We start from the raw sequence: 60948 nt of genomic DNA on the forward strand, positions 1-60948 counted from the left end.
TCCTTTTCTAACTTTCGTTTTAATCTGTTGAATGAATTTCCATCTGTTTGTATGTTTTGCTTGGATCATGCCAGTGTTTTGGCTGTTTAATGAAATGATACTCCCAAAACCTATTGCGCGGTGCTTTGGAGAATCCGAGAGTGCCAATGGACTTAAGAGTTTGTAAAGGGTTAGGGTTCCCGTATGTTCGGTGATTTTGATCCTACCGAGAGTGATGTTTTTGTCTTTTATCCTTTTTTTACTTGGTGACGATACGGCTTCCACCTGCTCGACGAATTTACCTTAACCGAGAGCCAGGTTTCTATCCTTTGAGGTTTTAGTTATAAGGTTTCCACCTGGTCGGTGATTTAATCGAGCCGAGGGCCAGGTTTCCATCCTTAGAGATTTTAGTTACAAGGTTTCCACCTGGTCGGCGATTTAACCCAGCCGAGCACCAGGTTTCTGTCCTTAAAGATCTTAGTTATAAGGTTTCCACCTGGTCGGCGATTTTAATCGAGCCGAGGGCCAGGTTTCTGTCCTTAGAGATTTTAGTTATAAGGTTTCCACCTGGTCGGTGATTTAATCGAGCCGAGGGCCAGGTTTCTGTCCTTAGAGATTTTAGTTATAAGGTTTCCACCTGGTCGGCGATTTAATCGAGCCGAGGGCCAAGTTTCCGTCCTTAGAGATTTTAGTTACAAGGTTTCCACCTGGTCGGTGATTTTAATCGAGCCGAGGGCCAGGTTTCTGTCCTTAGAGATCTTAGTTATAAGGTTTCCACCTGGTCGGAGATTTTAATCGAGCCGAGGGCCAGGTTTCTGTCCTTAGAGATTTTAGTTATAAGGTTTCCACCTGGTCGATGATTTAATCGAGCCGAGGGCCAGGTTTCTGTCCTTATAGATTTTAGTTATAAGGTTTTCACCTGGTCGGCGATTTAATCGAGCCGAGGGCCAAGTTTCCGTCCTTAGAGATTTTAGTTACAAGGTTTCCACTTGGTCGGCGATTTAACCGAGCCGAGCACCAGGTTTCCGTCCTTAGAGATTTTAGTTACAAGGTTTCCACCTGGTCGGCGATTTTAATCGAGCCGAGGGCCAGGTTTCTGTCCTTAGAGATTTTAGTTATAATTCTCTTGGTGTGCAGTTATGGAACCAAAAACAGCATATACAAATAACTTCATCATAATCTTGATTTTAGCAAAATACAAGTTCTGGCTTACACGGATGGTCATGCGTAGAACTTCTTTAAGTTGTTGGCATTCCACGGCCGGGGGAGCGGCCTCTCGTCAAGGTCTTCCAAGTAGTAGGCCCCTGCACCAGCGATGGCTGTAACTCTGTACGGTCCCTCCCAGGTTTGAGCAAGCTTCCCTGCAGCTATGTCTCACATGTTTCCCACGACTTTTCTTAGCACCAGTTCTCCGGCACTGAATTCCCTCCCCTTTACATTTCGGTTGTATCTTTGGGCTAGTTTCTGCTGATACTCGGCGAGCCGTATGGTCGCGGCCTCCCTGCATTCTTCTAGCCAGTCCAAACGCTCCATCATCAGGTCGGCGTTCTGGACGGGGTCAAACCCTGTGACTCGTGCACTGCATAAGCTTACCTCGGTTGGTATTACGGCCTCCGCTCCATACGTCAAAGAGAACGGGGTCTCCCCCGTGGATCTTCTGGGGGTCGTACGGTAAGCCCACAATACATTGGGTAGCTCTTCTGCCCATCTTCCTTTTGCCCCGTCCAACCTCCTCTTGAGCCCGTTCAAAATAGTCTTGTTCACTGCCTCAGCTTGGCCGTTGCTTTGTGGGTAAGCCGGGGTTGAATACTTGTTCCTGATGCCGAGTTCGCTGCAAAAGGTCCGAAAAGCTTTGCTATCGAACTGTAGCCCATTGTCTGTTACTAGCGAATTTGGCACCCCAAACCTTGTAACTATGTTTTTCCATACAAACTTTTTCATGTCAGTATCCCGGATGTTTGCCAAGACCTCGGCTTCCGCCCATTTTGTGAAGTAATCTACAGCCACCAGTACAAAGCGGCGGTTCCCCGTTGCTCGGGGGAATGGTCCGAGTATGTCAAGCCCCCATTGCGCGAACGGCCACGGGCTGCTGACGGGATTTAGACGACCTGCAGGCTGATGGATCAAAGGGGCGTGCTTTTGACACTGTTCGCAGCTCCGAACATATTCAGCGGCATCCTTCTGCATCTGTGGCCACCAAAACCCCTGGGTCATCGCTCTGTGTGCCAAAGATCGTCCTCCAACATGGCCGCCACACACTCCCTCATGTAGCTCGGTCAGAAGCTCCCTGACTTTCTCGGGATGCAAGCATAAAAGGTAAGGGCCTACAAAGGACCTTCGGTACAATTTGTGGTCCGAAGACAGCCAGTACCGGGGAGCCACCCGACAAATCTTATTGGCCTCGTCTTCATCCTCCGGAACCTTATCCTCGGCAAGGAAATCTATGATCGGGTTCATCTAACACGGGTTGGCCACTGCTACCTTCGCAACCTCTACTCTGGCTTAGTCGGGAATACTCTTCACGCTGATACTTGGCTCCCTTATAAGTTCTATTGTGACTAATCGTGGCGTGTCCTCGGTAGCCGATGAGGTTAATGTGGCAAGTGAGTCGGCATGTTTGTTTTATGACCGAGCTATCTGGGACACCTTTACCGTTCTGAACTGACCGATAATCTGCTTGGCCGCACTTAGATAAGCTTTCATTCGAGAGTCCCGAGCCTCGAAGTCTCCTGTGATCTGATAAACAACTAGTCGAGAGTCCGAGTAAATCTCAACATCTTTTGCGCCTAGTTGCAATACGGCCCTCAAACCGGCCAATAGGGCCTCATACTCGGCTTCATTGTTTGAGACTTTGAATCCCAATCTGAAGGAGTGTTCCAACCGTATGCCCTCAGGGGTGATTATGACAATACCAGCTCCGGCCCCCATAGCATTTGAAGCGCCGTCCACAAATACCCTCCACGGGCGAATTTCTGCACTACAGATTACCTTGCCGTCATTCTTGGGTGTGAATTCTGCGATGAAATCTGCGAGAACCTATCCCTTCACTGAGCTTCTAGGTCGGTATCTTATGTCAAACGATCCCAATCGAGTCCCCTATCTGGAAATACCTGTTAGTATTGGGAAGGATTCTAACCTTTAGTACCTCCTCGGCCACATCCGTCCCCGTTTCCCCTCGGGGCTTCTGTAATTGCTATGAAGTTTCTTCCTCGGCTTGTTCAGCTTGTCCGAGCTGCTCATTTTTCCATCTGACCGCGGCGACAAGACACTGCCTCGCCACTTGTTGGTTCCCCCTTACCTAGGTAACTCCATACTCAGTGGGAAATTTAACTTTTACGTGGAGGGTGGAGGGTGGACGGAATAGCCTTCATGGCGTGAATCCACGGCCTCCCCAGGATTGCGGTATACGGTGAGAATGATCAGACTACTATGAAGGTAACTATAACTCCCTTGCCTTCCATGTCCACCGGGAGAGAGATTTGTCCCTCGGGAATAACGACTCTCCCGTCAAATGAGACCAGCGGCGTGTCATACTTCGCCAAATCCTGGGTCTTCAATCCGAGCCCTTCAAAGAGGTCCGGGTACATGACGTCAGCCCCACTCCCTTGGTCGATCATTACCCTCTTCACCAGGAACCCGCCTATCCTGGCCGTCACCACCAAAGCATTGTCATGAGGTTGGACCGTTCCTTCCAAATCGCCTTCTCCGAACGAGATGGTCAGCCGTTCAACTTTCTTCTTCTTCTCGGCTGAACTTCCTCCCGTGCAAGCAACTGTTAATACCCTTTTTGCTGCTGCCGTCCCTTTTGGTGCAGCATGGATGACTTCGATTACCCCCAGTGGAGGTGGGAGGGGGTTCCTTTTCTGTTGGACGCCCTGGCCGGCTTCTCGGTTAGTGGAGTCTACCACAAACTCTTTCAGGTACCCTGTCTTTACTAGCTGTCCGAGATTATCTTTTAATACCTGACACTACTCGATGGTGTGTCCTTTGTCTCCGTGATAGGTGCAGTATAGGTTTTGGTTCCTCCGAGACGGGTCGCCCCCCATTTTGTTTGGCCACCTGAAGAATGACTCGTTCTTGATCCGCTCCAAGATTTTGTGCACGGGTTCTTTAAACGCCACATTAACCCCTTCGATTTGCACCTTTGGTTCCTGCATTCTGAAGTCTTTTTTGGGTCTTGCCGGCACAACACCTTGCCGAGATCTCCCAACTAACGGAGCTTTCCCCCTGCTCTACAGCCGGTCGTCCTCCAGGCGTTTGTACTCCTCTATGCGACTCATCAGTTGCCTCATATCCTCGGGGGGTCTTTTTGTCAACGATTCCCGTAATTCTGAGTCTTCGGGGAGCCCCATCCTGAAGGTGTTTGCCGCAATTTTCTCATTCCCTCCACCAATCTCATTGTAGAGTTCCCAGTATCGGCTGGCATAACTCCGAAGGGTTTCTCCGACCCTCATCTTCATGGAAAGTAGCGCGTCAACCAGTTGTTGCACTCGGCTGCATGTCACGAATCTGCTGTCGAACTCTTGAATCAGCTGAGCGAAGCTACGTATGGAGCCTTTCCGTAACCCATTGAACCATCTCAGGGCCGTTGAGCCGAGACTAGAGGGGAATACTTTACACATCAATGCATCATTGTGTGCATGCAAAGACATCATGTGGATGTAATGACTGACATGCTCCACGGGGTCCGTCTTCCCCTCGTAGGAATTGAATGGCGGTCGCGTGAATCTGCTCGGCATAGGGGCCCGTTCAATCTCATCGGAGAACGGCGACCAGGCAGCCATCCGTAAGGCTCGGCTCATGGCGTCCATGGCGGCATTGTGGTGTTGTCGTTCCTCCGGCGATTCTGACCCTCGGTCACCGTATTCATGCGACCGTGAACGGTCTCGTTGATGGCGTGTCTCCCGGGAGTGGTGGTGTGACTCTTGAGAGCGTGATCGGTCTCGGAATCGTTACGTACCAGATCGGCTGGAACCCTCCTCGTCGCGATTTCTCCTTTGCTGGGGGTTGCGATTCCTTTCTTGGTGTCGACCCCTTGCTTCCAGCTCCAAATCCATTACCAATCTGCGCAACCGCTCCAGTTCTCGGTCTCTGTCATCATACTGCCGATGCGCCGAGACGCCTGAAACCGTTCGGTGTGTCTGGGCCGACCCTTCTCCCAATCCGGACCTTTCCTTTCCTCTGGGGTGCTCCCTATCCTTACGCTGTTTCTGCCTTCGCTCCCTCCACGTCGATCCCCAAGAAGATCCTATGGAACTACTTGGCGCACGCCCTCCTGTGCGCTCCTCTGACATTTCCTTTATTTGAGTCTCAGTCGAACCACAGCTTCGTAGGAGAGCCCCACGGTGGGCGCCAATTGTGGGAACCAAGGATGAGACTGTTGGGCCTTAACTCACTTGAGCTCACAATTTATTTGTAGTGGGCTTAAGGATTTCCTACTCTGGGTCGTTCTCGGCAGAGAGACTCAAAGTAACACTCAGTTTCTTTTTCTCACTTGGCTGTTTTCTCTCTATCTTTCTGAACCCCTTCTTCTTCCCCAACTTCCTCTATTTATAGCCTCAATTTAGTGGGGAGGTCATAATTACTGCCATTGTTAGTGCAATTGGAGGTCCAATATTATCTGATTTAAGTGGGTATTTAGGTGAGAGTGGGGTGTAACGATTATGGCCTTGGAACTTGGTTCCAGCTTAGTCGATAATGCTCGGTAATGTAGTTTACCGGGCATATCATGGTTTTCCTGGATACGGTTCATACGCTTGATCGGGAAAATTTATGCCGAGCACTTATCAGAATTCAAGGCCCAAAACTAGTTTTTACGCTAAGGCAGTTCCAAGAAGAGCTTAGGGCAATGGGGTTGTTCCCATTAGGCCTGGGCCCAATGGCCTATATGGGCTTTGCGGTCTCGGTGCCCTACAGCATTACTCATTTTTTATGGAGATCATATGTCCCTTGAAGACAAGTCTAGGAACGTGAAGGCTCAATTCGGGGCAGAAGTTATCTGTCATTAACGGTCTTGTGAGTTGTGAGTTGTGGTATCAAAGATACGCGGTGTCTATTTGCGTTTTGAAAGTGGAAGGAAGGAAATTGGGGCGTGATTTCTTCTAAAGTTGGTGAGGTGGGTTCATACTCTTTTAATCCTACTGGGACTGAACCAGCTACTATGGTACTGCCTAAAGACAACGGGCTGAAGTCCGAACTATCTTCACTGCCTAAAGAAAGTGGGTTGAAGCCCAAATAGGTTGTTTGGAAGCCTATAGGTACGACACAGTCTGTGCTTGTTTTTAAGCCCAAAAACCAGCTTCTAAACTCTTATAAAAGACCAGAGGTGTGTCCCCAAGAGTGTTTCAACCCAGCCGAGTGTATCATGTCTTGCTCCGACGCAGCTGGAAAGTTTCAGAGTTGGTCTCTCCGATTATTGGGAATTCTTCTTTGGGTTTTCTTCAGGCTAGAAGTGTTAGCGAGTCTGTTCTGATTTCTTTTGGTCCAATTGTGAAGGAGGTGGCTTCCCTACACTCTTCGCACCAGCGACATTGTCGGGGTCAGACTTAGAGGAGGGTGAGGCTGTTTCGGTAGCGTCAACTAATAGTTCAGAGCCTCTTGACCATGTTTCCGATGATGGTTAGATAACCAATGCCCATCAATTAGATATTATGTTGGCGATTTGGGAAAAGTATGGGGAATTCTAAAGATTGGGTGCTTGGGCTTCGTGATGGGAGGCATATAGCAATTCCACTTTCTCCATACCGATCTCTGGAGTCATTGTTGCATTACTCAGTCTTAGAGGGTGAAGCTGTCATAGGTACGAATTATTTTCATATTGATGGGCAAATTACTAGTTGGGCTGATAAGTGTGATGGTGCAGTGGATATTGCTTATGCTGATATGGGTTCGGAGTGTGAGTTATGGGAGTCTGATAAGGGTATTTTGCCCTTTGAGTGTAATGGTGAGCCGTTGGTTATGGTTCCATTGGCAACAGAAAATCTTGCGGTGTCTGAGAGTAACCATATGGAGGTGTTTGAGAGGAAACCATAAGAGGTTGGGGGTTCGAAAAAAATTGATAACAGTCAGTTATCTCTATAAACAATCAATAGGATCAAAGCCTCCAGGAAATCTGTGGGGACGTCATTATAGGATTTTGAAAAATAGGTTATGGGTTTGTTCTTTGCTCTAGAAGGTAGGAAAAAAAAAGAGTTGCGTGAAGAAGGTTTACAAATGAAAATGGTCAAGGTGGGGTAGAAAGGTCACTGGAAACTTAAAAATTTGGTGAGTTCCTAGAGTACTCAACTAGAGGCACACGGGTTAGTAGGGATTGGGTTGTTGTGGTAGATCAATTAATTTGAAAATTCTTTCATGGAACGTTAGGGGTTTGAATGAGTAGGGAAAAAAAAGGCTTCGAGTAAGAAATTTGATTAGGAATTGGAGGACAGATATTGTTTGTTTTCAGGAAACTAAATTGAAGCTTATAACTAGATGAGTTATCCGTAGTTTGTGGGGTGGTTAGCATGTGTACTAGATTTATTTAGGTTCTATGAGTGCTTCTAGAGTAGTGCTTGTGATGTGGGATAGAAGGTTGTGGAAATTTTGGAGGAAGTAGTGAGTCATTTTTCCGTTTCTTGTAGATTTAAAAATGTGGTTGATCAATTTGAATGGACATTTATTAGAGTTGGGCCTAATTCTGACAGAAACAGAAGATTGTTATAGGAAGAGCTATCCAGTTTGTGTAATTGGTGGAATGTGCCTTCGTGTGTGGGAGGTGATTTTAATGTTGTGTGATTTCCCTCTGAATGCTCGGGCTCTGTCTCTTTACTTAGGTTATGCATCAGTTTTTTGATTTTATCTCTGAGCACAGTTTGATTGGTATTCCTTTAGAAGGGGGTAATTTCACTTAGTCTAATTCTCATGAGGATGTTTCAAGGTCGAAGTTGGATAGATTTCTTATGACAGCAAATTGTGATAGCAAATGATTGTCTAGGTTGTTATCAAACCATTTTTCGATTCTTCTAGAGGGAGGTAATTTTCATAGAGGAAGGATGCCTTTTAGGTTTAATAATATGTGGCTAAAGGATGAGTGTTTTGTAGAAAGGAAGCTTTCCTGGTGGGAGTCTTATCATTTTCATAGAGCTCCTAGTTTTTTTTTAACAAATAAGTTGAAGGTTTTGAAGGTTAATCTCAAGAGATGAAATGTGGGGGAGTTTGGTAATGTAGAAGAAAAGGGGAAAAAGTTGTGGAGTGATCTTTGAGTGTTGGAGACTGTTGAGGATAGTTGTATTCTTATAGTGGAGGAAAAGTAGGATAAGGAAAGAATTACTAGAAAATTACATAAAATGACACAGTCGGAAGAAATTTGTTGGAGACAGAAAACAAGAGTTTTTTGCACTAAAGAATGAGATAGGAACACAAAATTCCTCCATCGTATGGCCAACTCTCACAAAAGGTTTAATTCCATTAATATGCTTATGGTGGATAGGGTGATGTCCTTCGACTAGGGCTCCATTACGAAGTGTATTTCTCGTTTTTATAGACAACTTTACTCTGAAAATGAGGTTCATCGCCCTATATTAGATGATGTGAAATTTGAAAGAATTTTTGAGGAAAATGCTATGGTTGGATAGACCTTTTGAGGAGCATGAGGTGTTTGGGGTGATTAGTGGGTTCAACAGAGATAAATCACCAGATCCAAATGGTTTCTCCATGGCTTTTTTTCAATTTTGCTGGAGCACTTTGAAATCAGATATTATGGTTGTCCTTCATAACTTCCTTGAGTAAACTGTGTGTGTTTGAAATGAGTCTTAATGCTTCATTCCTTGCCATCATTCCCAAGAAAACTGATGTTGTGGAAGTGAAGGATTTTCATCCTATTAGTTTGGTTGGAGGGATGTATAAGATTGTATCTAAGCTTTTGACTAATTGTTTGTGAAGGGTGACACATAGTCTTATCTTGGATTCTCCAAAATGCCATTGTCAAAAGTAGGCAAATTTTGTATTCTATTTTGATTGCTTCTAAAAGTATAGATAGTAGGATGAAGACAAAGGTGCTAGGGGTTATTTGCAAGTTGGATGTTGAGAAAGCTTATGATCATGTGAATTGGAATTTTCTCATATATTCGCTTAAGCAGGGTGGCTTCTCAGAAAAATGGAGAAGGTGGATTCTGTAATGTATATCAACTATCAAATTCTCTATTTTGATCAATGGTAACCCAGTTGATTTTTTTGGAAGCACTAAGGGTGTTTGACAAGGAGATCCATTATCTCACTCTTTTTTGATATTGTCATGGAGGCCTTGACTTGTATGTTGGATGCGGTTGCTACTTTGGGACAATTTTTGGGCTTCTCAATAGGTAATTCAGCCGGTATGTTGTTAACAATGTCTCATCTCTTATTTGCAAATGATACACTTATTTTTTGTGATGTTGATTCCCATAATTTAGCTGCTTTGTGTGGAATTCTTGACAAATTTGAAGAGGTTTCAAGGTTAAAAATTAATTTCTTGATATCAAAATTGGTTCCAATTAGTAACATGCTTAATATGGAGGAATTAGTGGAAATTTTGGGTTGTAAGCAGTCTTCACTTCCTTTGAAATACTTGGGCCTTCTGTTGGGTGCTACTTATAAAGAGGAGACAATTTGGAACCCTATTTTGGAGATGATGGAGAGGCTTGTAGCTAAATGGAAGAGGTTGTCTTTATCTAAAAGGGGTAAAGTAACTCTCATTAAGAGTACTCTTTCCAGTTTGCCTACTTATTTCCTATCTCTCCTCCTTGTTCCAGTAAAGTGGCTAATTTTATGGAGAAAATACAGAGAGACTTTCTTTGGAGTCGTACTGATGCTCCTAAGGTACCTCTAGTGAATTGGTCTAAGGTTTTTAAGCTGGTGCAGAATGGTAGTTTAGGGATTAGGTGTCCAAGAAGATTTAATTTTGCTTTGCTAGGAAAATGGTTGTGGAGATATGGAACGAAGAGAGAGATGTCCTTTGGAGGAGGGTAATTGAGGTGAAAATAGGGACGAATGGAATGGTCGGGGAACAAAACTAGTGTCATAGACCCTATAGTGTTAGTGTGTGGAAATCCATTAGAAGTGGTTGGCTGGACTTTTCTAAATTTCTTCAGTTTGATGTGGGTGATGGTACTAGTGTAAAGTTCTGAGAGGATGTATGGTATATGGATTGTTCTCTTAAAGAAGTATTTCCAAAATTGCATAGTATTAGTCGAGCAAGGGAGTCTTCTATGTGGTCATGCACTTCTCTAATGGGAGGCTTCATTGGGACATTCAGTTTCGATGTCTAGTGCAGGATTGGGAGTTGCAAGCGTTGGCTCTGCTTTTTGATGTACTTTATTCCATGGCTATGCAAGAGATGTGCGAGGTGTTGGTGCTGACAAACTTTGTTGGAAGCCTACAATGAGTAGAGGTTTTGAGGTTCGAGGTTTCTATCATTTTGTATCTCCTCCTTCTGTCCTTTCTTTTTCTTGGAAAATGATGTGGCAATCAAAGGTTCCTCCTAGAATAGCGTTATTTTCTTGGACTACCGCTTTAGGTAAGATCTTAACTACAAATAATCTTTGGAAGAGGCATATTGCACTGCTAGATTACTGTTATATGTGTAAAAGGTGTGGGAAGTAGGTGGATCACCTTTTTCTTCATTGTCCTATAGCATATGATTTATGGTCTATAGTATTTTGTTTCTTTGGTATCCATTGGGTTATGCCGTATAAAGTTAGTGAGTTGTTAACTTTATGGCAAGGCAAGTTCAGTAGACATCGAAATATAGATATATGGAGGTTTCTGCCACCGCATTGTTTATGTTGGTGCTTATGACAGGAGCGAAATGCTAGATGCTTTAAGGATTGTGAACAGTCTATAAGTCTATTCTTAACTTAAATTTTTTCTTTTTCCATACTCTCCTTGATTGGAGTTTAGTTTTGCTATCTTGTTCTTATTTATCCTTTCCTGATCTCTTGATCTTCTTGATCATTGTAATTTGTGTTCTTGATTTGTGCCACTATAGTACATTTCCAATGTACTTGGTTGGCTTTTTTACTTAATAAAATTTCTTACGTTACTTATCAAAAAAAAAAGTCACTTATTGTACAACTCGAGGTCAAGTCTTCTCTAACCAAGGGAGAATGATGAGGATAAGGAAGAGCTCAAGAAAAAAGAAGATTATATATACAAAGCTTCAAGAATTGTGGTCTAGTTTTGATGTTGGACCTTCTTTTAGCACCTTTGATAGGTTATTTTAGTTATTCTCAAGTCTTTTAGGTTGGAAAGTTATTGGATCAGTTTTAATTAGGTTTACTAGAATAAGGGCAATTTGGTAATTTCAATTTTTTTGGGAAAATTACATTTTACCACCTTAAATTATACCTCTGATTATACTTTGCATTCTAAACTTTTCGAATGCACGTTATGCACCCTAAACTATTATCTTTGTTACACTTTGCATCCCAACATTAAGTTTACTGTTAATTTCGATGGAAAATATAGCACCACATGAAAAAACCTAATTGTCCCTCTTCTCAATGATTTAAAAACAAAAAATAAATTACACTTTACCACCATAAACTATATTTTTTATTACACTTTGTACTCTAAACTTTGAATTTTCATCCAAGTTAACAACAAACTTAACATCAGAGCAGGGAAGGACCCAAGTGAGAGCCCAAGGGGGCCCGAGCCCCTCCTAGGTCCAAATATATTTTTTTTATTTATAGTTAATATATTTTTTATTTTTGCAGCTGGCCCCCCTTCGCCTAGCTAGCCTCACCCAAATAGCAACCATCCAACCCAAAACTTAACAAAAACAATAAAAGCATTCACAAAGGTGATTGTATTCTAGCCAAAAAAAAAGAAAAAAGAAAAACTATTTTACCACCAAAGAACCAAAAAATCGTGTGTTATTGGAGAAGTTAAAACTAAATTTTTTACAACTACAATAAACTATTATAAATACCAATCGACTGTAACAAGTTGTTAAAAATAAAATATAATTTTTATTAAGATTATTTCTTCTTTCAATTAAAAAACTCAAATTATCTCTCTTCCTTTATTATTTTAATAAGTCGTTTATCTTATTTTAAATGAAATTGTTAAAAAATAAAAATAAAACATTTGATATTAGGTGTATTGTAAAATGCGATGGTAATATAGATAAAATAGATTTTTAAAGTGCCAAAAGCTAAAATTTTTAATACCACCATTGTGAATACTCTAATTTCAACAAAAAAATAAATAAATAAAACATAGCCAGCCTAGTATTAAAAAAAAAACATTTTTTTTTTTTGTTGGTAAATGATTGCATCTTAATGTATTTAGAAACAACGATTTTGTGTATTTATAATTTTTTAATGCTATATGAATGCCTATTTGGATTTTTTTTTTCTTTATACTTTGGCCCCCGCTAGCTTAAAATCTTGAGTCCATCCCTACATCAGAGTATAACAAGTGTAATAGTTTAGAATGCAAAACGTGCATTTGAAAAGTTTAGGGTGCAAAATGTAACATGAGATATAATTTAGGGTGATAAAGTGTAATTTTCCAAAATTTTCTAGGATGGGTTGTCATTGGTTGTCCTAAAGGCCCATGAGTCTTATTTTATGTTTCAAGTCCTCCTGTTTGGTTTAGGAGTTATTAAGGCTTCGTTTAGGAGTTCATAAGGGAATGAAATGGAATATAATGAAATAATTATAATGGAATAGAATAGAATGGAATAAAATGAAATGTATTTAAGTAAGGGAAAAGAATAGAAAAAAATGAAATGAAATGGAATTAAGTAACTTTGATTAGATGTTTTAAAATTAAGGAATGGAAAGAAATGAAAATAAATGGAATGTAAGTAATCTTGTTTGGGAGTAACATGGAAGGAATGAAATGGAATCATTTTATGACAATATTACCATTAGACCCCTATTTTAAAATAAATGATTGAATATATATGAGTATTTTGAGAGTTTTAGTAAAAAAAATCATTAAATCTAATTTCATTCCCTCTCATTCCTCCTAATTTTGGGAAGAATAAAAATTTGAGGTTTTAAAGAAATATATAAGAATGAGTGTTCCCTCTTACCCATTCCATTCCCTCCCACTTAAACTCTCAAACAAGAAAATAGAAAGTCCATTCCCTCCATTAAAATTCTCAAACAAGGGAAGGGGGAGAATATTCTAAAATTATTCTTTTCATTCCTCTTCATTCTATTCCATCCTCTCAAACGAAGCCTAAGACTTTTGGTTATTAGTATTCCTATTCATTTTAGGAATAGGTTATTTGGGGCCGTTTGATAATGTTGTTCTAGTAACGTTGTTTGTATTTTTTGGAAACAAGTGTCGGTGAAAAAGTGTGTAGAAATACGTGTAATATCGTTTAAATACTAAAAACTGTTGCTCAAAACACCTTACCAAACAGCCCCGTGTAAGGATTGATGTAGTCAATATTATTTCATATGGTGATTGATTTATAAAATTTAGCAGCTTATTTTAAGTTTTTTTGTGTGATGCAAACTTCTCTGGAGTGTGATGCTTAGGAAGACCTAGGTGCGATTTCCTAGTGTTTTATTTATTTTATTTTCTATTTATCCCATGTTTTAGCCTAAAACAACCATCAATATTCATTCTTTTCTAGACTAGTACTCTTAAACATCAATCCTTACTCAAGAACTCATCAAGAAACCTAGAATAGTGCTGAATTCATAAAGATCCTACATCAAATGACCAATATGGATATGCATTCAATTAGTGGCCTGTGGCCAAGCCAAGATTTAAGTCTAAGAAATCTCTCTCTCTCTCTCTCTATATATATATATATATATATAAGTTCAGAGAAAGTCAAATTAGAATTCCAAATTAAAGTCCAATTTTGTGTCCTGTGTCTAAATTTATGTGGAGACCATTAAGAGAATATCTAATTAAAACTTGTAATTGGAGTACAATTTTGCACTACCTGTACTACTAATTTTCTAAATTTTGCTGCAAATTATTTATATGAATGTAAGAACCAAGGAGTCTAATGGAATGGAGCAGGCGTTATCCTCTTAAGTTAAACGACGTTCCAAAGAGAGAAAATTCTAGAGGAAAAAAACAAAGTGGAAATTAACATAGTTTTTCTTTACTAACTACACACAACTATCTCTTTCGAAACATCGATGGCAATGGCAATGGCAAGTCCACGCAATTGAGACTTACATGACCATCACTACTTCTGGTCTGTCATTTTTGTCCATTGTCACTTTGTTTTTTTATGATTTTTTTTACTAATTCTTGCTGAGTGAAGATCTATTAATCTATTCTATGCGCTTATTACCCCACTTTAAAAATAAGTGATTTTTTCAAAAGATCTATGGTTTTTTTTTTTTTATATCCTTCTAAAATTCGAGCCTTCTTACAGTGATCGGAGATTCAAAAACATGGTTGAATCTTTGGATATGATTCTCACTAAGGTTCATCCCTCTTTGCAATTTTGTTCGTTTTTTCCCCTAATTTTGAGGTCTTTTTTGTTAGCACAATTCTCTACAAGATGAAGTATATATGCCCTATAACGTTGCAGATATCCACAACCTCTATTGTGAGTCTGGGGTTGTTCTGAACGATGTAAGAATGAGTATGGAGTTGTTTATAAATTAATAGCTAATAACATTCTCTTCATTTCCATTTGAAACATGCACGCCATTTGTTTGGCAAAACTTCTCCCTACTCTTGCTGGGAATATTTAATTAGGGGTTTCGTTTTTCCCTCTTTAAAACAAATTAACATTGATGCCTTGAATTTTACTGCAGGAATTTCTGTTTTGGTTCAACATGTGGAGAGAGACACCAAAGATGCTTGGAAGGCCTATAGAAACATGTGTGTTTGACATGCTGCCTCCTGTGCTTTTCGGTAGTTTTACTTATATTTTTCTTTTGATATACAAACTAGCCCAAACTCACAGGAATTGCTTAAGATCATTATTACATTTTTTGTTTTCTAGGCTGCCGGATAACTCTTTGTTTTAACTTTATTTGAAAGAGAAAAAAAAGTTAAAATCTTTATCTTTGAGAGGTTTCCATTAAATCATTTCCTGAATTGTTGATAAAGATTAATGGGGAGATATTTCTAAGAAAAGGGCTCTGCCTCAGCAAATAAATAGCTATGATTATGATGGAAGACATATGAGACTTGCTGGCTTAGTGTAGACATTTATATTTTGTACATAAAAATTTGTTGGCAAAAGAAATGTCTTGGATACATTTTTTGGGACTGTAACCGTACTGCTTAGTAGTTTTTCTATCTTCAAGGTTTATAGAAATCTTACGGAAAATGTTCAAAGGGCTTAAAGGTTTGTAATACCGTATGCAATATACATGGATCAATGATGATTTAAATGTAAATCTTCTTTTGAAAATTGATTTTTTTTTTCTTTTGTGTTTTAACAATTTTCTAACTAAATTCATTTTTGTCTCACCTTTTTTACAGTACAAAGGTTAGCCATTAGTAGTTGACTTACTATTCATCTCATCTCTTTTATAAACTACTAATCTCTTAGGTGTTAAATATCATTTAGGTTTTGGATATTTTAATTGGATGGGTTTTGATTTAGGTATTTGGTTTAAATTTATTTATTTTTAATCATTTAGATTTGTTTGTAATTAAGGTATTTAAGTTAGAATTAGTTTTGCTATGGGTATTCGCGTAAGATTTGCTTTTGATTTGTAATATAATCGCTAAACTTTTATCGACCAATAAATTAATCTTTGACTTGGGAGGGGAGAATGTCCACATGGAAACCTTTCAAAATTGGATGTGGAATTTGAGCATATTGGCTTAATAGGTATGTTTAATTTTCTTTGCAAGTTTTGATTTTTAAGCTTTTCAGGTTGTGGGTCTTTATGTTTTCAATTGGTTATGAGTTTTTTTTTTTTTTTTTTCCTTTTCCTTTTAGGGGCTGCCTGGATGCTGGAAAAAATGTTAGGAAAATAGAGAGAATTACCATTTATTTTTTAAAAATTATTTTTCTTTGTTTAGCTTCTAAGAAAATTAGCTACTATGAAAGAAAATATCATGATGATCCTCTACTAATTTATTTTTTTATTTTGTATTGTATTTAGTAGAATTTTACAGATTGTGAATTGATTAGTGGCCATGCCAAGATTTAAGTCTAAGAAATATATGCTAATGTAAATTAATTTAAGAAATATTAAGTGATACTAATGACAAAATAGATAAACAACTATATGCTAATATTATTGTCATACACAAATCTAATATAAAATGTGAACTTTAATTCATTTTTTCATACCTAGTTTGATTTACTCAATTGCAAAATCTACCTCGATATGAGTTTGTTTAGAATTTGGCCTGAACTCATTATTATGATCAGGCTTCTCTATAATTTTAATTAACTAAAATATATATTTCATAGCATTAAAAATAAAAATAAAAATATCAATTCATAGCAAACAACAATAAAATCAAGGGATTAATCTAAATACACACAATATAAACATGTAATTTGACTCTTTAAAATAAATTGAGAAATTAAATTAATGTAAAAATATCACGAACATAGCAATATACCTGTAAGGACACGATTCGTAACGAACCGGAACGGTGCTGGGCTCGCACGTAAAAAGGCCCTAACAATATCATTTGTAGAGCGTGGGTTTGAAAGGCTAGGCCTTGGTCACCAGGTGGTGGGTTTTTCGTGGTGTTCATGCGTGGTTAAGTTTTCTTCACCCCTGGAGTCTTTCTCCTGGAGGTGGGCTGGGAGGCTCTGGTTTTTGGCCATTTTTCCCAGCCTCTTCTCTAGGTTACTTATTTTTCCTTTTATATCCGCCTACGTTCACTGTCCTTCGTCCACGTATAGGGTCAACCTTTCCAAGACTGATACTTGTCCCATCAGCCCATACCCAAAGTCGTTGGGGGTGGTTGTAAAAGCCAAAGAATGCGGCTCTGTCAGGTGCAGAGTATTGAATGGCAGTAAGGGCAGCTTTCCCTGGATATTTTAGATTTTCTTTCAAGCTTAGTCCTATACCGCTTTTACCCCTCTTTCTGGTGGGATTTTGGGTCTGCCGAGGACTGAACTGTCCTCAGCGGTATCCCAAGGCTATCTTGGGTTTTATACTATCGAGCTTGGGCTATAGCCCTCCTCGGCTTAGGCCTTTGGACTTCCCACGGGTAAATGGGCCTGGCCCATAAATTATTTGGGCCCCACAATACCTATGAAGTTGAATACATGCCCCAATGCCATGAATGCTTCTAAAATGTTATGTAGACATTTTATCTTCCTCTTTTAAGTTGTTAAAATTTGGGTTCATAGCAAACACTCCGTTTGAGATTGAAAAGCTTGATAACGAGAGAAAAAGTTGTAAATAGGAGGCCAACTGCCTGATTTTTAATTTCAGAGTCCTATTCAATATATTTTTTTTCCAGTCCTATTTGGCAAAGAAATGTGCAGAAATTAGGTGGGATCGACTATTTAGAGTCCGTTTGGATACAGTTTATTTTGTTGAAAACTGAAAACACTGTAGTAAAATAATTTTTAAATATGTGAATAGTACCGTAAGACACATTTTTAATTTTTTTTAATAAAGTGATTGTGGGTCCCGTGAACAGTTCATAAACAGTGAAATTTGTCTCCTGAAACACGTGCCCAAAAAAAAAAAAAAAAAAAAGAAGAAGAGGAAAACGCAAAAAGCAAAATGCCAGACGCAGATAATTCCTATCCAAACGCTCACTTAATAAAAGTGTTCCCATGTGAATGTAAAAATTGGCTTCTTGTTGACAAGTTAATACATATAACAAAGTAAAAAGTTGATTGTCCATCGTCTCAAAGGGCAAATGACCGTTCACTACAATACAGTATTACTACTATTTGAGAATTTTTGAGAAGGCAGGGGGGCAATTGCCCCTCCTTCCCTCCACCCCTGCATCCAATAAACAAAGCAGTTTATTCAAACCATCAAAACCTCCCTCAATGGTAATTCACAAGGAAGAGTGACAGACTAAATAAGCTTTTCTATTTTCAAGAGGATCATGACTAAACTCTTTCAAGACAAAATCTACCCAGTAAATGCCTATGCAACAGCTAAACTATCCAAATCTACACAAAATGCTAGACAAGCAATATGAGATATTGCAGCTACGAAGAAAATATAGTAAAATACGATAATAATTGTAACCAATAGGATGTGTGAGATAGTTGTTACCTCGTTCAGTTTCCCCAGGAAAGCTCCAACTTGCACTATGTTCTGCCATGTTACTGTCATCATAGGTTCCCATAATTTTGGTAGCTTTTACTACTGCTGAATTTTCAAATTCATGATGAACACTATCAAGCGTTGACTTAAAAATTTCCTTTTCACATCCACGACATATCAAGAAACTAATGGAAGAGGGAACTTCTTGAATAGCAGTTCCAGTTAAATCAGTTCCTTCAAGCATTTGATTTTCCCCAAGTTTTCTGGCAGGTAGGAAAGATTTGAGCATCCCAAAAGAATGAGTTTTTCAAGAGACCTTAAACCATCCATGCTGCTTGGAAGATTGGTAAGAGATCGGCAGAATTCCAAATTTAAAACAGTAAGCTTACTGAGTCCTCCAATGGATCGGTCGATCTCAACCAAATTTATGCATCCTCTAAGACATAGTGTCTCAAGTCTTGGAAACCCTGTGAAGTCGGGTGTCCTAATAAGGTTTAAGGAATGTCCAAGATTGATGAGTTTTAACTTGTCTAAATACTGTTCAACCAAAAAAGAAGGGATAATTAGCTTCCAATAAACATTGAACTTTTTTAATTAGAAAATTTTTAAATAATAACAATTTTTCTTAACAAAAGGATGAAGCTCAATTACAAAGGGAGTGTATTTGAAAAAACTCCCAAAGAAGAGATAAATAATAAGTGATAAAAAGACAGTTAGAAGAACAAAATCACCTTTACACCTCTCCAAAGATATTCAATTTTGCTAAACTGCAGTTTAAGTTCAACAAGCTCTTTTGATTGGAATCTGGAAGGCAAACATTTTGAAGAATACCCATGCCAATCAAGAAGTCTTAATTTGTTAGAAAGATGATTGAGGCCTTTTAGGATGTGCACATTATCAATTATAAGCAATCTAAGATTACACATCTTTGAAAAAACTTCAGAATAGGATTCAATGTGCTGATATGCCTCATCCCCTCCAGGTCTGTCTAGGACTATGGCTTGAATTGTTTTTGATGCCTAAGAATCAAAAGCAAAGATTAGTGAATTGCACACCAAAAGTTAAGAACACTTGAAATTTTCAGTTTTATAGTGTTAGAGGCAAATAATATCTATACTGAGTTTTTCACATATATAACCTCCTCTTGACCATTGGTAAATTCAAGAAGGTGAAGGATGAAAAAATGCCAAATTGAGCACTTGGAAACAATTTAATTTTTTTTATTATTAATATACTAAAAGTGTTATTTTCATTTGAAAATTATACATTGCAACTAGAATCCATGCAATTTTACAATTCAAATAGATAAACAATGTCACAATCACATTATGTTTTTAAAATGTAAGAAATTAGGATTTAGGAAAGATGAATTCTTTTTTTAAAGTGACAATCACAATATATTTTCAAAAATCAAGAAATAGTAAGCATATTAACATGAAATTAGATGAAATTTTGTATTCTGTATTTCATGAATAAAGTACTTATGTAACTACATACATATTGGCTTGCATTTTTTTTTCTTAAAGAACTAATTTCTTGAATGAACTTGTGTTCTGTATTTATTCATTATTCCCCTTAAAATAAAATGTTGTCTTGCCAATGTTCTTACCGTTTTGTTCATCAATACATGAAACAAATCCTTACGAAGCCACAACCTACTACGCTTCCCAGGCTCCTCACGTGATTCTTGACGTACAATTTCCTTACCCATTTCTTGTAGTAGATCATGCATCTGCAATGTGTCGTTTTCTATGGTTAGGAGAGATTTATCCATGAGTACTTGTATTCCGATTTTTGCGTCAAAACCACAGGTCTCTAATATCTCTATTACTTGATCTTTCATCTTTCCTCTAAAGAAACATGCAACATCTAGAAATATTTCCTTCCACATATCCTCCAGGCCATCATAACTTACTTTAAGTGTGTCAAATATTTCCTTTTTAGGAAATTTTTTAAATATGTCTAATGCACTTTTCCATGTATCCATCGTTCTTCCAAGCAAAAAGGAACCGAAAGTTATTAGAGCTAATGGATACCCATTAGCATAGCAAACAACATCCTGGGATAGTTGCATATAACCTTCATTGGGTTGCTCTTTTTTGAAGGCTTTCAAACAAAAAAGTTTTAAAGTATCATCACTATTTAATGGATTAGGCTTATATATTTTATGCACTCCATGATGGTCCAACAAATGTTTATCTCTAGTTGTTATGATGATCAAACTCCCCAATCCAAACCAACCATGCTCTCCAGCTAAATTTTCTAGTTGGTCCAATTTGTTAACATCATCCAGAACAATTAGAACTTTTTTTTGACATAGCCTTTTCTTGATCATGTTAACTCCGTGATAAACATTCCTTATATCTGCATCTTTTTCCTCCAAAATATTTGCCAGAAGCAACTGTTGTAATTGAAGCAAATCAAATTTTTCTGAATATTCCCTAACATTAGCAATGAAAGAAGAACCTTCAAAGTAACTGTGAAACTTTTCATAGAAAACTCTAGCCAGAGTTGTCTTTCCAGATCCCCCCATACCACAAATCCCTATCATGCAACCATTGTCCTTAAAATTTGAATAGAAAGTGAACAATTCTTTCATTGAAGAATCTATTCCAATGAAGTTACAAGTAATGCTTGTGAAACTTGAACTCAGATGTTGTGATATCATTTCTACAATGCTTTTGATTGATTCTAACAAATTCCTGTGAAGATGATAGAACAATAATTAAGTGATGGTCCGAACCAATCATAAAATCTTTGGGATGAAGAAAAATATTAGGTTAAAATATTGCTTGGCCAAACAAATATGAACTCACTAGCTCAGGCAACGTGGATACAACTACTCAACTATTCATATAAGAATTGTATGATTATATTTACTGAAACAAATCCATCAAATTTTGTTAATTACTTATCATGTGGACAATTTCCATTCTTTCCCGAAATATGTGGGCTGTAGAACTAGGTCTAGACAAATGGACAACGGTTAGTATTGGGCTATACAACAATTAAACATAAGTAAAACGTGTTAACATCCATAGATCATCAGTCCGAGAAGGATAGATCAATATATCTCAATTTATGTTTGAAGACTATGGTCCTTTCTATTGCTACCCCCTTTCTTTCTCTTTTTTCAGTCCCCCTTCCTTACAGGGACTCTCTATCTTATGTAGCCCTCTTGAAACCATCGTGGTCTTACACTTGTTGATCATCTGGATCCATATTTGAGTGCTTGTCCCATCAGACACCCTCTTTCAGCCTTCTGTGAGTTGCGGTGGCCAAGGAAGCACTGTTCACAGGTCCTCTCCACATTAATGCGGCCAGAAAAGTAGCTGCAACGCATTTAATGCGGTAACAGTAGCCTCTCCTTAGATATTTTGCATTTCCTTCTTTCTCGTGGGTCTGTGGGGCACATCCCCACCACTAATGCCCATTGGGCAGGTCTTTCTAGTTGCCAAAGTGCATGTTTGAGCCATGCTTATCACGTCTGAGGAGGCATTCCTCTCGGACCATCCTCCAAATACCCCTTGTCTACAAGAGCTAAGTTGGAAATCCCTTTAGCAACCATTTCCTCTCCTCGAACACCGCTAATCATCCCGGGTGGGGCCCCAGGCCCATTACACGATTTAGGGTCTTTGCCCCCACAATAGCCCCTCAAAATTCCGGTTTTTCCCTCTTATCCGAGGAGAAAAGAGCGGAATTTTGATATTTAATGGATAAGTCACTCCAATTCTTTAATTCACACGTGTGGGAGCACCGTTTCACGTGCCTCATTACTGCTACTAATGTTTCATAGCCCACGAGGCGCCATTAATTGCACCAGACGACTCTATATCCCTTCGCATCCAACGGTGGGGCGCTGAACCAACGGCAAATATTCTTCTAAAATTTTGGGCGGGATTAATCCCGTCCATTTTCCCTCGCTATAAAAGGATCCTGAGGGAGATTACTTTCCCTTTTTTAGAAAAGACATTCAAGTGTCCCAGAGCGTTTCAGCATCTTCTCTCACGAAATACTCCAAGTTCCTGAGTTCCATAGCCGTTCCTGTAAAGATTCCCTGCGGATCTTTTAAAGTTTGAGAGATTTAGAACTCGTATTCCCGTAAGTTTCCATTTCCCATATTTCCTTACCCACATTTAATTTTTGCTTTCCTCGGCCTTCTTTCATTTATAAATCTTTCTCCATGCCCTTTAGGGTTACATAGATAGGTAAGTTTAACAGCTTAGTAGATTCTCTGGTCAGTATGGAGGGGTTTAGGGCCAAGTACCATATCCCGCGAGGAGTGGGTTTAGAGTACTGCCTTTCGGAACAAATCTTAACCGACAGAGAAACGGAGTAGGTCGTCAATCCTATGATCGCTTTCATAGAAGGAGGAATAACAATTCCTATGGGTAGGATAATTAGGGATTACTTGCGCAACCATAGGCTGGCCCCCCACCAGTGCACCGCTAAAATGTTCCAAATCCTAGGGTGCGTAGACGCTCTGAATGACTAGATGAACCTCGGCCTCTCATGGCACGATGTTGTTCACTTGTACGAGTGCCACTGCCTTTCAGAGACGTATTACCTGAAATCCAAGTTCGACAAGGTGAGACTGATATCTTGCCTTCCCAAGTCCAACAAATGCTTGAAGGATGATTATCTGGTCGTCTCCAGGGAGTGGCACGACAGTCTTCACTGCCCAGTTATAGCAGGAACACCAGGTGGGACACTCTAGGATTAGGTCCCTAGGTGGGGATCTTAGTCCTCTGAGCTTTCCTTTTATTTGTTTTTGTCTTGGTTTTGGCTGCTCGTTCTCTCGGACTGATGTAACCCTTCTTCGGGATGTTTTGCAGACAAAGTGCACACCACTCCGAGGATCAGCCCGGACAACGTCCAAGCTCTCAACTACCTCTTGAGGTTGGAGATCTTTGTGAGCGAGGATGGGCAGTTGTGAGCCGCTCACCTCATTTTGGACTATGAGCCTTTATCCCCTGCGTTCATGGACGTGGGCCAAGCAATAAGGGCCAGGAGTGTCATGACCCAAATTCATGGAACATGAATTTAGATGCATGACTAACTTGCTGAACTTATATCGCTCAATAAACATGATTAATTTAAACATAATTCAGAACTCCAAATAAACAATGCTATTGATAAATCTCTTACAATAACTAAAATCCACAAATTTAGAATAATCTCCAAAATATTGTGGAATCTAAAGCGGAATAAAAAAAATAACTAATAATCTTTTAAGACTTCAAGTATTATTGACTTCTCCTAAACTTCCACGCTCTACCTTGCACCTTACAAAGCAATCCAAAGGTTCTGTTCCCCAAGTAAACGTTAATCTGAAAATTGTAATTGATGGGGTGAGCCACACATCCAGTAAGTAATTATATAGAATACACAACGGAATAGAGTCAAGCAAAGCATGAGTATTTTGATTTTTTTCACAAACTCATTCAATGATATCAAAAATAATTATTCCAAAACATATAATGAATCACTTAATACATATATAATCGCATCTTAAAGTCATTTGAAATCACATACACATAATTGATCAGAGCACAGTGTCACATATACACATCATATATTCTATATATAATCCTGTGAGCGGATACCAACATCTAACCCCTGCTGGTGAGGGATCAATACATATTCTCACATACAATCCTGTGAGCGGATTTACACATATATCCAATATATTTGATCAATTCTAAAAACACTTATTTTGAGTCACATATCACAAAGCAAAGTTTATACAAAATATAATAATTTACTTGATATTAACAATTTCTTTTCAAATACAGAGGCATATCAAAGATCACAATATCGAATAGAACATAAATCAAAGGGATAATTACACTTTACCAACCTGTGGTTTGCCTCTAATTCTATGTGCCCACCCGTGGTTTAAATTTTGACACTTTGCCCACCTGTGATTCTCACCGTTACCCAGCCGTAACCCACCTCTCTACTTTTCGTTACTCTAACACAAAAAATGTAAAAAACAAAACCCTAAATGGATCAAAACACTCCTCACATGAAGAACATGCACAAATATGATGAACATGCACAAACATAGATTGATCCAATCTGGACTGACTGGTTGTATCAATGCTTTGCCAAAGCAAAAGGGTCCTAAGAAATAAGAGTTACACTTTGCACGAAGAAATAAAGCCAGAAAAGAAAAGAGAAGAAGAAACTAATTACAGCCAAGCATAACCCAAACCACAACATCCAAAAATCAAACACCTTACCCACATAAATCCATAGCCAAACTCCGAAAATCTACCAAGAACAAACCACAACCTTAGCAAAAACCCAAACACCGTAACTACACAAATCCACAGGCCACAGCCAAGTAGGACCCACAAAACAAAAGCCCACCAAACCCATCTCTTCCCAAAAATACAGAACCCCATTCAAACTCAAACGCCTTGCCCAAGTTACAAAGCACAAAGGCCGAACCCACCAAGCCAAGACCCATGACAACATAGCCATGGCTGAATCAACTTCTCTCCATCAGCCATCGGTGTTGCCTAACCGCATAGAAGGACCGTCGCAGGGAGCATCTCTATCAAATTAAAACTGACACCGTACATCCTCATCTTCTTCTCCTTCTCTGTTCTTCAAATCTTGGCCGTCAGTAATTTGTTGACTTTTGGTGGGGTTCTGATCAGACAGAAGGAGGTCGCGATTAACGACTGAGAAAACCGGACTGATCTGACTGTCCAACACGACCACGTCGTCCTTGGCTTTACAAACGGACACGAACTTGGTTTCGCTTTGATTCACAAAATATAGATCTTGCCAAACATCAAATGGTTTGTAAATTGTGCAGGAGGATTAATAACCTGAAGTTTCTTTTTTTATTTTTTGTGGGTATTTGATTAAATTAGAAAATCAATTTGAAATTTAGAAATTTGGATGTTTTTTCATTTCTGGGTCTGATTCTCACTTGCTGGTTATTGGATTTTTTTTTTCTTTCTTTCTTGGATTTAATTTGGTTTTGTTGCTTCAGATTTACTAAGTTGTTTGAAGAAGCACTTGACACGTACTAGCATTGCATTGCATTGTGTAGGTTCTTCATTGGGTTGGATGGGAGTGAGTGAGTTTTGGAAGAGAGTGAGTTTTGATCCGTATGGAGTTCTCTTCTTTACCTTTTCTATGTTAGAATAACGGAAATTGGAGAAGTGGGTTACGGCTGGGTAACGGTGAGAATCACAAGTGGGCAAAGTGTCAAAATTTAAACCACGGGTGGGCACATAGAATTAGAGGTAAACCACAGGTGGGCAAAGTGTAATTATCCCTAAATCAAAAGATGCTTGACTCTCATGGGGAACGAATAGAACTGAGGAGTTTATGTAAATATATTACAATTCTTGAGTAAATCTTAAAATTAAATTTGCTAAAAGAAACATTTTAAATATCATTTGGAGAATAGGAATATGACCTTGAAATCACTTGGTTTTAACAAATTTAAAGAACAAGAACCTTTTTAGAAAACTTACATTGAAACTCAATTATTTACGGAAAATAGTTTAGTTTAGAAATCACCTTTAAAATGAGATTTGGACATTCGAAACTTATTTAAAATTCAAAGTATCTCTTTAAAATATTATTTCATAGTTGAAATTTCTCTTTCAATGATACAAAAATACTTTTGAAAAACTTTAGAAAATATAATTTTGAAATACAAAAATTTTGAAAACTTTTAACTTCTAAGAACCTAATGGACAAAACTTGTGCATATTATGCATAATTACTTACCTCTCTTGCTAATATATCCGAACACAGCCGAGCACTTTTAGTCTTCCGTAAGCTCTAAACAGAAAATTACTTTAATCAATAAGCATGAAAATTCATTATCATAAACTACTTCCTAAAAACACTATAATCCTCCATAACCTTCTCTTTTTCCTAGAGTCATAATATAGGCAGAATTATTTCCCATACGTAGAAACATCTAATCCGAATATACCTATTAGTTATTCTATAACAATCGACCAATATATCAAATATCATATTAAACCAACTACAAGACTTCATGTTATTATTGAAAACCACCTTATCTTTAGGGTCAATCCTAAACTAGTAATATAATCGAAGTATTCAAAGTCTAGTCTAGTCCTTCATACCAAATCTTTCACGCACTAAAGTACAATAACCAAATTAATCATGGCAACGATACACTTGAACAGATATTCTATTCATCTTTAATAACAGGCCAAATACTATATGACAATAGTTCTAATAAAAACTATAGATCTGCCCCTGCCAAGACTAGGGAATGATTACCTGATGAGAGATCAATCTTTGAGTGCTAACTATAGTCTATAGATGATGTCTCCAGCCGTCCATGCTCTTTTCTTTTCTTTTCTTTTCTTTTTTTGGTTAATGCGTATAATGAAGAAACCCTAGAGCCTTCCAAGATTTTATAGCTTCTAATAAACCTCAATTTAAGGTATTATTAACTACTGACCTATTTAGGTAAGCTAGAATTCCAAGGGATTCCAATAACTCTTAGACTTGTTATCCAAAAAGGTTTTTATTCTCTCAACCTTTTCCTTAACTGATAAGGAGAACAATGCTTTAATTCCTTAATCTTTCTATAACTGAAACAAAATAAATGAGGACTACACGTTACCTAATTGTGTAGTCTATTGTTTCATCTCTTTCTTTGGGTAGTAATCTTTGTTGGCCACAAAATTACACCTCACATGCAGCATATCCAAAAACTAACTATGTAAATAATCCTATCATGACACTACATGTTTATTCACATCACTTGTCAAAGCTAAAATAATAATATTAATAATGATGACAAAATCGGGGTATTACAGGGAGTCCCCGATTAGCTCGTATCGACGTTTCTATACTGAGGTTTTTAGCTTGGAGAGACTTGCCACCTGTCAGGCCGCCCGCTCATCGTGTTCCCCAGGAGGTAGCCACTCTGGGGGAGGGAATTGACTCTACGCACTCATCCCTCGAAGCTAAAATCGATCACTTCTGCTTCGCCCAAGAGGGTGAGGTGTCAGCAAGGCTCATAGAGCTTTCAAACTCAGGCTCGGATCTAGATCGCTTCTCGACGGCTCACTCCCCAAAACTAATAGTTGCTCGGATCGATACAAGCCAAGACGCTGAAGAGGAAGGCATGGATCTAAAGTCGAGATCTGGTCTGAGAGGCCTTATGTCTAGTAGGAATGAAGGGAAATCTTCCGAGGATGTCCATAAGGAGCAAGTCCCCGCCAGTCTTCCTCGTCCACCTCCTCCTCCTACTGACCTCGCACTGCAACCCATTCCAAACTTGAGGAGGAAAAGGCTAGTTGACAAACTGGAGAAGGGTGAGGTCGACCCTTAGAAGGCCAAACAGCAAAAGAAAGGCAAGGAGCCTAAAGACAAAAGGACAAAGTCCATAGACAGCCGGGATGAGGTTGCACAGAGGAGGGGGGCAACGCACTTGGTCCCCTCGGCTCGAATTTGATGGCACTCCCATCCCTTGGGACGCGACCCTCTGGGAGTCTCAGAGGGCGCAAGCGTCGCATCTTGCTGAGGCTCTGCAGTAGTCCCTCCTCTTGCCTCGTGACATGGACGGGCTTCGGACTACGTGGCAACCAGACCTCTTTATGTCATTGAAGATGAATCTCGCGATGGTAAAGCAAAGGCTCCCCATTGTTCAAGTTCCTGGTTTTATATTTATCTATTTGTCATCTACGTTCTGACGATTCTTCTGTTACTTTTATACAGGTTACTCAGCAAATCTACGTGGCCAAGGAGTAGGTGAAGAACTCCTAAGATGAAGTGAACGCTGAGGTTCAGTCCTGCCTCGAAGCTAAGAAAGCTGTCAGTGCCCTTAGGCTGGAGAAAGAGAGCCTAAATGAGAAGGTCAAAGAGACCATTAAGGCCCGGGACAGCACTGAAGTAGGCCTTAAGACCACAACAAGGCAGGCCGAGGACATGCGTCAGCTGCTGCACACAACTGAAATAAACCTAGCCACCGAGAAGCAATTAGTCCTGGATCTCAAGGCGCAATTGCAACAGGCTAAAGAGGCGGCTCTGGTGGCCAGGGAGGCATTTGAAGCTACGGTAGCAGCCTCTTATGAGCATGGGGTGAAGGACACAAAGACCAAGCTAACCGAGGAGGTGGCTGTGGTTTGCAGGGACTACTGCACCAAGTCCTAGGGAGTAGCCATTGACCGGGTGAGAGTCCCTGCAGACTCCGAGCTCAGGAGAATCGAGAATATCTTCTTCCCCGAGGATATTCAAGAGATTCCTGATTCGGATCCTCCTGAGAAGCTCCCTTCTACCTAGATTTCCGTTCCTGATCCCATTATTCCTAAGGGGAAAAGAGTGGATGAGGAGGCTCTACCACCGGCTAAGGACAAGTCGCCTGAGGACACCCTCACAATCAAAGACGTTTCGTAGGCCAAGGATGCCGAATCTAAGTCCAAAGCCAGCGATGATCATCCCGAGACTGATGACCCCACAAAAGGCCCAATCAAAGATAAAGCTTAGAACTTTAGGTGTAGGGTTTTCTTTTGTAATTGTTTCCTTCTATCTTTTCATTTACTTGGCTTTTGCCAGTGCTTGTAAGATAATTTACCTTTTAGTTTAATGAATGATAGAACTTCTTCTTCTTTGGTATTTATTTTTACTGTTCTAACTCTATTGTCATCATGAATGAATCCAGATTGTGTTGCTAGATTTCCAATTCATCATTCGTAGTTCAAGTAATATATCTTAGTACAAACAATAGAAAAAGATTCTTCTCCCGTGTCTTGCGTCCTTTCTGAGTGATTAATTTCCCTTAAGCCTGTGGTCTGAGGAGCCACACAGGACTTAGGTTCTGTTTAATACTTAGGTAAAAATACGAAGTGATTAATTTCCCCCAAGCCTATGGTTCGAGAAGTCACGCAGGACTTAGGTTCTGTTTAATACTTAGGTAAAAATACGAAGTGATTAATTTCCTCCAAACTTGTGGTCCGAGGAGCCACGTAAGACTTAAGTTCTGTTTAATACTTAGAGTAGTATAACCCGAGGCAGGTCTTGTGTCGAAGAGGTAGCGAGGGTAGCCAAGGAATCTACATATGTGTTTCCACTTCTAGAAATATGTGACAATCTAAAAGATTCAAACCCTAATTGTAAGCGTCTCACCTGACCCAAATATTCTTGCATTCTCACATCTCTAGCCTCCAATTCACCCTTCACTTGGCCCACAACTAACTTTGAATATGATAACATCTCTACTGTCTTTCTACCCATTTTCTGAACCATAGTCATTCCCTTCAGTAGAGCCTTATACTTGGCTTCGTTATTTGTGACCGTGAATCCCAATCTTAATGATTTTTCAATGGTAATTTTCTCAGGTGATACTATAACTAGCCCCACTTTAGATCCTCTATGGTTGGCTACACCATCTACATATACTTGCCAGTATAAAGCGTCTTGTCAGGAGATCGTGCCAGCCGGTTTGCCATCCATGTTTTACCTTGCTGCCTCTACTTCTAACTTGAGTTCAGTAAACTCGGCTACTAGATCGGTAAGGACTTGGCCCTTTATTGGAGTCCAAGGCATGTACTTAATGTCAAAAGCTCCTAGAACCGTGTCTCATTTAGCAATCCTCCCTGTATAATCAACACTTAGGAGTATAGACTTGAGCGGAAGCTGGGTTAGGATAACAACTGTGTGTGCTTGGAAGTAATGGGGAGGTTTTCGTGTAGCATGTACCACCACTAAAATGGCCTTCTCCAATGGCAAATAACGGACCTCGGCCTCATGTAATGACTTGCTCACATAATAAATTGGCCGTTGTATCCCACTATCAACTCGTATCAACACCAAGCTTACAGCATGAGGGGCTACAACAATATAAGCGAATAAAACCTCGTCCATTTCAGGACTGGACATAATAGGTGGCCGAGATAGATATTCTTTAAATTGCTTAAAGGCCAATGCACATTCCTCGGTCCATTCAAATCCCTCCCATTTATTCATCAAAAGGAAGAAAGATTTGCACCTATCGGTTGACTGAGAGATAAACCGATTCAGGACAGCAATCATTCCGGTGAGCTTCTGGACCTCCTTGGGATTCCGAGGTGGTTGTAGACTGTGAACAGCTTTGATTTGATCAGGGCTAACCTCAATTCCCCTGTGTGTTACCATATAGCCCAAAAATTTTCCTGACCTTACGCCAAACGAATATTTGGAAGCATTGAGGCACAATTTATGTTTCCTCAGAATTCCAAAAATATTTCTGAGATCTCTTACATGCTCGGACACTACCTTACTTTTTACCACCATGTCGTCTATATAGACTTCAATATTCTTGCCCAATTGTGATTCAAACATTCTAGTCATCATCCTTTGATAGGTAGATCCTGCGTTTTTCAAATCAAAAGACATCACTTTGTAATGGTAATTTCCAATGGGAGTGACAAAGGCTGTCTTTTTCTGATTATCCAGGGCTAGTGGTATCTGGTGATACCCCTGAAAGACATCTAGGAAGCTCATTCGAGGATGGCTCACAGTTGCATCCACCAATTGGTCTATCCGAGGCATAGGAAAAGGATCCTTTGGGCAAGCTTTATTCAGATCGGTGAAGTCCACACACACTCGCCACTTTCCACTCTTCTTCTTCACCACCACAGTGTTAGCCAGCCATTCGGGGTAGAAAACCTCCTTGATAGTTCCTGCCTTCTTGAGTTTTATCACCTCATTTCTAACAGCATCAGCATGTTCCTTGGATGGTCGCCGAGGTGGTTGTTTTTTGGGAGTAACGGATGGGTTGACATTTAAATGATGGCATATAAAGCCTGGATCTATTCCCGGGGCCTCATAGGCGTCCCATGCGAATATGTCAACATTTCCTAGAAGAAACTCTATCAGCTCTTCCTTCTCTTGAAGAGGCAGCTGAGCCTCAATATGAAAGAACTTCTCCGGATTATCACCAATAGAAACTTTTTCTAGATCTTCACACTTCGCCTCCTTGGCTGCTCCATTATTAGGCGACACCAGAGTTTTTGATTGCTATAAGCTTTTTTCAGTAGAGGCCGATGACTCAACTTCAAGCCAATGTAATATGGCAGCCACCAGGCATTGCCTAGCCGTGGACTGGTTCCCCATGATCTCCTTAACTCGACCCTCGGACGGGTATTTCACCTTTTGATGCAGAGTAGAAGATACGGCTCCCACGACATGAAACCAAGGCTTGGCCACAATGGCTGCGTATGGAGAATAAGCATCCACCACAATGAAGTCCACCTCCACCACCGCTGTGCCAGCCTGTACAGGTAATCTAATTTGACCTCTCGGAGTGACCACATTCCCGTCGAAACTTACCAAAGAAGAGTCATAGGCGATCAGATCCTTGGGTCTCAAGTTCAACCCCTTATACAAGTCAGGATACATGATTTCAGCACTACTACCATCATCTACCATTACCCTTTTCACATCATATCCTCCAATCCTAAGAGTAACCACCAATGCGTCATCATAGGGTTGTATGGTTCCAACTTTATCGTCCTCCGAAAAACTTAATACCGGCTGGATATCCAACTTGGCCCTCTTTGGCTCCGAATCGGACTCCTCAAACGGCAATTGAGCCACAGACATCACCCTTAAAGGATATGAACCGGTCCTCCTTGGAGCAGTGAAGATGACATTTATCGTGCCAATAGGAGGCCTTGAGGACGTATCTCTCGTGAGCATTGGATTCGTCTGGCTTTGCTGACCACTGGAATGATGCAAAAGATGTTTTAGTTTCCCTTCCTGGACTAGCTGGTCCAAATGATCCCACAGATTCCTGCAATCTTCAATGGTATGCCCTTGATCCTGGTGATATTGGCAATAAAGATTTTGGTTACGCCTCATAGGATTTCCTGCCATCTTATTCAGCCACTTGCAGAATGATTCATTCTTAATCTTCTCCAGCACCTGGTGCATTGGTTCTTGGAACACAGCATTAACCGACTGAGTGTTGGCAAAGCTTGATTGCCTTGTAAAGTCTATCCGAATTCGGTTGTTGTTGTATCGGTCCGACCTGAAATCCCTCCTCTCCTAAGGGATAACCTTAGCTTTTCCTTTCCCTTGCTGCTGGTCTTCCTCAACCCTTTTTATACTTATCAATCCGATCCATGAGTTGACAAACACTAGTGACAAGTTTACCAGTCAGAGATTTCCTTAAATCATACTCAACGAGGAGGTCGACCTTGAAAGTACTGATGGCCACATCGTCAAAGTTGCCATCTATCTCATTAAACATCTCCCAGTATCTATCCGAGTATGTTTTCAAGGTTTCCCCCTCTCGCATGGACAAGGACAATAGTGAATCCAAAGGACGAGAAACTCTACTACACGTGATAAAACGTGAGCCAAATGCTAAGGTGAGCTCTTTAAAGGAGTTAATGGAATTTGGCATCAAACCATCAAACCACCTCATTGCTACAGGTCCCAAACTGGATGGGAATACTTTGCACATCAATACTTCGTTTTTAGAATGAACAGCCATCCTTTAGTTGAATTGACTCACATGCTCAATAGGGTCCGTCCGACCATTGTAACTGGTGAACGTGGGTTGATGGAATTGTCGAGGAAGTCTTACCCCCTCTATCCTATGCGTGAAAGGTGACTTGGAGATTTGCTTCAACGCTTGACCCATAGCATCATTTCTCAAACCCTTACGAGGTGGGCTCTTGTATCTACGTCTATAAGGGTGCTCTTCCTCAAAGGAGAAGGTTTCGCTTGGTGGGGTTCTTAACCTCCGTCTGTAATTATCGTCCTCCTCATCATTGGAGGACATGTTAGAACTGGATGGAGTTTGCTTCCGCTGTGCATGGCACAACTGCTTTTTCAAATTGTCAATCTCCGCCTGCATGTCTCTGTTGTTGTTTTGCCTTTAAGAAACATGACTTCCAACTCGAGAACGGCTTTTGCTAGTATGCATGGTGTGCACGCTACCTTCTCGATGTCATTCACGCTCACAGTCTCTTTCATGTTCAAGATTAAGGAAATCATCTTGGCGTTGAGAACTCACGGATTTTGCTCGGTGTGGATCTTCCTAGTGTGGACCTGATCCTACCATAGTTCACCGTTGCACTCGCTGATCAACTAGTTCTTCTCACAGACGACGCCAATTGCAAGGACTAGATTTGGATCCCCGGCCCAAAAAGCAATTGGATTCAAGCCTAATATGCCCAAGACAATAAATTTGTAGAAAGTGGGTCAAAGAACTAGGTTCTCATCAATGAAAAAACAGTTAGACTTGGTTTATAAGTCAATCGAACAAAACAAGAGTATGTTTGAGTAAAAAAAATTTTCCTCGGCACAGTCCGAGGAACTCTATTCTTATATATATTGGATGATAATAGTTACAAAAATAGTTTTGTTTTCTTTTTTCTCTCCCATCCTCTCTTTCATTCTTTTTTCTACTTTATATACTACATTTCCTTTTCATCTTTACCATCCACGTGTAGGTCAGATTTGCTGGTGTTGATCTTTATCCCATCAACCCCCCTCCCCCAAAGCTCTTAGGTAATAGCTGTAAGGCTGGAAATCACTGTTCAGGCATCACTTCCTCATTAATGCGGCTAGAGTGTTGATTGTGAGGCATTGAATGCGGAAGCAGTAGCTTTTCCTGGATATATTTCATGGCTATACTCTTCTATATTTATCTTTAGTACTTATCTTCCTCCACGGAATGGTTTGGAAGGCTGCTCTTGTCAGTAAATCATATCTTCGAACCTCGGCGTTGGGTTGCCGAGAAGGACCTCGTCCTCGGCAAAGCTTCCCGGACTACTATGACCAACATTGTTCTCTTCACCTATTATCATGGGCCCCTTTCTATAGCACCTTCGCATCCTAAGATGATTCCTTATCCTCGGCCTGGGCCTCAGGCCCACCAAATATGTGGATGTGTATTTTTGGGCCTTTTACCCCTACAATTATCATCTTGGTTGACTTGAGCACGACTCCGTTTCCTATGAGAACTTGCTTTAGAGAAAGTTGCATTTAAAGAACCAACTTGTTTCCCTTTTGATGCCTCCTCAAAATCAATACTTGTCCAAATCATGGGACTCAAAAGTCACAAATCCTTTTTTTCTGAAACCATATCACCAAAAGACTTTACAAAACTCCATGCTGCAATGTCTTTACCAAAAAGCAAAGCCATCTCATCGTACATCTCAATTTTTTTATTCAAATACTGGTCATGATCAGGATGTGCCTGTTAAAAAAAAACAAAAATAGTTAGGAAAGATCAATCACTAATATAACACCTACATAATGATGAAAATATGCTTCATACCATTACTTCTTTGTCATACACTTTCTTTTCACAAGTAATCATTTTCAAATTATCATCCCATCTAAAACAATTTTTTCTATCACGAAGTTGTGTAATGGTACTCCAAATGCTTTTGATACTTTGAAGACAATTTTCCACATGATCAGGTTGGCATTGAACCTTAAATTTCTCACTAATTGCTTTGGCTACTTCTTGTGAAATTTTAAAGTACTTGCAAGTGTACGAACTGTACCAAAGTATAATTTGACAAGAACGAGATCTAACCCACATGTACTTGAATGAACGTGGGAAAATTAATCAAATCTTAAACAAACTAATCCTAATCTAGTTTAATAAAAATTGGATGCTTACAATTAAATATACTAAGCAAATAATTAAACTAAGCAAAGATATAATATAAAGCAGTAAAGAGATATAAACAATCTAGAGAAATGAATTAAGGTTTTGGAATCCGTCTTGTTAATTCATATCAGCATATATTTATGATCATTAATTTTTCCCAACCACTACATGATAATCTAGAAATCAATATTGCAACCATGAAAAATATTATCATTAAAACTTATATTTAAATATCTAAAGAATGTTCTTCTTTGCTTCTTAAGTATAAAATCTAATCATCAATTATATCCGTTGACAAACAAATCACAAACGATATCCAATTTTAAAGTCAAGAAATAATAAAACATGCATTCAATTAATTAAGACAAATCCTAAATCATGAGAAAAACATGATTGAACTCATATCAAAAATCTCATTTTAGTCAATTAATATAAAACAAGAACAATTTAAATCATTAAAGAATAACTATTGTGGGAAAAATCAAATAACATAAACAATACTAATAATCCTTAACAAGATTTCATCCTCAACCTTAATTATAAATTTAGCTACTTATAGTAATTGAAAGAAAACACAAAAATAAAATATTAAACATTAAATTAGACAAATAAAATAAAACTAATTGTCATGAAAAAAAACCAAAGAGGTAGCTGCCTCTCTATGTTCAGCCCCCAACCATAGCACTTAAACAAACTAACCTAGAGGCTTATATATGAAAATAGCCGCCTTACACTATGCTATATTCCTAATACAATCAGAATAAGGAATTCATATTTCCAAGCCACGCATATGCAAGGGACTCCGTGGCCTACACACTAACTTGTATTTCTTTTGTGGTACGGACACCTCATGGCTTGATTGTAAGAGTTTCTTTCCTAGCAAACTTCATCCATGTTGGATTGCATCTTGGCTTCTTCTTGAATACACGCCTGGGCTGGGTGTTCTACTTCTTTGGGCTGAATCTTTACTTCATTGCAAGCTCTATTCTCTTAAGTTAGCTTTATAATCGGCTTGGCCCACGTAGCATACAACTTGTAACTTGTTCAGCCTCTCAACATGAATAGCCTTTATTTTCCATAAAACAAATAAAATATATAATTAGTCACAAAATAATGTAAAAGCAAGGCTAACTATGCAAATCTGATGGTACTTTATTGAATATATTTCATGCACATCACTGCTCGAGCTAATGATCCAGGCATAAATGTATTGGACGGCTTATTTTAGGGTAGTAGCCTCATTAGCAAGTATCTCAAGTAACAAACATTGCAATTGATTTGACCACCTAAATTGCTCACCTATACTTTCCTTATCCTCATCCTTTGTTTTGTCTATTGTTATAGTTACAAGAACATGAAGAGTAGTCAAAATTGAGCACACAAACACAAAAAATGACACGTGAAAACTCTATTTCATGTCCACTAAAAAATTTTATTATCAAAATGAAAGCTCAAATTCAAACGTGCTTTATGCAATCAATCATGAAAAATCAAGACATTACATAACAGTCTTTTTTTTTTTTTTTTTGAGAGGAAACGATAGTAGACTTTATTAATTGAGAAATATGATATACACTAGGGAAGAGAAAGAGGCACATATGACCCCTTTTTCTCTTTTGCAACACTAGCATTCGCTAGAGTAGCATGATTACATCGTAAAAAAAGAAAAGAAACAAAGAAAAAACTTCAAAATCCAAACTACTGTAAGAAAAGCAAATCTTCACTTGAATGCCCAGAAAACCTGCCAAACAACACCTTGATTTACATGGACATCAAAGTGATGAATTTTTTTCCCCCCCTTCTTAGGAGTGTCTTCATGCCCAGCATGGTTGCCATGCACCCTCCATCGATCCCATAGTTGACACAACACATTGCTCATTTTCCACAGTTCTATGTTTCTTTTCTCCCTTAATAGCTGTAGTCTCCTTATTCATGGTTTCTACTTGCTTCCTTTTTTGCCCAGGTTCCACATCAACAATTGAAAAATTAATAAGAGTTTGAGGTCTTGTGATAAGCCTCTTCCAATTCCTCATTACTTTCGGGCTTCCAATTGTAGACTTCTCCATGGGCCCAACTTCTTTTGGGCTATGCAAGGATTGACTCCCACCTTTATCTTTATTACCACTTCTTTTGTGCCGGCCCTTACTAGTCTACTTGTTTCCTTGCATGTTACCACAACCAACTTTAAAACATATCTCTGATCCCTCAAAACCCGGTGAAGATATTTGCTCATCTTGCCTCGAATTAATACTCCTTAAGTGCATGAACTTTTCACTAGCATAATCCACTGGGACACTCACCCAATTTTCGGCTTCCTCAGGGGCAACAATTATCATTGCCTCAAAGTCCTTAGCTATGTCAACCTTATCTTCAACAGGAATGCTATCAACGTGGGATAGAGTTGTTGAGAAGTGGGTGAGTTTCAAATTCAAAATTTGAGGACCTGCTGTTTTGTGGCTATCCATATTCGAATTTTGCACTCCCTGAATATCCGGGTTTGATCCTTCCACTCCACTTGGACTTCGGGCACCATCCTGGTCATCAATTACGGCGGTCACCACCGTATTGGATGAGTGTGTTTGAAGCTTAAACCCATTTGCCTCACCCTGTGGTGGTTCACGTCGAGGAGGACTCTTCTTTCTTCCATCTGGTCTGTCGCCCAACTTCCTTAAGCCTGCTTTCAGCCAATCAAAGTATGGAAGTTCACTCTGAGTTGAGCATCTAGGAGTTGAACAATCTCTCGCCTCATGACCCAGGCAGCCACACTGGAAACATAGCCCAACAAGCCTTTCATATCTAAAGCCAATACATACCTTATCACCTTCAGGATTAACAACAAAACCGCCTCGACGTAACGGCTTGTCAATGGCAATCTTAACTCTAATCCTGATGAACCGGGCCTGTTCCGAAGTAAAAGCCTTATGATCAATCTCCACCACTTGTCCTAGGCCCCTACCTATGTCCCTGGCTGCCTCTTTGGATATCAAGTTGAAAGGTAAACCCCATACCTGTACCCAAATAGGAAGCACGGTAAAGGTAATTGAGTTCGCTGTCATTCCCCTCTCCAATCGACGAAGCACCAGTGGATGATTATCGAAACTCCAAGGGCCATTGTTCAACACCCACTTTAGTTGGCTTTCCAAAGTAAACTTATATTGGAACAAGCCATCCCCAACGTCCACAATCCTCAAGTCCGTACCAAACTTCCATACGGATCGAAGAAGCTCTTTGGCACCTCTCTGATTATATGGCCTTTTTGTAAGGAAACACCCAAAGAGACTAAGTGAGCATTGTTCAAGAATTTTCTCCCTATGAGCAGCCCCCACAGTGATAACTTGGCCTTCTTCCTCAGTCAACGTGATACTCTGTAACTTATCTATGAAAACAGAGTCCATAGTTTAGGTGAAAAGAGAATAATATCTAGGGGTGTTGGATTGCGTAAGAAAAGAAAGGAAAACGAACGCAGAGCTGAAAAAAGAAAAGAAAAGAAAACTAACTGACACAAAAAGAAAGGATTGGATTGTGTAAGAAAAGAGAAGAAAACAAAATCAAGAGCTGAAAAAAAAAAAAGAACTGAACTCACACAGCGTGAGATGGAGCACTCACCCAGAATGAGAAGAAAGACTCACCCTAGGTGAGAATAGTAAAATTGACAATTTGAATGAATGGTTAGTTGAGACTTGTAATTTACATAACAGTCTTTAATCATGGAAGTAATAGAAAGTCAAATTGCATAGCCAATAAGAAAATTTATTCATTCTCCATAACATTCAAATCTTCGCACATGTTGGTATATCTCAGTGTTTCATTATCCATTTTTTATTTTCTTCCTAAACTTCACTTTGTGATTATTGGACTATAATTTGGAATTTTCAACTTATATATCAGAGTTTACATATTCCATAATTGAGCATATGGGGTCAACCCTTATTATGTGATTTTAAATGACAACATGCAAGGACTACATCTACTTGTGTTTCGAATGACCAATATGGATCTGCATCCAACACACAACTTTTCTTCAAAACCTCTGCCAGTGGTGGTTTCCAAGGAAAAATGACATAGACTAAATATTTCTATTTCATTTTCAGGAGGATCCTGATTAAACTCTTTCAAATGGTATTTATCACAATGATAAAGGAAGAGAATTCCATTTTTTATTTCTATAAATTTACAGTAAACAGCATTACTCGTAAATACTGATTATTTACAATAATTAAAACAATCACTTTTGCATGGATTTTTCTCCACCACTCATAGACGACCACATCAAAGTTGTGGAAAAAATTGGGGCACAAAAGTGGTGTCCTTAAGCTTTCTCAATTGTAGACAAAGTAAGAATAGTGCTGTAAATTTAATAATTAAAGCATTAACTAAACTTCAATGGAGGCCTCAAGTCCAACTTAAACAATTATCCCCTAAATTATTAACAAGGCAGCCAACAATTTATTCAAATTCTTGCCCCAGTGAAGTCATACCTAAACTCCCTAACAAACTTTAGCCCAATTTAACAAGATCAAGCTAAACTATCTCCCAGATTCCCAAACAAATTCTTGATAACTGCCAATTTGCAAACTGTAGTCCAATTTAACAAAATCAAGCTAAACCATCACCAAGATTCCCAAACAAATTCTTGATAACTATCAATTTGCAAAATAAGGTGCCTTACATCCCCAATTCATTCAAACTACCCAAGATATCAAACAAATCTTTAAACATGTTTTTAGAAGTTCAAATAAGTTTTATGGTTCTACAAGTTTTAGCAAAAATCCCATCTTTAGTGTATATAATCTAACTACAATAAATACAATGAACACAAAACTTAAATTTAATGGGACTGATATCAAATTACATATTCTCACCATTAAATATGGCCCTCAAAACAGATTTTATAATCCTCAAAGACTTCCTTTTCAAAATCGCAAATTCTCAACACAACCAGCACTTTTTTTAAATACTATCATTAATATCAGATTTTAGCCCTTAATATCCACCTTTAATAATTGAAAACCAATGTTGCATTGTAACTAAGATTTACCAAAGACCCCAATTTCAGAAATTCCCTTTTAAAAAATGAAACACTTTTATTGATTTTATAGACCAGCATTAATTCTTTGTAATCAAAGTCTCAAACTCCCAAATATAGTTACTATTTTGATAGTAGAATTCAAGGGAAACTTTATTTCAAAAAAAGAGATTCAAGGGAAACTAACATCATACGATGAACATAAATACCAAGCACTAAACAAATTGAGATTATTCGGCTAGTTAGAAAACTTCAAAAATCAAGTGGGTCCTATTTTGGTAGGCCAATGGTTTTTGGTTTGTTTAGAAAAAATGAATAAAAAGATGTTCCATTGTTAGTAAAGAAAGGTTTGTTATTAAGAATACTTAATAAAAATATATTTATCATCAGAAAAATTCATATTTTCATTAATGGTTGTTGAGATTTGATTTTATTAATTACTTTTTTAATGTCGAATTATCAAAAAAAAAAAACTTATTAATAACTATTGTGGGGCCCGGCCCAAAAATAATGGGCTAGTCCTAATTCAGGCCCGTCCGAGGAGCGTCCTGTCCAAAGAGAAACCACAGATAAAGCATTACTCAGTCCCAATAGCGCCAAGGAAACCTGTCCGAGGAGTAACCCCTCCTCGGACATTACGAAGCCCAGACGAGAAACTCTCCCCAACCATTTCAGTTCATCCTCCCAACATATAAAATGAATAAAATCCAAAATATCTCATGGAAAGCTGCCACCACCACATTAATTGCGCCCCAACCACCCTCTTGGCCGCATTAATGAGGAAAAGACCCCTGAACAGTACCACCTTGGCCTCTGCAACTCACAAAGGGAGTGACAAGGGCGTCTGATGGGACAGGTGCTCAAGTAGATGCTTAGATGATCAACAAGTGTAAGGTTGAGATGAGAAGAGGAGAACTATATAATGTAGTGGAGTCCCTCAAAGAGGAGGGACGAAAAACTGTATTCGGAACTGAAGAAATAGAATCATACGTTAGAGATCCATTCTTGTGTTTTTATTTTTTCTGCAACAATATTGTCCATGTATCAGACCGAATAGGCTCACTAAGGCTAAGTTCTTTGACCCATCCTCTACAAATATTTATTGTGGGTTGCGCCTTGGGCCAAGGCCTGATCAATAGAATTTGAGTCAGGAAAATCGTGCAACTACAATTGGCGCCGTCTGTAGGAAGAACTAGGGCATCAGCTAGCACAACGGTCGAGCATGGCAGAACTAGGTCCGCACCAGGAGAATCCTCACCAGGTTAACTCCCAACAGACACAACCCGCCGAGTCCCAGAGGCAAAATAACCCCGTCAACCCAGGCGGTAGGAGAAATCGTGAGGGAAGTGTGCATACTATCCGGACAAGCCAGAGTCACACTCAGATAGGTAGTCACGTGTCCCAGAGGCGAAATAGTCACCAGGCCATGCAGCGAGAGATAGATGATCTGAAAAGGAAGCTACGACGGGTGCAGCGAAAACAATCTCCTTCCGACTCAGACGAGTCCTCTAATGCGGAGGATGCGAGTTACCGACGGAGGTCAAGGACCCCCCCAAGTGAAACATTTTCCTACGAAAAGGAACCACGCCCTGTGCGGAAGTATGAGAGCGCATCCAGCAAGGGTTCGGGAAACGATGCCATGAAGAAGGCGTTGGACCAGGTTTCAAGGTCCCCCTTCACGTATAGAATTGAAGGGGCTAAGCTGCCTCGACGCTTCAACCAACCGGCATTCGCCATCTATAACGGCCGAGCAGACCCGGTAGAGCATGTGAGTCAATTTAACCAAAAGATGGCAATCTACTCGCAAAATGAAGCCCTTATGTGCAAAATCTTCCCGTCCAGCTTGGGATCAATGGCGATGAGGGGGTTCAACGGCCTGAAAACAAATTCCATAAGCTCGTACAAGCAGCTCACTCGGGATTTCTGCTCCCGCTTTATCACCAACACCAGAGTCCCCAGGCCCCTCGGTTCGCTATTGTCCTTATCCATGCACGAGGGAGAGACTCTGAAAGCATACTCGGATAGATACTGGGAGGTGTATAACGACCTGGATAACAACCATGATGCTGTCGCTATCAGCACGTTCAAAAGCGGGCTCCCCACCGAACATGGCTTAAGGAAATCCCTCACTGGTAAACCGGTTGCCAACGTTGATCAGTTGAGGGATAGGATCGATAAATACAAAAGGGTGGAGGAAGATCAGCTGCAAGGAAGGGGAAAGGAGAAGGTCATCCCCCCCAAAGCAAATGATTTTAGATCTAACGATATAACCCTAGTCAGCCGAGGAGAGATTTTTCGCGACAGGCTGGGCAAAGCAACCCGCAGACAGTAAATGCCGTCTTCAAGGAGCCAGTACAGCAGGTACTGGAAAAAGTAAGGAACGAGCCCTATTTCAGATGGCCAGGAAAGATGGCTGGAGACCCTTCCAAACGTAACCAGAACCTGTACTGCCACTATCATCAGGACCATGGGCATACCACTGAGGATTGCAGGAATCTGTGGAATCACCTAGACCAGTTGGTCCGAGAAGGAAAGCTACATCACCTTCTGCACCCCTCGAGCGGCCACCCCGGGCAGGTAGTACAAGAGTCTCGAAAGGATGTGTTCCTAAGACCCCCCACCGGAACGATACATGTCATCCTCGCTGCACTAGGAAGAACTGGGCCACCCCTTCCTAGGGTGCTAGCTGTTGATCGGCTCCCCTTCGAGGGCAGGCAGAGGGAACTCAAGAGGTCAAAAAAGGGAAGCTCTCTGATGCTGGGATTCTCGGACGAGGATAAGAGAGGGACTATCCAACCCCACGACGATGCCTTGGTGGTTACGTTAAGAATTGGGGGCTTCGATGTGAAAAGGGTGTTAGTAGACTCGGGAAGTGTGGTGGAGATAATGTACCCTGACCTATACAAGGGGCTGAACCTGAAGCCGGAAGATTTGACAGCTTATGACTCTCCCCTTCTCAGCTTCGAAGGAAGGATTGTTACGCCAAAAGGGCAAATCCGACTACCCGTACAGACTGGGGCGGAGATAGTGGAGGTAAATTTTATCGTGGTCGACGCTTATTCACCCTACACCGCAATAGTTGCAAGGCCATGGATCCATGCCCTAGAGGCCGTGACCTCCAAACTTCACCAAAAAGTAAAATACCCATCCAGAGGACAAGTAGAAGAGATCCGAGGAGATCAGGCCGTAGCCAGGCAGTGTATGGTGGCCGCCGTCTTACATCGGCCCCATGCCGAGTCCTCGGCCCCTGAAAGTTTATAGCAATCAGCCGCCTCGGCAAAGCAAGACGATGGACTAGTCGAGGAGATAAGGTGTGAAAGTTTAGATAAGATCGATGTCAACAACCCGGAGAAGTTTTTCCAGATCGGCTCTGAGTTGCCTTCTCAAGAAAAAGAGGAACTGGTCAGATTTCTCAGAGGGAATGTCAATGTGTTTGCATGGGACGCCTACGACGCCCCGGGAGTTGATCCTAGCCTTATTTGTCACCACCTGAACGTCAACCCCTCTTCCATTCCGAAGAAGCAGCCACCCCAACGCCCTTCAAAGGAACATGCTAGTGCCGTAAAAGACGAAGTGGCAAAACTGAAAAGAGCGGGGGCTATTAAAGAGGTCTTTTACCCTGAATGGTTGGCAAACACTGTGGTGGTAAAGAAGAAGACAGGGAAATGGAGGGTCTGCGTGGACTTCACGGACCTGAACAAGGCGTGCCCAAAGGACCCATTCCCCCTGTCTCGAATCGACAGATTGGTGGATGCAACCGTGGGCCACCCTCGAATGAGTTTCCTGGACGCCTTCCAGGGCTATCATCAGATACCCCTCGCGCTAGAAAACCAGGAGAAGACAGCTTTCATGACACCCATCGAAAATTATCACTATAAGGTAATGCCCTTTGGGCTGAAGAACGCCGGCTCAACCTACCAAAGGATGATGGCCCGGATGTTCGAGCCACAGCTGGGCAAGATCATTGAGGTTTACATAGACGATATGGTTGTGAAGAGTAAAAGGGTGTCCGAGCATGTGAAAGACCTTGAAAGAATCTTCGCTATCTTGAGGGAACATCGGTTGCGGCTGAATGCTTCCAAATGTTCATTCGGGGTCGGGTCGGGGAAATTTTTGGGGTACATGGTAACCCACAGGGGAATAGAAGTAAGCCCCGACCAAATCAAGGAAATTAACAATCTACAGGCTCCTCGGAACCCGAAGGAAGTGCAGAAGCTCACTGGTATGATTGCAGCGTTAAACCGGTTCATATCGCGATCAGCGGACCGATGTCGACCTTTTTACCTCCTGATAAACAAGTGGAAAGGGTTTGAATGGTCGGAGGATTGTGTTCGGGCTTTCCAGCAGCTTAAGGAATACTTGTCACGACCACCCATCATGTCCAGCCTTGAGGCAGACGAGGTGCTGTTTGCATACATCGCTGTAGCTCCCCATGCTGTAAGCCTGGTACTGGTACGGGATGATAATGGGGTGCAGCGACCGGTTTACTATGTGAGCAAATCCTTACATGAGGCCGAGGTGAGATACCTACCTCTAGAAAAGGCAATCCTGGCGATAGTACATGCCACACGGAAGCTCCCTCATTACTTTCAGGCGCATACGGTCATCCTCTTAACTCAGCTTCCCCTTCGAGCAGTGCTTCGAAGCGCTGACTACACAAGAAGGATCGCCATGTGGAGTGCGCTTTTGGGGGCCTTTGATATCAAATATATGCCTAGATCCTCCGTCAAAGGTCAGGTCCTTGCAGACTTGGTAGCGGAGTTCGCCGAACCCTCTATAGAAACAGTAACCGAAAAGAAAGACATGGATGGAAAAACGGTCGGCGCAATTTCAACAGGGGGAACCTTGCGTTGGAAGGTCTACGTGGATGGCGCGGCCAACCAAAGAGGATCTGGAGTCGGAATAGTTTTAATATCGCCGGACGGTGCTGCCATTGAAAAATCATTGAGACTTGGATTCTCGGCTACGAACAATGAAGCCGAATACGAAGCCCTACTTCAAGGAATGACGATGGTTCAAAGATTGGGCGGAAGAATGATAGAGATATTCTCGGACTCCAGGTTGGTCGTTAGACAAGTGATGGGTGAGCTGGAAGCCAGAGATGCTAGAATGCAGGAGTATCTAGGACAGGTCAAATGCCTACAGACGGGTTTCGAGTCCTTCAATCTGACGCACATTTCCAGAAGTGTAAACACCCATGCAGACTCGCTGGCCACTTTAGCCACGTCCTCGGCGCATAATCTTCCGCGATTGATCCTTGTTGAAAATCTAGCCCAAGCAGGTCCCATCAGCAAAAACCCAGCCCAAGTCCATCAGATCAGGAAGAGTCCCAGCTGGATGGACCCCATAAGGAACTTCCTCTAAAGCGACATCTTACCAGAGGAAAAACTAGAGGCCGAGAAGATACGTAGGAACGCTCCTCGGTTCTGGCTATCAGAGGATCACAAACTATATCGGCGCTCCTATCCTGGACCGTACCTACTCTGCGTACATCCAGAAGAGTCCGAGTCTCTACTTGAGGAGTTACATGAGGGAATTTGTGGAAGTCACACCGGAGGAAGGTCGCTGGCGCATAGGGCACTCACCCAAGGATACTGGTGGCCGAACATGCAAAGAGAGGCCCAAGAGTACGCCAAGAAGTGCGATCAGTGCCAAAGATTTGCCCCGAATATCCACCAACCCGAAGGGGTTCTCAACCCCCTCTCTAACCCGTGGCCGTTCGCGCAGTGGGGTCTTGATATTGTCAGACCTTTTCCCAAAGCCGCGGGGAACAAGCGATACATGATAGTCGGAACCGATTACTTCACTAAATGGGTGGAGGCTAAACCTTTGGCCAACATTAGGGAAGTGGATGCCCAGAAATTCATCTGGAAGAACATTATCACCCGCTTCGGAACTCCACGTACACTCATTGCCGACAATGGTCTTCAATTCGACAGTAAGGGCTTTAGGGAGTATTGCCACAAGCTTGGGATCATTAACCGATATTCCACCCCTGCCTATCCCCAAGGAAATGGGCAGGTTGAGGTCGTGTACAAGGTCATAGTGAACGGAATGAAGAAAAGGCTGGATGAGGCAAAGGGGAGATGGGTAGAAGAGCTCCCGCACGTCCTATGGACCTATCGGACAACGCCACGGCGGTCAACCGGTGAGACCCCCTTTTCATTGACTTATGGGGCAGAGGCCGTACTCCCAATCGAGAACAAATTTCCCACGCTAAGATCTATCTCGTTTACCCCAGACGGTAACGATGAGTTGTTGGGAAGAAGTCTAGACTTAGCCGAGGAAAGAAGGGAAAAAGCAACGATTCATATGGCCTATTATCACCAGAAGCTAAGGCAGGGATATGATGCCAATGTTAAACTGCGACCCCTGGGTCCAGGTGATCTCGTGATGAGGAAGGTTCTCAGCAGCACAAAGAACCCCTCTTGGGGCAAGTTGGGGCCCAATTGGGAAGGACCGTACCGTATAACGTCCATAGCCGGGATAGGCGCCTACTATCTAGAAGATTTGGATGAAAAAACTGTACCTCGACCATGGAATGTAAATAACCTCAGAAGATATTATTATTAATGAAAATGGCTTAGCCCACGTTTTGTTTCGTAATTATCTTGTGCCTACTGGTCTATTTAGAACTATTCATAGTTTTAAACAGAACCTAAGTCCTGCATGACTCCTCGGACCACAGACTTAGGGGAAATTAATACTCATGACAATTTTTATAAGTTTTAAACAGAACCTAAGTCCTGCATGGCTCCTCGGACCACAGACTTAGGGGAAATTATTACTTAAGGCAACCATTCATAGTTTTAAACAGAACCTAAGTCCTGCATGGCTCCTCGGACCACAGACTTGGGGGAAATTAATACTCATGACATTTTTATAAGTTTTAAACAGAACCTGAGTCCTGCATGGCTCCTCGGACCACAGACTTAAGGGAAATTATTACTTAAGGCAACTATTCATAGTTTTAAACAGAACCTAAGTCCTGCATGGTCCTCGGATCACAGACTTAGGGGAAATTAATACTCATGACATTTTTATAAGTTTTAAACAGAATCTAAATCCTACATGGCTCCTCGGACCACAGACTTAGGGGAAATTATTACTTAAGGCAACCATTCATAGTTTTAAACAGAACCTAAGTCCTGCATGGCTCCTCGGATCACAGACTTGGGGGAAATTAATACTCATGACATTTTTATAAGTTTTAAACAGAACCTGAGTCCTGCATGGCTCCTCGGACCACAGACTTAGGGGAAATTATTACTTAAGGCAACCATTCATAGTTTTAAACAGAACCTAAGTCCTGCATGGTCCTCGGACCACAGACTTAGGGGAAATTAATACTCATGACATTTTTATAAGTTTTAAACAGAACCTAAGTTCTGCATGGCTCCTCGGACCACAGACTTAGGGGAAATTATTAGATAAGGCAACCATTTATAGTTTTAAACAGAACCTAAGTCCTGCATGGTTCCTTGGACCACAACCTTAGGGGAAATTATTACTCATGACAATGTTTACAAGTTTTAAACAGAACCTAAGTCCTGCATGGATCCTCGGACCACAGACTTAGGGGAAATTATTACTTAAAGCAACCATACAAGTTTTAAACAGAACCTAAGTCATGCATGTCTCCTCGGACCACAGACTTAGGGGAAATTATTACTTATGGTAGAGTGGGAGATTATTACTTAAAGGAAATCATTTTAAGGCGTGCGCGCAGTCTAGCACCATTGCAACCCTCATTCAAATGCGCTGCCCAACAATCCTTTTTATCCTGACCGTTTACATTTATCTATGTCGCTGTAAATGTTCATAAAAAAAAGCGATACTGGCATGCATCCACAGAAAGCAAAGCAAACATTCTATATTGATATTCCGAGGGCAATACAAGGAAAGGTCCTTACAAAAGAGCGCAAAAACAGGACGATTCTCATTTAAAAAAAAAAAAAAAAAAAAAAGAAGGGAATACAAAAATTAAAAGCCTAAAAAGCTAAGCCTTAGCAGGAGGATCTTCATTTTGCTCGGGCTGGGAGGGAGGAACCTCGATGGTAGAGTCCGTGGCGGGATCCTTCGCCATATCAGGCACAGGGACGACATCAGGCACCGCCAGATCCTGCTCTGAAACCACTTGGACGTCATCAGGATTCTCTCGGATCTCCGCAGGATAGAAAATGTTCTCGGGCAGTCTTAGCACCGAATCGACAGGAACTCCTGCAGCATCAAGGGCATGAGCCCATGAGATACTGCAGTAGTCCCTGCACACCTCGGGAATCTCCTCGGATAACCTGGCCTCCGTTTCTTGGGCCCCGAGCTGGCGAGCAGCATTCTTTTCAGCCTCTGAGGCCTCTCAAATCAACTGGGCCTCCTCTTTGACCCGTCTCAGCTCATCCTCGACTTTTTGCAGAGCAGTCTTGAGATCCAGCACTGCCTGCTTCTCGGTAGCGAGGTTGATCTGGGTCGAGTACAACTCTTTGCGCTGGTCCTCCGCCTGGGTCTCGGCACTTTTCAAACCAACCTCTGCACTTTTGCGCCATTGCTCCGAATCCTTGAACTTCTCTGTGAGTTCAAAGTGATCGTGCTTAAGGGACCCCAAGGCTTTCTCCATCTCCGATCGAGTCTGGGTCTCAGCATCAGCCTGACTGCGGTTATCACGGCAAAATTCCTCAGCCACAAACACCTGCTGAGTAATCTACGAACGAAACAAGATTGTTTCAAAAATCTAACAAGGTTAAATAAATTAATAAAACAGTAAAAGGATTACTTACCATCGCGAGATCCCTTTTAAGGGATAGGAAGATCTCGGGCTGAGAGAACCGCCTATAGGCCTCCATGTCCCGAGGAAGGAGTAGGGGTTGCTCTAAGGCATCCGCCACGTACCCTGCCCGGCCTCGGTTATACTCTCGGACCGAAGCATTGTAGGGGATGGCAACCCCATCCAGCTCCAACTTGAGGTTCCATGCACGTGGGGTAGCGCGCACTTCAGCAAGGTTCTCCTCATCTCGGCTCTCCGAGAAGTTGCCCATTCTGCTCCTGGGCGCCCGAGTGGTTTTTTGCTGCTTGGTCGGCTGGGCAATTACCTCACCCTCCTCAGGGGTGTCAACCGGCCTCTTCTTCTTCAGGTCCGGATTAACCTTAAGGCCAGGGTCCGAGATGCCCTGAGGGACCACAGGAGGAAGGGTTTTGACCTGTGATGGATTTGGTCCCTTCGATGACTGACCCTTCGATGATTGACCTTTCCCTCGGGAGGCCATCTGCTCCTTTAGGGTTTTTCCCTTTCCTGCCATGGGCTCTGTCTCTTCATCCGAAGTATCGTTCGAGCAGATAACGATTGAGGGAACACCAACTGCGGAATGTTGGTCCTGCTCTCCTTCAGGATCAGAAAGTTCCACCAAGGGGGTTTGCTGAACTTCCTCCTCGAAATAAAACTCGTCTATCTCTTCCTCAAGGGAAAGACGAGATGATTCAGCTTCTTCTTCAACCGAAACAGCAGCGCCAGGCTCGTTTATCGGAGGTAGCTGCTCTGCTAAGTAGGGATTTCTAACGCCGGGTAGCACGACTGGAGGCAGATCACGTTGAGCTAGGAACCCGTCCTTGGACACGTCAATCCTAGCCAGCCTCGGACTACCAGCCCTTATGGCGTGACCGATAGCCTGGAAAGAGCTGCTCAGAGGTTGATAGCCCAGAACCAGATGGGCCGCACGCAACTGTCCGTCCTCGGTAACGTAAATCTCCAACCTAAGAAGGTAGTTCAACGCTGGCACGTTCACAAAGTTTATCCGAGGAGCGACGTGAACTTTATCTGCAAACAACCAAGAAAAGTGGGGTTAGTTCATGAAACTTTCCAATTACAAAGAAAGCGAGAAAAATAACCCCTCAATACTAAATCCTTCCCCAAAAAGGACTGGCCCTAAAGACGCCGCACCTAGGTTTCCTACCCGAGTTGGACAATGAATACCGTCGAACCACTCCCCTGAAGCAATAAGGAAGTCATTCTTCACAGTCTTATTGGATATTGGGAGACAAGAGATCAACCTAACGTCCTCGTTCCGGGATTTAAGATAATACCCATCATCCCCGAGGCGGTGACACTCGTACAGATAAGCCACATCGTGCCAAGTAAGGCCTAGGTTCATCCGCTCGTCTAAGACATCTACACAGCCTAGTATCTTGAACATATTCGGGGCACACTGATACGGCGTCAATCTATGGTTGGACAGGTATTCCCTTGTAATCCTACGCATGGGAAGTGTCATCCTCCCCTCTATGAAAGCAATCATGGGGATAACAATTTCCCCCTCACCTCTCTCTGTCAATACTCCTTCAAGAGGACAGTACTGCAGCCCCACCCCCGGGGGAATGTGGTATTTTGCCCTAAAGGTCTCCATAGCGGCCGGAGTTTTTACTAATTTTTCGAATCTACCCATCTGAGCTGAATTGGGGGAATGAAAGTAAAGACCGAGGAGAAAGGTAGAGTCCGAGGAGGGAATTGAAACGGTAAGATGAACGAAATTTACTGGTACCTTCACAAAACGCTCAATGGGACGCCTGGAAATCTCTCTTGGAGGAAACGCTTCACGAAAAACGGCTACAGTGGCGTAACGGACGCAAGTATTCGTATATCTCTGGGATTCGATGGAGTTTTCTAGAAGCCTCTGAGGTTTATGAAATGCAGATAAAAAGAAGGAACTGAACCCCTCTGACGTCTTATATAGCCGAGAAGAGAGAGAAAAGATCACTCCTGCCTAAAAATACGAGAAAAAACGATGGCCGTTCGATCCACGCCACACCGTTGGATGAGGGGAACATAACGCCTCCAGAAGTTAATGGCCGCGCCTCGTAAATTGTAGCGCGTCAAAAGTAACTGTCCGCACGCGCGCCCCACGCTCTCCTTATTTCCACCCTCTCACAAACATCAAAACCCCGCTTTTCTCCTCGAAAGAAGATAAAAACCGGAGTTTTGAGGGGCTATTGTGGGGCCCGGCCCAAAAATAATGAGCTAGTCCTAATTCAGGCCCGTCCGAGGAACGTCTTGTCCGAAGAGAAACCACAGATAAAGCATTACTCAGTCCCAATAGCGCCAAGTAAACCTGTCCGAAGAGTAACCCCTCCTCGGACATTACGAAACCCAGACGAGGAACTCTCTCCAACCATTTCAGTTCATCCTCCCAACATATAAAATGAATAAAATCCAAAATATCTCATGGAAAGCTGCCACCACCACATTAATTGCGCCCCAACCACCCTCTTGGCCGCATTAATGAGGAAAAGACCCCTGAACAGTACCACCTTGGCCTCTGCAACTCACAAAGGGAGTGACAAGGGCGTCTGATGGGACAGGTGCTCAAGTAGATGCTTAGATGATCAACAAGTGTAAGGTTGAGATGAGAAGAGGAGAACTATATAATGTAGTGGAGTCCCTCAAAGAGGAGGGACGAAAAACTGTATTCGGAACTGAAGAAATAGAATCATACGTTAGAAATCCATTCTTGTGTTTTTATTTTTTCTGCAACAATATTGTCCATGTATCAGACCGAATAGGCTCACTGAGACTAAGTTCTTTGACCCATCCTCTACAAATATTTATTATGGGTTGCGCCTTGGGCTAAGGCCTGATCAATAGAATTTGGGCCAAGAAAATCGTGCAACTACAACTATCATAATAATTAAATTGATTATTAAAAATAAAATAAATAAAACAAAGAAATCATATCATATTTTTCTTATGAAAAAAGAGTAAAATATTATTTTGGTTCTTAAACTTTACCAAAATTTTGTTTTTGATCCCTAAACTTTAAAAAGTTCTTTTTCATTCTTAAACTTTGTACAAAGTTTTTTCAATAGTTTAGAGACAAAAATGGAGAAGGAAAAAGAACCTTTTTCACTAGTTTAAGGGTGAAAAAATATATTTTTTAAAGTTGAAAGACAAAAATAAAACATTTTTAATAGTTTAGGAACTAAAAAACGAACTTCTTAAAATTTAGAGATAAAAAACAAACTTTTGGTAAGAGTTAAGGGACCAAAATAGTATTTTACACCCCCCCCCCCCCCAAAAAAAAAAAAGAGAAACTTATTATAATTTTTAGATATGTTTTTAAAGATTTTGATGGTTGTTACTCATTTCTAAAAACTAAAATAAACATAAGATATGTACAAAATATACCTAAATATATATTAATTAATTAATTAATGTCTTCCCATAGTGCCGTGTCCTAATTTTTCAAGAATTCTCATGTCATGTTTGTGACTATGCTTCTTTAGTGATAACATGGTGGGGAGTGAAGGTGGCATTGGCTATGTGTGTGTGGACATGATTCTTGTGTTTTAAATGTGATCTCTAGGTTAGAGGAATTTATAATTATTAAAAATAACTAGTATTTACCCATAATGCTTTTCTATTTATTGTAAATTTGTAAGTAAATATTATCTTGGTGATCCTGATTATAGAAATAAAAAAGGAATTATCTTCCTTTATCATGGTGGTAAATACCATTTGAAAGAGTTTAGTCATGATCCTCCTAAAAACGAAATAGAATTATTCATTCTATGTCACTTTTCATTGCGAACTACTACCATGTGTGGACATGATTCTTGTGTTTTAAATGATGTCTCTAGGTTAGGGGGATTTAGTCTAAAACTCACAATCAACCACTTAAGCAAGTTGTGACAAATGGAATGGCCCTAGAAGAACTAGTTTATAGTTTGGTTAGAAGTATCTCCAGTTGGAGTTGGACTTTGATACTTTGACCTTATTGTTGGTAAGGCTCTAGTTGAGCTCGTTTGAGAAATTCAAGGGAAATTCTTGACTTGGGTGTAGTAGCAAGGAAAATAAATACTTGATGGGATTTTTAGAAAAAAGAATATAATCTTTTATTTCATGCAAGCATTTTTTTTGGGTTAACACAATTGGAACATTGTTCATGAAGCTTTTCTTTTCCTAATTAAAGTACTGTGTGTATCATCAACCTTGTTATTTATTTTATTTTTTTAAGGAAACTGCATTACACTAAAAGATGCATATGGTGAAATACATGGTTTGTTAGCTTGGAAAATATGAGCATCTTTGATTTATTCCTTTGACAATGGGTTTTAGAGAGAAGTTATCTTTGATTTGTTTTGGCCCGTGAGTTTGCTTGGAACCGAGCAAAAAAAATGAAATAGAAAAGATTGGATTGTGCTTGCCTACAAAAGAAAAAACAAACAATACACACAAATCCACACAATCTTCTCACTTAATTCCCTAACATTCTTGTCAAGACTTGTGTTACCCACAAGTGTTATTAGTCTAAGCTTTTACTAGTTATTAGGCTTCATGTAACTAATGATGATGTACACCAAAAAATAAATTTCTGTAGACTACTAGTATTGAACTAAAGTGATAGAATCTAAGTTTAATTTACAAGAATACAAAAGCAAAGGGTGATCTGGATTGCGTGCGATAGACAATGTTACCAGGTCGCATCTAGTAGTATTTGTCAATCTGGGGAAAATGTTAGCTACATTTACACAAAATCCTATTATGACTAGTCACAGTTTAGATTTCTTGTATCTGTTTATATATACCAGATATACCTAGTACATTCCTACGCAACACCTATACAGTCCAAATTTACAAAAAGAATCCAGACAATAAAGAAAATTAAGTAAAATAAAATAAGACTTGTCAAGAAGGATGTGTGAGATATTCATTACCTCTTTCAGTACCCTCAGAAGTATTGACACAGCTACTGCTGCATTGTGCAATTGTTAGGTTGAAGTCTTCCACGTCTTGCTCATGTATCAAACGAACTGCAGATTTAATCACCTCCACTCTTGGGCTATTGGTGTCAAATACAACCTTAATCCGACTGCATTGATAATTCCAACCTGTACTTAGCCAATCATCAAGAGACAAGTACAATAGAAAAAGGTGACCCACACTATACTCAAAGGATGTCTCCCCAATTAAAACTTCAAAAATATGGTGAGGGCTGTGAGGCATATCACCAAGAGCTATCACATGACCTTTAAGACTATATCTTTCAATCGAATAGCAAGAACAATTTATTCTGAAAAAAGCACATATAGCAAATCCCATCCACCTGCTATTACACCAATTAAGTGGCAGCTCTATGCTTATTGAATTCCCAAACCTTTGATGGGTTAACCATGGTGGAACTTCAAACCCAGGAATAATGATGTGGAATGCAGCTCCAGATCTATCTTTTCTTTTGTTAGAAGTTTTATATCCAGTTTTTGGATACATGAGTCCCTGTACCAGGAAAATAAATAAATAAATAACAAGCAGAGAGAGAGAGAGAGAGTACAGATTACCTGTAGGTAACGTTTCAGTATTGCAAATGCGAGACCATCACTGCCCTCATAATACTCAAGTAACTTTAAGCAATTAAAAAATGCAATAGATGCTTGCAACAAATTGCTCACACTGAGCAGTGTTGGTGATGGTTCTAGGGAAGAACAACCTTTAGCATTTATATATCTCAAATTTGATGGAAACTCTGGCAATGACTGAAGTTGAATGCAGTTGCCCAAATTAAGAGCTTCCAATTTCTGAAGTTGACTGATGCTTGCAGGTAGGACAGAGACAAGCTTGTTTGTAGATAGTGATAAAGATTTTAACGAGTGAATGCAGAAAAAACTATCAAGCCTTGACTTAAAAATTTGCTTCTCACATCCATGACATATGAAGATATTAATGGAAGAGGGAACTTCTCTAATATCAGTTCCAGTCAAATCAAGTACCTCCAAACATTCAATTTTCCCCAAGTTCTCAGGCAGGCAGGCAAGTTTTGAGCATCCCAAAAGAATGAGTTTTTGAAGAGATCTTAAACCATCCATGTTGCTTGGAAGATTGATAAGAGATCGGCAAAATCCCAAATTTAAAACTGTAAGCCTACTGAGTTTTCCGATAGATGGGTCAATCTCAACCAAATGTATGCAACCTCTAAGACATAGTCTCTCAAGTATGGGAACCCCTGTGAAGTCAGGTGTCCTAATAAGGTTTTTGGATAGTTGAAGATCAATGAGTTTTAACTTGTTTAAATACTGTTCAACCAAAAAAAAAAAAGGATAATTAGCCTCCACTGATCTATTTTAAAATAACACATATATAGTTTTAAATTTAAAATAATTCTATTAATGAAGAAATGAAGCTCAAATATATAGGAAGTGTATTGAAATTACTCCTAAAGAAAAGATAAATAATAAATAATAGAAATACAAAAGAACAAAATTACCTTTACACCTTCCCACAGATATTCAATTTCACTAAACCACATTTTAAGTTCAACAAGATATTTTGGTTGAAAACTGGATGGCAAACATTTTGCAGAATACCCATGCCATTCAAGAAATCTTAAGTCATTAGAAAGATGATTGGGGACATTCGAGATGCGCACATTATCGATTATAAGCAATCTGAGATTACACATTTCTGAAAAAGCTTCAGGACAGACTTCAAGGTTCCTGCAGGCCTCATCCCCTTCATATGAGTCTAGGACTATGGCTTGAATTGCTTTTGTTGCCTAAGAATCGAAAAAAAAAAAAAAGATCAGTGAATTGCACAACAAAAAATAAGAAAACTAGAATTATTCAGTTTTTTCCAGTGTCAGAGGAGACACTAATATTCATTCTCTAAGTTGTCTCCAAATATAACCTCCTCTTAACCATCGGTGGAACCAAGAAGGCTGAGGGTGAGAAATTGCACCATTTACAACTTCAAATTTAACAACAGTAAATAGAAAAAAATACTATAATGATGAAACCGAATTTTAACTATTAGATCATAACAGAACATCATTTGTTAAACTTTTCTCTGTAAAATCTTGTTTAATTTATATACTAAGAATGTTATTTTCTTTTGAGAATCATACATTCCAAATAGGAAGGATGCAATTCTAAATTTTAGAAGGATGTTTTTAAAGTTATAATAAAATTAAATTAAATAACTTATTGAAAAAAAAAAAAAAAACAAATGATAATAAATACGAGGCCTATAAAGGAAGTTTGAAAAATATTTTTTTTTCCTAAGTGCTCATGCACCCAAGGGATTAAAAGATGAATGATTGGTTGACTAAATCAAGAAAGAAGAAATCAAACTTATAACAATTGTTTTCAAAATGTAAGAAATTAAAAAAATATATGAATTCAAATTTATAAATAAATTAATGTAACAATCACATTATGTTTTCAAAATATAAGAGATAGTCAGCATATTAGCATGAGATTTTGTATTCTAAATTTTATGAATTAAGTAATAAGTAACTTTTTATTTTTCTTAAAGAATTAATTTCTTTAGTTAAATTGTGTGTGCACTGTGTATCTATTCAATCGTGCCCCTAAAATAAAATACTGGTTTTGCCACTGTTCTTACCCTTTTTTCTGTCAATACACAAAACAAATCCTTACGAAGCCACAACCTACTGCGATTCCCAGGCTCTTCATATGATTCTCGACGGACGATTTCCCAACCCATCTCTTGTAGTAGATCATGCATCAACAATTTGTTGTTTTCTATGGTTAGAAGAGATTTGTCCCTAAGAACGCTTATTTCAATTTCTGCAGCAAAACCACAATTATCCAATATCTCTATTACTCTATCTTTCAACTTCCCTCTAAAGAAACATGCAATATCTAGGAATATCTTCTTGCAATTTTCCTCTAAACCATCATAACTTACTTTAAGTGTATCAAATATTTTTCCTTCAGGGTTATTTTTTAATCTTTTCAAAGCACTTCGCCACTCGTTTATTGTTCTTTTAATCAAAAAGGACCCCAAAGTTACTAGAGCTAATGGGAGGCCTTTAGCATAGTATACAACATCCTTGGAGAGCTGCATATAATCTTCTATAGGTTGCGCATTTTTGAAGGATTTCAAGCAAAAAAGTTTTAGAGCATCATGATCATTCAATGTGTTAGGCGTAGATCTATTATGGACTCCATGTTGAACCAACAAATGTTCATCTCTAGTTGTTATGATGATCCAACTCCCTGACCCAAACCAGTGAGGCTCTCTAGCCAAGTTTTCTAATTGGTCCAATTGATCAACATCATCTAGAACAAGAACAACTTTTTTACGACGTAATCTATTCTTGATCGTGTTAACTCCTTCATGAACATCCCATATATCTATATTTCCGTCCTCCAAAATTTGTGCAAGAAGCTGCTTTTGTAATCGAACCAAATCATGTTTTTTTGAAACTTCCCTAATATTAGCAATAAAACTAGAACCTTCAAAATGGTTACGTTCTGTTTCATAAAGCACTTTAGCAAGAGTTGTCTTTCCCAGCCCCCCCAGACCACAAATCCCTGCCATACAAACGTTGTTCCCAAGATCTGAATATCGAGTGATCAATTCCTCCATTGGAGAATCTGTTCCTACCAAGTCTTTGGTAATGACTGAGAATTTTGACTTTGATCTGTGCAGTATATCATCCACAATCTTTTTGATAACTTCTGACTCATATTCCCTGTGGAGAAGATTGAACAATAATTACACAGTGGTTTCAATGAGTCATAAATTGCAGGGGGGAAGGGGGTAGGAAGAAAAATATTAGGTAATGGTCAAACAAATATGAATTCATTGGCTCATGCAACTGATAAAACTATCCATATAAGTATTGTATCGTATCAGTTGTACATGTGACATGACAAAGACTTGGTAGGAACAGATTTACTAAGTACATCAATTTTTCTTAGTTATATAACCATGTTTTGAAGCTTCTCAGATTCTCCAATTCAATCTTTTATCCAATCCTGTCGCTTTAGGTGTAGGTGTACTTCCATGCATTTTTTTTTTCTTCAGGAGAGGGGGTGGGGGGGAGGAGTTGGGATGGGGGTGATAAGAAATGGGGTTTTTTTTTTTTTTTTTTTTTGGTATAAGTAAGAAATAAGAAGCAGGTATTCAAAACTGACAATTATCATTCTTGCCCAAGACATGTGAAGAGACGTGTGTCCTTTGAATTTCTATTTCTGCAGAGTTGTGCATGTTTACACCTCATTTGTTACACATGAAATGCATTACCTCATCTACAAACTCCCCAAAGGCACCCTAATATCAAAATAAATTCCTCGAAGCTCTACTTCAACAAAAAATGTAAACAATTGGTTTGGGAATAAATTTTTTTAATTATGCTATATGGATTTTTTTTTTTTTTTTTTTTTTAACCAAAACAATGATTGAGCCATAACTAAATCTTTATGAAAACCATTGAATGCATAGCATGAACTTAATCCAACCTATAACATGGAATAAGGTTATTTTGGATCACTAAAGCATCATGTCGATTATAAAAGTGAAATGTTTCCAAAACTGGACTTTTTTTCTTGATAAGTAATATAACTTCATTGAAAATAGAAAACAATACAAGAAACCAAACCACACAGGCAGTGTACTAAGGAATAAAAAAGAGCAAAAACTATAAAATTAAAAATTAAAAAACTGGAGTTCTACTGACTTAAATTCTAATTCTTAAGTGGCCATGCTAGAATAATTGCTGGATATGCTTATTTTATAAAATGAAGAAGGAAAATCAAGCACTGCCCCATCTTGGAGCCACCCCCACGCAATCCTCCCTGTAATTAGCTAATGTTTGTGGGAGGATGGATTATTCTCACCTGGGAGAATAGTTAGGTGCTCAAAGGACACTTGACACCCATGTAAGCCTTCACGTAAATAACTCAATAACGGATTGCCTCTTCATTGTATAATTAATTTCCACATAACAATATATGATGTATCAACCATTTTCATAGGTGAACTTCAACAAGAGAAGTTTGTAGATAAACTTATCTTACTTTTGGGATAGACCAAAGCAAGTGAAAAGATTAAGGAAAATGATAAACAATGTCAGCAGATTTATATTTCACAGAAAGTGAAGTTCTTGAATCAAGTAGGACATAAAAGAAGAACGCCATCTGAATGTCAACATAAAATTAAAAATAAATTTCTCATGGAAATTACCTATTCTGTATATGCCAACCGGAAAGATTGCCCACTTCTTTCAAAGCAGCTCTCCATGTTTCCACCTCCTCTAAGTTATTTGCTTCGTGTTCATCAAAGGCTTCTTCAAAAGATTCTCTCTGATTCCGTACATCAGATGGGTTTACAAAGTAAAAAACTGGCAGAACTACCATTCCCATTACTTTCACGCATTTGACAATCTTTGCAAGCTCATCCAAACACCATGTCGAAGATGCATAGTCTTTTGATAGAATAACGAGAGCGAATCTTGATTGCTCTATTGATTCCAAGAGTTTTCGGCGAATGGATTGTCCTCTCTCAAGTTTTTCATTGTCCCTGAAGGTGAAAATACCCTTTCGTACCAAAGCAGCATATGGATGGTCTGTAAAATTAAAGCGGGTGTCGCCTCTGAAACTTAGGAAAACATCGTATTTCCACCGATGTATTGAATGAGAATAAGAAGACGACGAAGATGATAATGACGATGAGGCTCTTTGAGGGTTCATGGAAACTAGTAAATCTTGAACAACAATATTGATAAAATAAGTACATTCAGTCAAAACTGAAAGAAAATTATTAAAAGGAAAATAAGTTAAAATGTGAGAACTCACAGATTAAAATTGCAGCAGCGATTGTAAAGAGGGAGAGGACAGTGTGTGTGATTCATGTACCCTGCTTTCAGTCAAGTCAACTACTCCTGTTATTCAACTACTCTGGTAAAGAGAGAGGAAAGTGCGGGACTCTTTTATTACAATACTAGTTTTAAAGCACGTGCAACGCTCGCGTAAATTACTATCAGAGAATATTAAATAGCATATAATATAACAAAGTTTAGCTATAAAATTTGTTAGAGTCTTAAGTTATAATCTTATTCAATATCTTTTTATTACAGATAAATTTTGACAAATTTACTATTGGATTATATCTTCTTCTTATATCCTTCATGCATACAAAATTTCTAGAAAATTAAAGATTAATAGTTATATCATCAATAAATTGTTTAAATTGCATGTTTTTGTAGTTTAAAATTATATATAAAATATAAGTTTTTAAATCATATAGTAAATAATATTAGATTAATACAAAATTTGACATGTGTATTAAGAGTGTAAAGAACATGCAATTTAGCAGTTAGATTTTCAAAATATGAAGTAATGTTTATTTTATTGAGTAAGGTTTTAATCTTAAGTTATAACCAATTTTATAACTAAACTTTGTTCTAAATAATATTATGATTCTCTCATAATTTTTTAATTAAAAATTGATTTCTCTATATTGTTTAGAATGAACACTAACAATTTATATACAACGGTAACTTGTTGTGCATAAATGATTAATGTTACAAACATTTTTAGAAATCTATAGTTCCTATAACAAATAATAGTGAGCAAATACAAGACCTCTAAGCTAAATTGAATCTGAAAAAGCTATCATTGCTACTGGAGTGGTAGCAATCATTTCTATGATCATGATCTGCTTCTCTCCGGTATAGGAATAATCCTTCATGCGCACAAACCTTTGGTATGTTGGATTCGAACGTTAAAGGCCCTAACAATAAAATTTGTAGAGAGTGGGCTAAAAGGCTAGGCCTTGGTGAACGGACAACCGTTAGTCATGGTATTCATGATGTTTACACAAGGGTTAACCTAGCATATCTAATAAGACTTTTTCCCCGGCACGGCCTGAGTGGCTCCGGTCCTTAGACCTCGTCCGAAGAGCTTCATGTTCTTATTATTTTCCCTTTTTTAGGGTTCAATGGCCCTAGAGATGATATGTCCCCCACTCTTTTGGCTGCTTCCTCCTCCTTTTATACTAGCTTTTCTCCTCTCTCATGCGTTCACGTGTAGATTTCGCTTTTTAGGACCGATACTTGTCTTTTCAGCCCATACCCAAAGTGGTTGGGGGTGATTGTAAAAACTAAAGAGCATGACCCTGTCAGGCGCAGAGTACTTAATTGCAGTATTGGCAGTCTTTCTCTTGAACCGCTCCTACACTGTACTCGTCCTTCCTTCTGGGAGCGCTCTGAGGGCCGCCTTTGATGGCGTGCCATTCTTTCCTTTTAAGTTTTGGGATGCCGAGGACAAGATCGTCCTCGGCTACACCTCTAGGCCACATGGACTTTTGTTGCACGACCTCAGCAATGTCTCTCCTCAGCTCGGGCCTTGAGCCCTAATGTAAAGTGGGT

General features: G+C 39.9%; 2 protein-coding genes across 3 annotated transcripts; both read right to left on the reverse strand.

The window, feature by feature from the left end:
- Nucleotides 1-18017: 18017 nt before the first annotated feature.
- LOC115981204 (TMV resistance protein N-like) lies at nucleotides 18018-20808 on the reverse strand. Its single transcript, XM_031103370.1, has 5 exons — nucleotides 19750-20808; nucleotides 18872-19159; nucleotides 18457-18677; nucleotides 18150-18403; nucleotides 18018-18043 (listed from the first exon to the last, which is right to left on the reverse strand). Exons 1-5 carry the CDS (start codon nucleotides 20806-20808, stop codon nucleotides 18018-18020), a joined length of 1848 nt encoding a protein of 615 aa, XP_030959230.1.
- A 14600-nt stretch (nucleotides 20809-35408) lies between these two features.
- Nucleotides 35409-59465, reverse strand: LOC115979477 (TMV resistance protein N-like). Of its 2 annotated transcripts, XM_031101529.1 has the most exons (7): nucleotides 59375-59465; nucleotides 58764-59283; nucleotides 56175-57270; nucleotides 55039-55326; nucleotides 54116-54847; nucleotides 53495-54053; nucleotides 35409-35836 (listed from the first exon to the last, which is right to left on the reverse strand). In XM_031101529.1, exons 2-7 carry the CDS (start codon nucleotides 59267-59269, stop codon nucleotides 35823-35825), a joined length of 3195 nt encoding a protein of 1064 aa, XP_030957389.1. In that variant the 5' UTR covers nucleotides 59270-59283; nucleotides 59375-59465; the 3' UTR covers nucleotides 35409-35822. The 2 variants fall into 2 exon arrangements, with proteins under 2 accessions (XP_030957389.1, XP_030957390.1); XM_031101530.1 differs by lacking the exon at nucleotides 35409-35836 and having other exon boundaries at nucleotides 53556-53649.
- Between the last annotated feature and the right edge of the window lie 1483 nt (nucleotides 59466-60948).

The sequence above is a fragment of the Quercus lobata genome, chromosome 3 (genome assembly GCF_001633185.2).
Source record: "Quercus lobata isolate SW786 chromosome 3, ValleyOak3.0 Primary Assembly, whole genome shotgun sequence".
Taxonomy (NCBI): domain Eukaryota; kingdom Viridiplantae; phylum Streptophyta; class Magnoliopsida; order Fagales; family Fagaceae; genus Quercus; species Quercus lobata.

Bases quoted from the DNA above. Each gene is read 5' to 3' on its own strand.
- LOC115981204 (XM_031103370.1), bottom strand. From the start codon at position 20,808: ATGATATCACAACATCTGAGTTCAAGTTTCACAAGCATTACTTGTAAC. The intron at 19,160-19,749 runs GTAAGAACATTG...TTTGATTCTTAG, and splicing joins ATGTATTGATGAACAAAACG to GCATCAAAAACAATTCAAGC. The intron at 18,044-18,149 runs GTAACAACTATC...CATTTTGTGTAG, and splicing joins TCCTGGGGAAACTGAACGAG to ATTTGGATAGTTTAGCTGTT.
- LOC115979477 (XM_031101529.1), bottom strand. From the start codon at position 59,269: ATGAACCCTCAAAGAGCCTCATCGTCATTATCATCTTCGTCGTCTTCT. The intron at 57,271-58,763 runs GTAATTTCCATG...TCTTCTCCACAG, and splicing joins GGTTGGCATATACAGAATAG to GGAATATGAGTCAGAAGTTA. The intron at 54,848-55,038 runs GTAATTTTGTTC...TTGGTTGAACAG, and splicing joins ATCTGTGGGAAGGTGTAAAG to TATTTAAACAAGTTAAAACT.